This window comes from Rutidosis leptorrhynchoides, chromosome 2 (assembly GCF_046630445.1).
Source record: "Rutidosis leptorrhynchoides isolate AG116_Rl617_1_P2 chromosome 2, CSIRO_AGI_Rlap_v1, whole genome shotgun sequence".
NCBI classification, from domain to species: Eukaryota; Viridiplantae; Streptophyta; class Magnoliopsida; order Asterales; family Asteraceae; genus Rutidosis; species Rutidosis leptorrhynchoides.
The window spans coordinates 98,983,441-99,054,230 of NC_092334.1; the positions used below are offsets into that span (position 1 = coordinate 98,983,441).

The window sequence follows — 70,790 nt, forward strand, 5'->3', positions numbered from 1 at the left end:
TGATTACGACTTTGAGATTCATTACCACCCGGGGAAGGCAAATGTGGTAGCCGATGCCTTGAGCAGGAAGGACAGAGAACCCATTCGAGTAAAATCTATGAATATAATGATTCATAATAACCTTACTACTCAAATAAAGGAGACGCAACAAGGAGTTTTAAAAAAGGGAAATTTAAAGGATGAAATACCCAAAGGATAGGAGAAGCATCTTAATATTCGGGAAGACGGAACCCGGTATAGGGCTGAAAGGATTTGGGTACCAAAATTTGGAGATATGAGAGAAATGGTACTTAGAGAAGCTCATAAAACCAGATACTCAATACATCCTGGAACGGGGAAGATGTACAAGGATCTCAAGAAACATTTTTGGTGGCCGGGTATGAAAGCCGATGTTGCTAAATACGTAGGAGAATGTTTGACGTGTTCTAAGGTCAAAGCTGAGCATCAGAAACCATCAGGTCTACTTCAACAACCCGAAATCCCGGAATGGAAATGGGAAAACATTACCATGGATTTCATCACTAAATTGCCAAGGACTGCAAGTGGTTTTGATACTATTTGGGTAATAGTTGATCGTCTCACCAAATCAGCACACTTCCTGCCAATAAGAGAAGATGACAAGATGGAGAAGTTAGCATGACTGTATTTGAAGGAAGTCGTCTCCAGACATGGAATACCAATCTCTATTATCTCTGATAGGGATGGCAGATTTATTTCAAGATTCTGGCAGACATTACAGCAAGCATTAGGAACTCGTCTAGACATGAGTACTGCCTATCATCCACAAACTGATGGGCAGAGCGAAAGGACGATACAAACGCTTGAAGACATGCTACGAGCATGTGTTATTGATTTCGGAAACAGTTGGGATCGACATCTACCGTTAGCAGAATTTTCCTACAACAACAGCTACCATTCAAGCATTGAGATGGTGCCGTTTGAAGCACTTTATGGTAGAAAGTGCAGGTCTCCGATTTGTTGGAGTGAAGTGGGGGATAGACAGATTACGGGTCCGGAGATTATACAAGAAACTACCGAGAAGATCATCCAAATTCAACAACGGTTGAAAACCGCCCAAAGTCGACAAAAGAGCTACGCTGACATTAAAAGAAAAGATATAGAATTTGAAATTGGAGAGATGGTCATGCTTAAAGTTGCACCTTGGAAAGGCGTTGTTCGATTTGGTAAACGAGGGAAATTAAATCCAAGGTATATTGGACCATTCCAGATTATTGATCGTGTCGGACCAGTAGCTTACCGAATTGAGTTACCTCAAAAACTCACGGCTGTACATAACACTTTCCACGTCTCGAATTTGAAGAAATGTTTTGCTAAATAAGATCTCACTATTCCGTTAGATGAAATCCAAATCAATGAAAAACTTCAATTCATCGAAGAACCCGTCAAAATAATGGATCGTGAGGTTAAAAGACTTAAGCAAAACAAGATACCAATTGTTAAGGTTTGATGGAATGCTCGTAGAGGACCCAAGTTCACCTGGGAGTGTGAAGATCAGATGAAGAAGAAATACCCGCATCTATTTCCAGAAGATTCGTCAACACCTTCAACAGCTTAAAATTTCGGGACGAAATTTATTTAACAGGTAGGTACTGTAGTGACCCGAACTTTTCCATGTTTATATATATTAATTGAGATTGATATTTACATGATTAAATGTTTCCAACATGTTAAGCAATCAAAATTGTTAAGACTTGATTAATTGAAATAGGTTTCATATAGACAATTGACCACCCAAGTTGACCGGTGATTCACGAACGTTAAAACTTGTAAAAACTATATGATGACATATATATGGTTATATATATAGTTAACATGATATTATGATAAGTAAACATATCATTAAGTATATTAACAATGAAATACATATGTAAAAATAAGACTACTAACTTAATGATTTCGAAACGAGACATATATGTAACGATTATCGTTGTAACGACATTTAACTGTATATTCATCATACTAAGATATATTATATATCATAATATCATGATAATATAATAATTTAACATCTCATTTGTTATAATAAACAATGGGTTAACAACATTCAACAAGATCGTTAACCTAAAGGTTTCAAAACAACATTTACATGTAACGACTAACGATGACTTAACGACTCAGTTAAAATGTATATACATGTAGTGTTTTAATATGTATTCATACACTTTTGGAAGACTTCAAGACACTTATCAAAATACTTCTACTTAACAAAAATGCTTACAATTACATCCTCGTTCAGTTTCATCAACAATTCTACTCGTATGCACCCGTATTCGTACTCGTACAATACACAGCTTTTAGATGTATGTAATATTGGTATATACACTCCAATGATCAGCTCTTAGCAGCCCATGTGAGTCACCTAACACATGTGGGAACCATCATTTGGCAACTAGCATGAAATATCTCATAAAATTACAAAAATATGAGTAATCATTCATGACTTATTTACATGAAAACAAAATTACATATCCTTTATATCTAATCCATACACCAACGACCAAAAACACCTACAAACACTTTCATTCTTCAATTTTCTTCATCTAATTGATCTCTCACAAGTTCTATCTTCAAGTTCTAAGTGTTCTTCATAAATTCCAAAAGTTCTAGTTTCATAAAATCAAGAATACTTTCAAGTTTGCTAGCTCACTTCCAATCTTGTAAGGTGATCATCCAACCTCAAGAAATCTTTGTTTCTTACAGTAGGTTATCATTCTAATACAAGGTAATAATCATATTCAAACTTTGGTTCAATTTCTATAACTATAACAATCTTATTTCAAGTGATGATCTTACTTGAACTTGTTTTCGTGTCATGATTTTGCTTCAAGAACTTCGAGCCATCCAAGGATCCATTGAAGCTAGATCCATTTTTTTCTTTTCCAGTAGGTTTATCCAAGGAACTTAAGGTAGTAATGATGTTCATAACATCATTCAATTCATACATATAAAGCTATCTTATTCGAAGGTTTAAACTTGTAATCACTAGAACATAGTTTAGTTAATTCTAAACTTGTTCGCAAACAAAAGTTAATCCTTCTAACTTGACTTTTAAAATCAACTAAACACATGTTCTATATCTATATGATATGCTAACTTAATGATTTAAAACCTGGAAACACGAAAAACACCGTAAAACCGGATTTACGCCTTCGTAGTAACACCGCGGGCTGTTTTGGGTTAGTTAATTAAAAACTATGATAAACTTTGATTTAAAAGTTGTTATTCTGAGAAAATGATTTTTATTATGAACATGAAATTATATCCAAAAATTATGGTTAAACTCAAAGTGGAAGTATGTTTTCTAAAATGGTCATCTAGACGTCGTTCTTTCGACTGAAATGAATACCTTTACAAAAATGACTTGTAACTTATTTTTCCGACTATAAACCTATACTTTTTCTGTTTATATTCATAAAATAGAGTTCAATATGAAACCATAGCAATTTGATTCACTCAAAACGGATTTAAAATGAAGAAGTTATGGGTAAAACAAGATTGGATAATTTTTCTCATTTTAGCTACGTGAAAATTGGTAACAAATATATTCCAACCATAACTTAATCAACTTGTATTGTATATTATGTAATCTTGAGATACCATAGACACGTATACAATGTTTCGACCTATCATGTCGACACATCTATATATATTTCGGAACAACCATAGACACTCTATATGTGAATGCTGGAGTTAGCTATACAGGGTTGAGGTTGATTCCAAAATATATATAGTTTGAGTTGTGATCAATACTGAGATACGTATACACTGGGTCGTGGATTGATTCAAGATAATATTTATCGATTTATTTCTGTACATCTAATTGTGGACAACTAGTTGTAGGTTACTAACGAGGACAGCTGACTTAATAAACTTAAAACATCAAAATATATTAAAAGTGTTGTAAATATATTTTGAACATACTTTGATATATATGTATATATTGTTATAGGTTCGTGAATCAACCAGTGGCCAAGTCTTACTTCCCGACGAAGTAAAAATCTGTGAAAGTGAGTTATAGTCCCACTTTTAAAATCTAATATTTTTGGGATGAGAATACATGCAGGTTTTATAAATGATTTACAAAATAGACACAAGTACGTGAAACTACATTCTATGGTTGAATTATCGAAATCGAATATGCCCCTTTTTATTAAGTCTGGTAATCTAAGAATTAGGGAACAGACACCCTAATTGACGCGAATCCTAAAGATAGATCTATTGGGCCTAACAAACCCCATCCAAAGTACCGGATGCTTTAGTACTTCGAAATTTATATCATATCCGAAGGGTGTCCCGGAATGATGGGGATATTCTTATATATGCATCTTGTTAATGTCGGTTACCAGGTGTTCACCATATGAATGATTTTTATCTCTATGTATGGGATGTGTATTGAAATATGAAATCTTGTGGTCTATTATTATGATTTGATATATATAGGTTAAACCTATAACTCACCAACATTTTTGTTGACGTTTTAAGCATGTTTATTCTCAGGTGATTATTAAGAGCTTCCGCTGTCGCATACTTAAATAAGGACGAGATTTGGAGTCCATGTTTGTATGATATTGTGTAAAAACTGCATTCAAGAAACTTATTTTGTTGTAACATATTTGTATTGTAAACCATTATGTAATGGTCGTGTGTAAACAGGATATTTTAGATTATCATTATTTGATAATCTACGTAAAGCTTTTTAAACCTTTATTGATGAAATAAAGGTTATGGTTTGTTTTAAAATGAATGCAGTCTTTGAAAAACGTCTCATATAGAGGTCAAAACCTCGCAACAAAATCAATTAATATGGAACGTTTTTAATCAATAAGAACGGGACATTTCACGGGTGGCCTGATCAGATACAAAAATCAGTGGACAAGTGCTCCGGTGGGGTTCTTGGTGCTTGATGCTCATCGCGGTTCTCATCCTTGATGCTTGTAGCTTCAAGTGTACAACTCGTTGATGGTTTAGCATCACTTTTGACCAAGATTCTACCATCAATACACAATATGTTAAGACCAAGTGGTAACACAACTCATTAAAGAGTCTTAGATGGATGATGAACCAAGGTTACATCATATTCTTAGTCTTAACACAAATACAAGTCCTATTTACAAATAAAGTTACAAACTTTACATCAATCAAACAAGTATGAGCACAATCTAAGTCAAATGAGGTGATGGAATCCTAAGCTAGAGAGCTTGGATCCTATTCACACAAGTTACAAGGTTGCAAAGCTAGAAAGCTTGAACCTTTATTATTCTTGAAGATCTTGAAGCATAAAGCTTGGATCTTTAAGTTTCATGAAGACCATAAACACAAGTTTTGATCTTTATAACAAAACAATAAGATCATAAGCTAGAAAACTTATATCCAACAATAAGATATGAAGATTCAAGCTAGAAAGCTTGCATCTTGGTTGTTCTTGAAGATCTTGAAGCATAAAGCTTGGATCTTTAAGATACATGAAGATTACAAACATAAGTTTGAATCTTTATAACAAAATAACAAGATTAAAGTAAGAAAAATATAGATCTACAAAGTTGGTGAAGATTCAAAGCTAGAAAGCTTGAATCTTCCATGTTCTTGAAGGATTCATGTTTGAATCTACAAGATCTAATCAAGATCAAAGCTAAAAAGCAAGACCTTCAATGATGATGATGACCACGAATTTGAAAGGAGAAGAAGAAGAAGAAAAAGCAAAACTTACAAGTTTCTAGAGTGAGAAAGACTAGAAAGGAAATAAGAGAGCAAGTGTGTGTGAAATTCAAATGAGATCAAGTGTTAAATGAATGAAATGAAGCTAGTATTTATAGGCAAATTTTGACAAGGATTGGTGAGGTGGATGGCCTCATGGCCGTAGGTCATTAGGGGGGGGGACACAATCTTGCTTTTTGGTTAGTGGTTGTCTAAAGTAGGTACTTATGCTAGGATCCCATGTAACATTATGGATAATCCTTATCCAAATGCTAGTATGACTCATCTAATTAAATGGGCATTTATTTTATTTATTATGGGTCACTAGTAAATAATACTTGGGCTAATTAATTGGGCCACTAGCTAGAGTAGGGTGGGCTTAAGTCCAACAAGGTAGAAAGTCCAACAAGACTAACTATTAAGCTTAATTAAATTCCTACGCGTAATTAAGCATCCGAAAACCCAGGTAATTATTATTATAAAATAATAATTAATATTTCGCAGTCATAATATTCCGGTTACGACAAAAGTCAAACGTGTGCGCAGTCCGCGGTTTAATCGAAACGTTAAGCGACACCAACGGTCATAAAGGCTTCCGGTGAATAAGTTAAGTATCCTACGTACTCTAAGGCACATTTTAACATATAAATGAAAGTAAACCATGTATATTAAGATTCCATAGTATAAAGTAACACAGTAAGCACAAATACGCAGTTTCGCAAAAATACAAGGCACGAAAGCAAGTCGAAAAAGTCGAGTCGTTACATTACCCACCTGTTATTGGAAATTTCGTCCCGAAATTTAAGCTGATGGTGATGGAGTCGGGAAAAGGTGAGGATACTTCTGCATCATTTGATCCTCTCGTTCCCAGGTAAACTCAGGTCCATGCTTGGCATTCCATCGAAATCGGACAATTGGAATCTTATTGCGTTTCAAGGTTTTGACCTCACGGTCCATAATTTCGACAGGCTCTTCCACGAAGTGGAGTTTGTCATCAATCGTAAGTTCTTCCAATGGTATGACAAGTTCCAGTGGAGCAAGACACTTCTTCAAATTTGATACATGGAAGGTTGGATGAACATCACTCAACTGAGTCGGAAGATCCAGACGATAAGCAATGGGTCCAACACGTTCCAAAATTTCAAAAGGACCAATGTATCTCGGGTTTAACTTTTCGCGCTTTCCAAAACGAATTACACCTTTCCAAGGTGCGACCTTCAACATTACTCGGTCACCCACGTTGAATTCGAAGTCTTTACGTTTAAGATCAGCATAACTCTTTTGGCGATCGCGGGCCATCTTAAGTCTCGCCTGAATCAGAGAAATCTTCTCCGTCGTTTCATGGACTATCTCGGGTCCGGTGATTTGCACTTCGCCTAACTCGGCCCAACAAATAGGAGAACGGCACTTGCGGCTATACAATGCTTCAAAAGGCACGGCTTTAATACTCGAATGATAATTGTTGTTGTATGAGAGTTCGGCTAGCAGCAGATGCCTTTCCCAAGACTTTCCGAAGTCAATAACACAGGCACGCAACATGTCCTCCAAAGTTTGAATCGTTCATTCCCTCTGATCGTCGGTCTGGGGGTGATACGCGGTGCTCATGTCGAGACGAGTTCCCAAGGCTTCTTGCAAAGAACGCCAGAATCTGGAAGCAAAACGGGGATCGTGATCGGAGATAATTGATAAGGGACACCATGACAAGATACAACCTCTTTGATGTACAGTTGAGCAAGTCTCTCCATTGTATCTGTTTCTTTCATTGCTAGGAAATGAGCAGATTTGGTAAGACGGTCAACGATAACCCAGATTGTATCGTATCCGCCCACCGTTTTTGGTAGCTTCATGATGAAATCCATCGTAATTGCTTCCCATTACCATTGTGGGATTTCTGGTTGTTGGAGTAATCCAGATGGCCTCTGATGCTCAGCCTTAACCTTTGAGCAAGTCAAACACCTCCCAACATAAGTTGCAACATCCTTCTTAAGATTTGTCCACCAATACTGTTCCTTAAGATCGTGGTACATTTTTTCTGCTCCTGGATGGATCGAATATCTCAACTTGTGGGCTTCATCAAGTAAAAGGTTTCGTAAATCTCCATAACGAGGTTCCCAAATTCTTCCGGCATAACATCGAAGTCCAGACTCCTTCACCTCGAATTTAGAGACTAAGATGTTCAGGTATTCACGAGATATGTTCTCCTTCTTGAGAGCCTCTTCTTAGGCTACTCGGATCTGGCTATGGAGGTTCGAATGGATGGTGATGTTCAGAGCCCGAACACGAAGAGGTACCGTTCTCTCCTTTCGACTTAAAGCATCAGCTACAACATTTGCCTTACCAGGATGGTAATGAAGTTCACAATTATAGTCGTTCAGCATCTCAATCCATCATCGTTGTCTCATGTTCAGGTGTTTCTGGTCAAAGATGTGTTGGAGACTTTTGTGATCGGTAAATATGGTACTCTTTGTCCCATAAAGATAGTGTCTCCACAACTTCAAAGCGAAGACAACGGCTCCAAGTTCGAGATCATGGGTAGTGTAGTTTCGCTCATGAATCTTCAGCTGACGAGATTCATAAGCAATTACCTTCGTTCTTTGCATCAAGACACAACCAAAACCATTCTTCGAAGCATCGCAGTACACAACGAAGTCGTCATTTTCTTTGGGAATAGATAGGATAGGCGTGGTGGTTAGCTTCTGTTTCAGGGTTTGAAATGCTGCTTCTTGTTCGGTTTCCCAAACGAACTTCTTTCCTTGGTGAGTCAGTGCGGTCAAAGGACGCGCAATCAACGAAAAACCTTCAATAAACCTTCTGTAGTAACCGGCAAGACCTAGAAATTGGCGGATGTGAGTCAGAGTAGTGGGTGTCTCCCACTTGCTGATAGCTTCAATCTTGGCGGGATCAACTTTGATACCTTGATTACTCACAATATGACCCAGAAATTGGACTTCCTTAAGCCAAAATTCACACTTGGAGAATTTGACATAAAGCTGCTCTCGTCTCAAGAGTTCAAGCACTAACTGAAGATGTTGCTCATGTTCTTTATCGCTCTTGGAGTAGATGAGGATATCATCTATGAAGACGATAACGAACTTATCCAGGTATGGCTTGCATACACGATTCATGAGGTCCATGAACACGGCTGGTGCGTTGGTTAATCTGAACGGCATCACGAGAAACTCGTAATGACCATAGCGGGTTCTAAACGCAGTCTTCATCACATCACTCTCTTTCACCCTCAACTGGTGGTAACCGGATCGCAAATTGATCTTAGAGTACACGCTCGATCCTTGTAGCTTATCAAAAAGATCGTCAATTCGGGGAAGAGGATATCGATTCTTGATCGTCAATTTGTTGAGTTCGCGGTAGTCGATACACATGAGGAAGGATCCGTCCTTCTTCTTCACAAATAAAACGGGCGCTGTGACGATCGCTCCAAATCCATATGGACAATACGTCATTCATTGATTTCATTGCGAGGTATTTGACCTCTATATGATACGTTTTGTAAACATTGCATTCTTTTGAAACGGTACACCATAAATGAATATTTAAATCAAAGGTTTTCAACATCTGATGATTTTTACATATAGACAATCACTGTAAATAATAGTTTACAATAGTACTTCCGTTGACAATGCAGTCAAAATAAGATACATGGTGATGATTTGGTGAATGCAACGTTTCCTTGAAAAATATGCCATGTATGACTCCATGCACATAGCTTGTCTAACATATAAGCAAACAGCGGAAGACTTCTAGGGAACCTGAGAATAAACATGCTAACAAGTGTCAGCACAAAGGTTGGTGAGTTCATAATTTTAGTGTTTCGCATAATCTGTATATAAAGGTGGATCACAAGATTTTAGTTGTTTCATCCAAAAACGTTTATCAAATATTCTACAAGATTGAGCACCCTGGTAACTAAGCTTTAACATTATAATAAGTACCCCTGTTTTAACATACATGCAACCAACATGTACAATACACGCAATACAACGTGTACTAAACTCAAATAGTATACTTCTGTTTTATAGTTCAGGCTAGGGTTTCTATACCTGGAACAGACGGGGATGTCAAGCCCTATGGATCCATATACTACTACTCACGCCCACCAGTTCTTATAACTGGCAGTTACTAGTTACCAAAGCTAAGGGAATTTTGGTTCAAACTCAGTGTAGAATTAAGTATGTACTTGTATCCATTGCGTTTAAAATAAAGTGCATGTATTCTCAGCCCAAAAATATATATTGCAAAAGCATTTAAAAAGGGAGCAAATGAAACTCACCTTAGCAGCACATAAAGTTGTTCATCGTAATGTGACCGAAACTCGAAATATCAAATAATCGTAGATCTCAACGTATCAATATTGAGATTCAATATTGTAGGAAAGTACGTAGACGCAACGGAGATGATAAACACTAGGTTTGATTCACAAATATACCCCCGGACATTACCCATAATCTCCTTGGCAATAACCCATAATTTCCTTAGCTCTATCCCGCTTGAAAACCATTTTGAAAGTGACACGCTCATGACCTCGTCGTAGTTTTTTATGTATAATACAAATTAATAATAATATTACTAATAATATTAAGATTAATAATAATCATAATAATAATAATAATAATAATAATAATAATAATAATAATAATAATATAAATAATAATAATAATAATATAAATAATTAAATGTTTACGGAGTATATGAAAATAAATAAGATCAAAGTGCAGAAATCGATCAATTTATAGATGTAATCTGGAATCCATTGTCATGCGATCGCATGAGTTTCATTTGATATGGCCATGCGATCGCATGGCCAGCTGTACCTGGTCACAAAGTTTTAACTTTTTGTTTGTCGACATAATTTAATAATAATATAATATATATAATATATATAATTTAAATTAATTAATTATGTATTATATTTTATTCCCGTGCTTAGTGGACTTGTAACTTTTGCTCCGATAAGTCGTACGTCATCACTCGACTTATGTCTCGGTTCCGGTTTTTCGAATGTCCTTTCGTACGCTGAGAAAACTTGTACATTATATTTTGGGACACGTACCTTAGTCAAAATATAGCCTTTAATTATCCCTAAATTATATCACTCGAAATATAACTTATACATTTGAGTGTTTTGGTCATTTACTTCTATAAATCATTGTCTCGATATTTGTTAAAATACATTTTAAAATAGTTTTTACTGTAGCAAAGTTACTGTAGCAAAGGCAATTTTTTACTGTAGCAATTCACTGTAGCAAATACAATTTTTACTTTAGCAATTCACTGTAGCAAATACAATATTCGAAAACACTGTAGCATTTTGGGTACTGTAGCAATTTGAAAATACTGTAGCAAATTAGTGTTTTACTTGTTCATCTTAAACGCTTTAGTTAACTTATCTAAATATCAATCGAATCAATAAACGAATGTTACTATCATTTACTAAATAACTTGAAATTATATATATGTATATATTTTTTTAATATACATAAATCAGTTTTTAAATATACATTGGAAGTTATTTATAAATAAATTTTAATAATAAATATTTCAACTTATCGTATATATTCAAATAGATATTTAAACCAATAAGTTTAATGTACGGTATCAAACAATTAATATATTGTTACCTTTTCAAGTTATAGTATATATGTATCTATTTACATATAATTGTTCGCGAATCGTCGAAAACAACCGAAGGGTATTTAAATATATAAAAGTAGTTCAAAAATTTTGAGATTCAGTTTTACAGACTTTGCTTATCGTGTTGGAAATGTTAATCATACAAAGATTAAGTTTAAATTTGGTCAGAAATTTCCGGGTCATCACAGGCGCGCCCCAAGGCGACGAGCTCGGTTGGATAAACCCTCGGTCGAGCAATTTCTGAAGTTGACTCTGCAACTCTTGCAGTTCAGAAGGTGCTAGTCGATAAGGTGCGCGAGCTACGGGTGCAGCTCCCGGCACTAGATCGATCTGGAATTCCACGGCTCTCGGTGGCGGTAATCCAGGCAGTTCTTCCGGAAAGACGTCGGGGAATTCATTCACGATTCGCACATCATTCACGCTCTTCTCTTCTGTTTCCAAGGCCTTCACGTGTGCTAAAACAGCAAGACGTCCTTTCTTCATGATCTTCTGCGCTTTCATACAACTAATGAGGTTCAACTTCGAACTACATCTCTCTCCATAAATAATCAGTGGCTCACCATCTCCTTGTGGTATACAAAGAGCTTTATCTCCACAGATAATGTCGACCCTTACTTTGGTCAACCAGTCCATGCCGACAATCACGTCAAAGCTTCCCAATTTGATGGGTATCAAGTCAATTGCGAAATCCACACCAGCTATGTTGATAATAGCTCCTCAGCCAATTTGGTCGACTTTCTCAAGTTTTCCATTGGCTACCTCAACAAGCATAATCTCCTCTAAAGGCACTAACGACCAATCTATCTTGGAGCAAAAATGTCTACAAACATAGCTCCTATCGGCACCAGTATCAAATAGGACAGAAGCTAATAGATTGTTGATAGTGAATATACCTGTAACCAAGTCGGGGTTCTCACGGGCATCCCTTGCGTTCACATTGAAAGCACTTCTACGCGGGGGTCCACCATCCTTTCACTTGTTGGGACACTCATTCCTGAAGTGGCCCTGTTGCCCACACTCATAACACTTTCTTGGTCCATTGGGGTTGGTCCTCACAGCTGGGATGGAAATCTTGCAGTCCTTGCCAATATGCCCGATCCTTTTGCACTTTTCACAGACCACATTACAGTACCCGGTATGGTGCTTGTAGCACCTCTTGCACTGCGGTAGAGTACCCTTGTAGTTGGGGTTCGAGCTAGTATTTGGGTTGGGGTTCCTTCCGTCGTTAGGCCTCTTAGAGGGGGTTTGATCATAGGTTCTCCCCTTGTTGTTGTAGTCCCACTTATGCTTCTCACCACTAGCTCCCGATTCGGATTTACCCTTCTCCGGTTCTTTGCTGATAATTTGGTTCATAAGGGTATCGCATAGCTGCCGGGACATTGGGTGGATTAGAAGAGGTGACATTTCCTTTAATGGACTTGGGAAGTCCCCACAAGTATCGTTCCATTCTCTTAAATTCCGGGGTGACCATCGTGGGACACATCCGTGCTAATTCCAGATACCTACAGTTGTAACCATCAAGATCGTTGCCCACAACCTTTAACTCCCAGAACTCAACCTCCATCTTATGTATCTCTGTCCTGGGGCAGTACTCTTCGATCATGGCCCCCTTGAATTCTTCCCACGGAATGGCATAAGCCTCATCAATACCCTTAGCTTGAGCCAGTGTGTTCCACCAGGTTAGGGCACCGTCTGACAGCGTACATGAGGCATACTTGGTTTTATTCGCCTCTGAGCAGTTGCTGACGCGGAACACAGCTTCTAATTTCTCAAACCACCTAGTCAAACCAACTGGCCCCTCAGTGCCACTAAAGTTGTGGGGCTTGCAGCTTTGAAACTCTTTGTAAGTGCAACCGTTCTGGACGTTCTGGTTAACCGGTGGGGCTGGGGGAATAGCATTTGCCATGGCTGCGGCTACTCGTTCCGCAATCATTTCCTCAATTTGTGCTGCTGTGGGCGCTGCTCTTCCGTTTGCCATGGCTCTTCTAAATAGAAATTTTGACTTAAGTCAAAATCCATCATTTAATATATAATAATACAGTATATACTAAACAGGGGAACAACACAACGCATGCCAATTAAGTAACGCAACCAGGTATAAATACCGCAAAACCAACATACAGTAACGTAAATAGAACACTGCACAAGAATTAAATAATACAAAGTTCCATTCATTAACAAAGAGTTGCATACATCCGCATAGGTTCGTACAGTACATAAGTAAAACATGAACTACAAACGAGATTACATAATGAAATCTACTACAAAGCCCTATGGTGACGGTGGGTAAAGGATGTCCATCACGTGGGACATCTGGTCCTCGAGCTCAGTTACCCGAGCACGGAGGATCTCCACCTCCCTCGTCAGTTTCTCGACAGAGGGAGGGGCTGGCAGAGCAGGCGGTGCTGCTGGTGCAGGTGGTGCTGGTGGTGCAGATGGTCCAGCACCAGGAGTAGATGCTGCATAGCGATAAGGCTTACGCACGAAAGGATCGGCAGGGTAAGGCACAACCCATTTACAGGCAGTAACCCTACGACGCTAACCATGTGCGTCAGTGAACACTCGACCTCCGTTGATCCCCGAAATAACGGTGCCGTCGAAACAGTACCGCTTCCTCGGCGGGGTGGAGGGTGGCTGTACAGGTGCATCATCAGGGTCCTCCTCGTCAGAGTCATCGTCACTAGAGTCGTCTATGGATGAGTAGTCGAATGATGAATCGTTGAGAACAGCTGGAGGTGGCGGCGCTCGGTGACCGGTAGTCATGATCCGGTATCTGAAAGGTGGGATAGGTATGACACGTCTATCAGGAAGGCGTCGGCACCAATGGTTATGCTCATTACGGAACGGAATGTCCCCGTATTCCCCGGGAATCACAACACCACCAGAGCGGGGCTGTGGCTCCGAGGGACCTGGGGCAAGTAGAGCTGGAATCTCCGGGGGGTCCTGGGCTCCGCCTGAGGTAACCACTGGGTCAGGCGTATGGCTGCTGGTTCCGAAGGATGAAGCGCCGGGGTCACTGGTGGGTGTCACCGATGGGATTGGAGGATCGGAAACAGTGGTAGGTGAAGTGGCTGAAGAGTCTGAATCGTTGCCCAAAATGATGACAGGTGGAATATCCGACATCTGAACAAGGAAAAATAACTTTTCCATGTCAGTAAGTCATAAAGCAAGCACGTATTAGGCACTACAGCAACCTAGCATGGCAGTAATAATAACAGTGCTAAACAGAAATAACATGTGAAAGCAGATAGTAATCATGCAATAGCGGAAATAAGCATACAACAAGTTCGCATGGCAGTGAAGATAAGCAATAGCATGCAGTAAGATCATACAGCTGAAAAAGTAGACAAAAGCATGCAGTAAGTTTCGCAGAAACAAGTAAACTAGCAAGTTGTAGATTAGTCCTATTAGTGAATCCTACTTAGGTCCGGTCTAGACTCGCTAATGCAACCTAATTCCCTACAACCAATGCTCTGATACCAAATGTGACGCCCCGTACAAAACCATCGTGTACGATTCGTCAACAACAGGATCTTCACACGGTCAAACACTATATGTTATTTGAAAACCAGTTTGCATTCATAAAAAGATAGCGTTTTACAAAAGATAACGTGCATCCTACGAATATGAGCATAAACATAAGTATTTGACCCTAAGGTCGTTACAAAGCCATTGTTTGAAAATAACATAAACTACGAATGCAACAGAAAATTTCCATGAATGAGACATCTCTAGTAATGCAGCGGATAACTAATACAGCAGGTCCTTAACGGCAATTCAATAACAGCATGACAGCAAATCTAACAGCGGAAGCAAGAAACCTCTAGGCACCTGAGAAATACACGCTTAAAAGTCAACACGAATGTTGGTGAGCAATAGTTTAAGTTGTAACAGTAACGTAAGGTAGGCCACGAGATTTCAGTGTAACAAAACAGTATGAAAAGTATATGTATAACCGTGGGCACCCGGTAACTAGACTTAATGTTTATAACCCCCTGAAAGTACACTTGGCGAGTGCGTATGTTCACGAAGTATTAAACACCCGTTAAATGCTAGCGCGACTAGCCCAAGTGGGGATGTCAAACCCTATGGATCCATATCTAAGATTCGCGTTCACCGGTTCAAAAACCAATGACTAAACGTTACCGTGCTAAGGGGAATGTTTATGCCGTTGTATAACCCACACACATATAAAGTTTAAGTACTCGTGCCTAGTATGTAAAACGTAAAAAGCGCATGTATTCTCAGTCCCGAAATAATTAAAGTAAAAAAGGATGCTATAACTCACAGTGATAAAAGCGGTAAAGTCGGTAATGAAAGTACGCAAGTAGTAAGTCGGTCCGAAAGGTCGTCAACCTAAATCAAGGGTTACTAGGTCAGTAGGTTGTCTTTATAAATTCTAATAGTGCATAAAATAAGTTTAAGTGTCATCATCATCATCATTCATCATCATAAAAGCTAAGTAAGTTCGACAAGAATAGAGATCGAAACAATAGGCTGACTTCGGTCAGTTGCTACGACCTCTACGTAAATCGAAAAGACACATAGTCAGTGGCTATGGCTCCGTATATGAGTCCCCTAACCGCTGACCAATTTTCAGAACCTAACTCGTCTTTATTTGACCGTGGCGACGGTTTAAGTGCGAGTAGGTCAGAAATTTCAGCACAACATTAATAGGGTGTAGTGACTCTCGGAGGGCCATAAATCCTAAACCGTAACTCGGATTAAGACGAGGCCTAAACGGAAAATCATCTACTCGAACCGAACTAACTGAAAATAAACTTTCCAGTAGCCCAGGTGGCCTGATCAGATACGAAAATCAGTGGACAAGTGCTCTGGTGGGGTTCTTGGTGCTTGATGCTCATCGCGGTTCTCATCCTTGATGCTTGTAGCTTCAAGTGTACAACTCGTTGATGGTTTAGCATCACTTTTGACCAATATTCTACCATCAATACACAATATGTTAAGACCAAGTGGTAACACAACTCATTTAAGAGTCTTAGATGGATGATGAACCAAGGTTACATCATATCCTTAGTCTTAACACAAATGCAAGTCCTATTTACAAACAAAGTTACAAACTTTACATCAATCAAACAAGTATGAGCACAGTCTAAGTCAAATGAGGTGATGGAACCCTAAGCTAGAGAGCTTGGATCCTATTCACACAAGTTACAAGGTTGCAAAGCTAGAAAGCTTGAACCTTTATTGTTCTTGAAGATCTTGAAGCATAAAGCTTGGATCTTTAAGTTTCATGAAGACCATAAACACAAGTTTTGATCTTTATAACAAAACAACAAGATCATAAGCTAGAAAGCTTGCATCTTGGTTGTTCTTGAAGATCTTGAAGCATAAAGCTTGGATCTTTAAGATACATGAAGATTACAAACACAAGTTTGAATCTTTATAACAAAATAACAAGATTAAAGTAAGAAAAATATAGATCTACAAAGTTGGTGAAGATTCAAAGCTAGAAAGCTTGAATCTTCCATGTTCTTGAAGGATTCATGTTTGAATCTACAAGATCTAATCAAGATCAAAGCTAAAAAGCAAGACCTTCAATGATGATGATGACTACGAATTTGAAAGGAGAAGAAGAAGAAGAAAAAGCAAAACTTACAAGTTTCTAGAGTGGGAAAGACTAGAAAGGAAATAAGAGAGCAAGTGTGAGTGAAATTCAAATGAGATCAAGTGTTAAATGAATGAAATGAAGCTAGTATTTATAGGCAAATTTTGACAAGGATTGGTGAGGTGGATGGCCTCATGGCCGTAGGTTATTAGGGGGGGGGGGACACAATCTTGCTTTTTGGTTAGTGGTTGTCTAAAGTAGGTACTTATGCTAGGATCCCATGTAACATTATGGATAATCCTTATCCAAATGCTAGTATGACTCATCTAATTAAATGGGCATTTATTTTATTTATTATGGGTCACTAGTAAATAATACTTGGGCTAATTAATTGGGCCACTAGCTAGAGTAGGGTGGGCTTAAGTCCAACAAGGTAGAAAGTCCAACAAGACTAACTATTAAGCTTAATTAAATTCCTACGCGTAATTAAGCATCCGAAAACCCAGGTAATTATTATTATAAAATAATAATTAATATTTCGCAGTCATAATATTCCGGTTACGACAAAAGTCAAACGTGCGCGCAGTCCGCGGTTTAATCGAAAAGTTAAGCGACACCAACGGTCATAAAGGCTTTCGGTGAACAAGTTAAGTATCCTACATAATCTAAGGCACGTTTTAACATATAAATGAAAGTAAACCACATATATCAAGATTCCAGAGTATAAAGTAACACAGTACGCACAAATACGCAGTTTCGCAAGAATACAAGGCACGAAAGCAAGTCGAAAAAGTCGGGTCGTTACACCACTGTCCCAGCTTACTATCCACAAGTGCTGTAAAGTTCCCACCACTATGGCAATCACTAACCACTATCGATGTTACATCGGTAATCTTCACTATCTCCCACTTCTTGTTACTACCACCACTACACTAGATGAGTATCGTCATCACTACTTATCACTACGGTTGCGTACTACTCGTTATCATAATTCGTTACTCTTTTCGTATCTAAAGACATTATTGTTTGACTTGAACCGCATTGACATGAACAACCAGTTATACACTTCCCTCCGGAAATGCATCTTCAGAGTTGCACTAATTCTTTCGATTAAATACGAGTCACATTAGAGATGCCGTTACACTTTATTCATTTTAAATCTTCACAATTACACGAACTTGATTCTACGGAGTGATGTGGGAATGGAGGTATGAGTTAGCGTAATATAATGACACTCAATCAATGTGGTTATATTATTGTAAGTCATACCAAAGTTCTAATGACTCATGATGGTGATTGGACTCAATCAACCTAATCACCATCATGTGCCATGTACATGACTTTATTTTTCCTTGTTGCCATCCGAAAACTTCAAGAATATTGATAACAACCATACCAAGGACACACCTTTGATTATTGCCAAACCATATTTATGCTTCTAAACGAATGACCAATTCTTTCAACTTCAAAACATATGTTACACGTGTATACTATCTCGTTTTCGCACACTTTTATCGACGAACTACAAAATGCTTGATATGTGAAATGTCCCGTTCATATTGATTATAAACGTTTCATATTAATTGATTTCTTTGCGAGGTTTTTGACCTCTATATGAGACGTTTTTCAAAGACTGCATTCGATTTTTAAAACAAACCATAACCTTTAAAATATTACGACGATTATCAAATAATGATAATCTAAAATATAGCGTTTTCACACGACCATTATATAATGGTTTACAATCGTATTACACAATAATATATGTCTCTGAATGCAGTTTTTAAACAATATTATACAAGCATGCTGACTCCAACTCTTGTCCATAAATTAGCATGCAACAGCAGAAGCTCTTAATAATCACCTGAGAATAAACATGCTTTAAACGTCAACAAAAATGTTGGTGAGTTATAGGTTTAACCTATATATCAAATTATAATAATAGACCACAAGATTTCATCTTTCAATAACATGCAATCTGCATAAAAATCATTCATATGGTTGAACACCTGGTAACCGACATTAACAAAATGCATCTAGAATATCCCCATATATAAATATCGAAGTACTAAATCAGTTCAAATTCTCAGACTGGGGCGTGTGATAGTACTCCAAATGAACATATATTTAGGCACAATATCCTTCCAATATGTAAAGCTTTTAGTTGCAATTGTTCAATTTACAAGTGATATTCGTTTAAATAATAAAAGGTGAAGACAAAAGACAGATTCGACGAATTGAAGATGCAAATGACCAAAAAGCTAAAAAGTACAAAGTACAATCCAAGTGGTTCAAATTATTGATGAGAAACATCTAAAAATTACAAGAGTACAAGCCGTGAAACGCAAAGTACAAGATATTAAATCGTACGAAAAGGCATTCGAAAATCCGAAACCGAGACATGAACCAACTTTCAGTGCGCGACGCAACGGACCAAAAATTACAAGTCAACTATGCACAAGAATATAATATAATATATAATTAATTATATATATTATTATATATTATATTTATAAGCAGCCCACGTTTAACTCAAAGAGATGAGCTGGAATCCAAAGCTCCCTACTGCGGAGCTATGAAGCAGAAAAATGCCGCACTCGCGGAGATGTACAGTTCAACGTGGGCCTATAAAAGGCAATGAATTCTGCTCGATCAAACACACCTTTTTCTTTTCCTTTCTCTCAACATATACGATATATATATATATATATATATATATATAAATATATATATATATATATATATATATATATATATATATATATATATATATATATATATTTATGTTTTATAATTATAAGTTTAATGTAAGTTTAATAATAATTTGGGTTATTGTAAGAAATGTTTTATGGGTTTTAAAGTCGAAACTCTCTCCGTGTAACGCTACGCGATTAATAATCACTATAAGCTATGTTCTTCCTTTTTAAATTAATGTCTCGTAACTAAGTTATTATTATGCTTATTTGAGCCGAAGTAATCGTGATGTAGACTAAATATTAAGATGAGGATATTGGATTTTGTGCCATAATTAGGGTTTGGACAAAAGACCGACACTTGTGAACATTAGACTATTGACTATTAATAGGTAGGGGTATTGTCTAATTGAATGATAACTCATTAGAACCTGTCGAACCTATCTTCAAATTAGTTAATCTAATAATTATTAAATTGATTACGAATGTCCTATTTAGTGACGTTTATACGACATCGTTTACAATCATTTAATTAATCAATTGGATTGGGTAATTGATTATTCATTATGGCCAAGTGAATAAATTAATGTATCATGGACGAATTAAAACAGGGGTGGATTACATACAGTGATAACTGGTGTAATTGTTGACAAGAAGTGATAACTGTGTCACAGTTTAAATCTTTAATTAGTTGGAATATTTGACTTCGAGTATAAGGGTAATTTGACGAGGACACTCGAACTTTATATTTATGACCGATGGACTATTATGGACAAAAACCAGATAGGTTTCAAATAATCCAGGACAAAAGGACAATTAACCCAGAGTAATAAATTAAAATCAAAACGTCAAACATCATGGTTACGGAAGTTTAAATAAGCATAATTGTTCTATTTTAAATCTCATCGTATTTTTATTTACTGTCATTTTATTTATTGTCATTTTAATATTGTTATTTATTTTACACACTTTAATTATTGTCATTTATCTTTACGCTTAAAATATAAAATCGACAAACCGGTTATTAAACGGTAAACCCCCCTTTTATATATTATTATTACTATATATAATTATATAATTATATACATTTTATATAAATATAGTTGTTAAAAATATAGTACGTATTCACTAGCTCCCTGTGGAACGAACCGGACTTACTAAAAACTACACTACTCTACGATTAGGTACACTGCCTATAGTGTTGTAGCAAGGTTTAGGTATATTCCATCCGTAAATAAATAATAAAACTTGTGTAATATTTCGTCGTATTTCGTAGTAAACAATAATAGTATTTCGTACCCATCCGCTCGCACATCAAGTTTTTGGCGCCGCTTCTGGGGACTCGGCGAAACACTATATTTTTAATCTATATTTGTAAAAATATAATTATATATAAGTTTGAAAAAAAAATACAAAAATATAAATAAAAAAAGGTATATATATCTATTTAAGTGTTTAAATAAAAAGAAAATATATTTTATATAATTTATATAAAGTATAAACGTATTTTTTTCAGTTCTTAAAAATATAATTTTAAATATCACTTATATTTTAAATTTTGTAAGAGTTACAAAAAAAAAATTATAGAAAACTGAACCTGCGATTTTTGAGTCTGCACTCAATTTGAACCTGCATTCTCCGCACTCGCGGAGCTTTTTTGGCAGTAAGTATCCGCACTCGCGGAGCTGCTCTGACAGCTGCAACCTTGTACGTAATAATTACATAATTAGGGTTAATTAATTTATTATTATTACTTAAACCTAATTAGGGTTTTATTTAATAATATATTTTTATATCTTGTTATATTAATTTGTAATTTTAAGTTTTATTATTATAGATTAATAATTTTATATAATATATAATAATAATATAAAAATAATATTTTTATTAAAATTGTAATTTTGCCATTTTTAGTTTCTTTTTATAAATTGTATTTTTTTATCGTTTAATTCGTAATTTTTATTGTCGTTCGTATTTAGTTTTAAATTAGTATTTTGCCATAGTTCTTTTAGTATTTCTGGTTTTTAGGCTTTGCCGTAAAATCCCTTAAGTGCTTTTTCTCTAGATTAAGATTTAGGCGCCTTAGAAATTTACGACATCGCTTATCGCTTTAGTTTTAATAAATTTTAGTGCCTTTTTAAGTTATTGCCGTTTTGGATTTAGAATTTCTTTTAAGCTTTAATACCTTTAGACGCAAGTTTTAATTTTTAGTTTTTAGGATTTTAAGTTTCGACGCTTTACTTTCTTATTATTATTTTTCGACTTTTATTTTTCGACGCGATTTTTCTTTCTCATTTCTACGCTCTAGTATTTAGGACATAGATTTTTATCTTCTTTAAACTTCGACAAAAAATTATTTTAAGCGGTTAAATTGATAGACATTCAAATTTTCTGGTTCGTAGTAATAGTTGGATTTGTTAGTTGCGAGTTGTGGGCTTCCGATTTAAAGGGTCCTGGCTACCTGCTGCATCTATTGGCTATTTGAAACATGGGCAAAATCAGAAAAGTCTATTAATTTGATAACTTATATAATTTTTATCTTTATAACTAATAGGATATTCTGTGAATGCACCGAGCAAAACGCTCACCACCTTTCATACGTTCACCTCCTGTAACTCGATCAAGACATCTAGCCAATATTGTTGTCATTGATTTTTCTTTAGAATCATCATCTAGTCGACCAAATACTCCAATTCAAATTTCCGATAATCCATTTTTTTGAACCCGACTTCACAAGTGAGAACCCAGAGGATATTCAAGGACAATTTCAAGATCCTGAACCATTAATCATTCCTCCTGAACCACAAACTGTTAAATCAGAATCCTCTAGTGATTTGGATTCAACAAATTCAATTATGAAAGTAACAGAACCTCTAAGTATGGAAGATTGAATGAGAGCCACACGCACGGGCCAAGGTCACGCCATTATTAAGCCAGACATTAATGCGCCAGATTATGAAATCAAAGGACAAATCCTACACATGGTAACTAATCAATGCCAATATAGTGGTACGCCAAAAGAAGATCCAAACGAACATCTTCGAACCTTTAATAGGATATGTACTCTATTTAAAATCAGAGAAGTTGAGGATGAACAGATCTATCTCATGTTGTTTTCCTGGACTTTAAAGGGAGAAGCCAAAGATTGGTTAGAATCATTACCTGAAGGGGCGATTGACACATGAGATGTCTTAGTTGAGAAATTTCTTAAAAGATTCTTTCCGGCATCTAAAGCCGTAAGACTTCAAGGAGAAATTGTTACGTTCATGCAAAAGCCAAATGAAACTCTATATGAGGCGTGGACAAGATTCGAAAAGTTGTTGAGAGGATGTCCTCAACACGGTTTAGACACTTATCAAATAGTACAAATATTTTACCAAGGTGTCGACGTTGCTACACGAAAAGACATCGACACAGCAGCTGGTGGTTCCATTATGAAGAAAACCGCAACCGAAGCTCACAAAATTATTGATAACACAGCCTCCCACTCACATGAGTGACACCAAGAAAAAGATATTTTTCGTTCATCTAAAGTAGCTAGAGCCGATTCTAGCCATGACTTTGATTCCGTTTCCGCAAAAATAGATGCTTTCGCGAGACGAATGGAAAAGATGACTAAAGATATTTACGCAATACGAATCAGTTGTGAGCAATGCGGTGGACCACACTTAACGAAAGATTGTCACATTCAACAAACAATGGAACAACGAGAGAATGTTTCCTACATGAATCAAAGGCCGGGAAATAATTATCAAAATAATTATCAACCGCCAAGGCCAAACTACAATTGAAATCAAAACATTCTTTACAATCTAAATGGACCCAACAATAACTCGTATAACCAACAAGGTCCGAATAACCAACCAACTCAAAACAACACTTTCAATCAATAAAGACCTAGCTTGTATAAACCACCACAACAAATCGAAGAGAAAAAGCCAAATCTGGAAGAAATGATGGCAAAGCTAATGGAATCTCAGACACAATTTATTACATCTCAAACCCAAACAAATGAGAGGTTTGATCAGTCATTAAGAACTCAACAAGCTTCCATTTTGAATCTAGAAAAACACGTAGGTACTCTTGCTAGCATGATAAGTGAGAGGGAACAAGGAAAGCTACCGAGTGATACTGAAGTAAATCCTCGGAATGAGAATGTTAATATGGTATCGATGAATTCTGAAAAACCATCATCAGAAGATGGGAAGATTTTCGATGTGAGTAACAATGAAGAAGTTACAACACCACCACCACCACCCGAGTATGTAAAGCCAGTGGTGGCACCCTACAAACCACCCATCCCGTTTCTAAGAAAAGGAGTTGAGTATGAGCAAGTGATAGGTAATAAATTTTGTGATACCTCTGGAAAGAAGAAGAAGAATAAGAAAGTGCAAGAAACAAAAACCGTAAAAGTAAACCCGGTGAAGACAATTCCACCAAAACTTCCACCCAGGTTGGGTGATCTGGGTGAATTTATTATTCCTTGCCTACTTAGTGATTGTGTCATGTATGATGCACTAGCAGATTTAGGTGCAAGTGTGAGTGTTATGCCTCTTTCATTATATAAGATATTAGGAGTAGGTGAGTTAAGTCCAACGGAAATGAGTGTTCGACTCTTTGATCAAATCATTAGGCACCCAGTTGGAATTGCTGACATCCTACCCATTCAAGTGGGTAATTTAACCTTTCTAGTCGAATTTATTGTCATTGACATAGAAGAGGACTCAAACATTCCTCTAATTTTAGGTCGACCATTCTTAGCGTCCACCGGGGCGTTATTTGATGTAAGAGAGGGTAGAATGACACTTAGTGATGGTGACAAATCGATCACCTTTATGAGTCGAACGTCTAAATCTCCACCAACCAAAACTGTTGAACCAATAAAAATGATCAATGAGAAGCATATTGTTTTACCAACTTCAACGGTAGTGCTTACCAATAATAAAATGCTTAAGTGTGGGGAAGATGAAGTAACACCTAATGATGACTTGATAACAAAGAACCTCGTTGTTGATATGAAATTAAATGACTCCGTTATTAACAGTTCAATGAAGAAACTTATTAAACGGATTCGTGATGCTAGAACCAAGGGGAACTTTAAGTTATGTAACCGGTTAGTATCCAATCTATCGCCTAAAGAAAAAGCGAAACTAGTTGAATTTGTGGATATTACACAGGAATCCGACCAATGGCTTAAAGCAAAAGTCACAGATATGCATGTTGATTATGGTCCAAGAGAAATTGACAATGAAGTTAATCACAATTTCGACACCACAGCTACCTAAGTGTGGGGAGATTCAAATGTTCTAAAAAGAAAACATTGTCTAGAGTTAGTTGTTCTGTTCTCGTGTAGTTCCAGGAATGGAATCCGATTGGTCTTTTCCGCTAGCAGATATTAAAGAACTAGTTTTCTCCCCCCATTCTAAATTTTTTGTTTTATAGATTTTATATGAAATTTATATGCATTTTTAAATTTAAGTTTTGTGTGATTTTAAAAACAAAATTTACTTTATTTCATTAAGTTTAAAAAATGATTTCTAAAATTCGTCGTAAGTTAAAGACTAGGTCATGGAACCGAAATTGCTTTACCCGAGGGCGGGGCGAAAAATTTTGTTATCATTATTTTTAATTTTATTGATCTAAAGTATACCAAAAAAATTAAAAAACCCAAAAATCTTTGCTTTTAAAACAATCGCTTTAAAAACGACAAATTTTATATTTTGTCGAGGGACGGACTAGGTAAACATACCGAAACTACCTAAAGTAAAAGGAAACAAAATTTTAAAAAATTATTCATTTAAATTGTTTTAATAAATAAAGGTTTTATAATATATATATATATATATATATATATATATATATATATATATATATATATATATATATATATATATATATATATATATATATATATATATATATATATATATATATACATGTTTGTAGTTTATCTTATGTACAAAACAGGCTAAAACGGCGCACTTTCAAATACTGGCATTAAGTTCAGCAAAAGCTACTAATTTTAACGACAAGACGTAAAATATCAAATGTGATATAAAACAATATGTTTGCAAACTCGGTATTTTTAATCACTTTTCTACACTAATCACCCTCATGAATTTATAATTATAGTCTGATTTTATGCAAATGAGGGCATCGCATGATCTCAAGTGTGGGGAAGGGTTATAAATTCTCTCGAGTTTACACTTAGTTTAATTGCCAAATTTTGTGAAAATTTGAAAAAATTTCAACTAAATGAATTCAAAATCATGTTTATACATATTTATGAACGATAAAACTAGGTTTTATTACCGAAATTATTGTTACCTCGGAAAGGACATAAATTGAGAAACAACCTAAAACGCTTGAATTCATTTAAAATGGAATAGAAGAAAATAAAAAGGCAAAGAAAGAAATAAAATAAAAGCTAAGTGTGGGAAGAATGCACCAAGTTCTTTAAAACAGGTATCACATATTTTGTACAAGATTATTGCAGGTACTTTTGCTTTGGACTAAACTAATCAGTTTTACCCGATTTACTGCAATATATTTGAAAGAAAGATGGATCTACATGATGAATCAATTCCATCATTAAAAGGAAGTAAAGTCTTCCGAAAAAGACACGCGCTTCTTGATTTAGGTCAGGAAGTTGTCGCCCAGACCAGCTGTAGGTTGAAAAAAAATCTAGAAAAGTCATCTCTAAAATTAGCAGGAAATCCACGGACCTCAGCATCAAATAGGGTCGCCAAGTGGTCAGATTAATCCTAACCATGAGAAGGATTTATCTCGTAAAATGGGGAGGGCGCCGTGCAAATTAGCTTGATAAGACTAATGAATCAGACCCCCAGAAAGGATAATCTCCTTAAAGATTAAAAATCAGCTTTTAAGACTGATATTACTCAATCCTTGAGATTGACCTTAAAGATTGAGAATTCAAACTCATGGAATTCAATGATATCTAAACTCGAGCTTGAACGAGAAAATATTTTGATCAAATTAAAATCGATTTGTTTTCTGAAAACCCTATTTTCATTGCGTTCATTACCATTGAACGTAAAATCCTAAGAATTCATCGAAATTCATTAGGTCACCTGAACCAAATCGGGTGTCAACCGTAAGAACGGTGGTTGCATAGCATGGTCGAAGACGGGACCTTGTGCCAGACCGAAAAACTATAGGGTGATCTTTACTATTGCTCCTATAAAGGATAGTAATTGCATCCGACAGGATATAGACCATAATTATCTGCATGCCACGGGACATTGCCTTAACAGTTGCTTGTTCAACGCTTTTCTTTACAACCGGACGGTAGTTTACCGAAAGGTAATATACGGAGCAAGTAAACTGGACGTGTTGCTTTCCTAATACAAGGTTAGCAAGTGGGTGACACAAAACCGCAAGTTTTGAGCTAAAATTTTCAAATCTGAAACCCACAAAACCAACAAATTTTTTTTGCAAACACCGGTGAAGTGTTATTCCGGAAAACTTGTCTAGGGTAAAATCTAGCTTGAATTTCAAAAGATCAAATGTTTTCATAAAGATCCAGTTTTCTTAAAGGATCTAAATTTTTAATAGTCATGTGGGACTGTAAACCACATCGTTACTATCATTGTTTATACCGCCGTATCAAAATCACTGATGTATAAAGTGTGAGAATAAAAAAAGTGATTCGAGTGAAGTGTGATTTAATTTCAAGTTCTGTATTGCTTAAGGACAAGCAACGTTCAAGTGTGGGGATATTTGATAGTACTCCAAATGAACATATATTTAGGCACAATATCCTTCCAATATGTAAAGCTTTTAGTTGCAATTGTTCAATTTACAAGTGATATTCGTTTAAATAATAAAAGGTGAAGACAAAAGACAGATTCGACGAATTGAAGACGCAAATGACCAAAAAGCTAAAAAGTACAAAGTACAATCCAAGTGGTTCAAATTATTGATGAGAAACGTCTAAAAAGTTACAAGAGTACAAGCCGTGAAACGCAAAGTACAAGATATTAAATCGTACGAAAAGGCGTTCAAAAATCCGGAACCGAGACATGAACCAACTTTCAGCGCGTGACGCAACGGACCAAAAATTACAAGTCAACTATGCACAAGAATAAAATATAATATATAATTAATTATATATATTATTATATATTATATTTATAAGCAGCCCACGTTTAACTCAAAGAGATGAGCTGGAATCCAAAGCTCCGCTACTGCGGAGCTATGAAGCAGAAAAATGCCACACTCGCGGAGATGTACAGTTCAACGTGGGCCTATAAAAGGCAACGAATTCTGCTCGATCAAACACACCTTTTTCTTTTCCTTTCTCTCAACATATACGATATATATATATATATATATATATATATATATATATATATATATATATATATATATATATATATATATATATATATATATATATATATATATATATATATATATATATATATATATATATATATATATATTTATAATTATAAGTTTAATGTAAGTTTAATAATAATTTGGGTTATTGTAAGAAATGTTTTACGGGTTTTAAAGTCGGAACTCTCTCTGTGTAACGCTACGCGATTAATAATCACTGTAAGCTATGTTCTTCCTTTTTAAATTAATGTCTCGTAACTAAGTTATTATTATGCTTATTTGAGCCGAAGTAATCGTGATGTTAGACTAAATATTAAGATGGGGATATTGGATTTTGTACCATAATTAGGGTTTGGACAAAAGACCGACACTTGTGAACATTGGACTATTGACTATTAATAGGTAGGGGTATTGTCTAATTGAATGACAACTCATTGGAACCTGTCGAACATATCTTCAAATTAGTTAATCTAATAATTATTAAATTGATTACGAATGTCCTATTTAGTGACGTTTATACGACATCGTTTACAATCATTTAATTAATCAATTGGATTGGGTAATTGATTATTCATTATGGCCAAGTGAATAAATTAATGTATCATAGACTAATTAAAACAGGGGTGGATTACATACAGTGATAACTGGTGTAATTGTTGACAAGAAGTGATAACTGCGTCACAGTTTAAATCTTTAATTAGTTGGAATATTTGACTTCGAGTATAAGGGTAATTTGACGAGGACACTCGCACTTTATATTTACGACCGATGGACTATTATGTACAAAAACCAGATAGGTTTCAAATAATCCAGGACAAAAGGACAATTAACCCAGAGTAATAAATTAAGATCAAAACGTCAAACATCATGGTTACGGAAGTTTAAATAAGCATAATTAATCTATTTTATATCTCATCGTATTTTTATTTACTGTCATTTTATTTATTGTCATTTTAATATTGTTATGTATTTTACACACTTTAATTATTGTCATTTATCTTTACGCTTAAAATATAAAATCGACAAACCGGTCATTAAACGGTAAACTCCCCTTTTATATATTATTATTACTATATATAATTATATACATTTTATATAAATATAGATGTTAAAAATATAGTACGTATTCACTAGCTCCCTGTGGAACGAACCGGATTTACTAAAAACTACACTACTTTACGATTAGGTACACTGCCTATAGTGTTGTAGCAAGGTTTAGGTATATTCCATCCGTAAATAAATAATAAAACTTGTGTAATATTTCGTCGTATTTCGTAGTAAACAATAATAGTATTTCGTACCCCTCCTCGCATCACATCAGCGTGTCAAAGCCCATAGATCTATCTTTAGGATTCGCGTCAATTGGTGGCAATTATAATAAACACCAATTCTTAGGCTACCAAGTTCAACAAGGGCGATATCCAGTATAACGATTCAACATAGAATGTAGTTTCAATACCTGTGTCTATTTTGTAAATCATTTTCAAAACTGCATGTATTCTCATCCCAAAAATATTAGATAGTAAAAAATTGGACTATAACTCACTTTCACAGATTTTTTCTTCGTCAGGAAAATAAGACTTGGCTACGGGTTGATTCACGAACCTATAACGAATATATACATATATATCAAAGTATGATCGAAATATATTCACAACATTTTTTATTACATTTTAACGATTTAAGTTTGTTAAGTTAGCAGTCCAACGTTAGTAATCTACAACTAGTTATCCACAGTTAGATGTACAGAAATAAATCAATATAAATTATCTCAAATCAATCCACGACCCAGTGTATACAATTCTCAGGCTAGATCATAACTCAAAGTATATATATTATTTTGGAATCAACCTCAACCCTGTATAGCTAACTCAAGCATTACTGCATATAGAGTGTCTATGGTTGTTCCCAAATAATATATATAGATGGGTCGATATGATATGTCAAAACATTGTATACGTGTCTATGGTATCCCAAGATTATATAATATATGTTAGAATACATGTATAATACAATATAAGTTAGTTAAGTTATGATTTGTATAGATTTGTTACAAATTTCACGTAGCTACAACAAGCAAAATTATCCAATCTTGTTTTACCCATAGCTTCTTCGTTTTAAATCCGTTTTGAGTGATTCAAGTTGCTATGGTTTCATAATGAACTGAAATTTATGAAACTAAACAGAAAAAGTATAAGTTTATAGTCAAAAATACAGGTTACAAGTCAATATTGTAAGAGGAAGTCATTTCAGTCGAAAGAACGACGTCTTGATGACCATTTTGAAAAACATACTTCCACTTTAAGTTTAACCATGATTTTTGGATATAGTTTCATGTTAATAATAAAAATCATTTTCTCAGAAGAACAACTTTTAAATCAAATTTTATCATAGTTTTTAATTATCAAACCCAAAACAGCCCGCGGTTTTACTACGACGGCGTATGTCCAGTTTTACGGTGTTCATCGTGTTTCCAGGTTTTAAATCATTAAGTTAGCATATCATATAGATATAGAACATGTGTTTAGTTGATTTTAAAAGTCAAGTTAGAAGGATTAACTTTATTTGCAAACAACTTTAGAATTAACTAAACTATGTTCTAGTGATTACAAGTTTAAATCATCGAATAAGATAGTTATGTATATATGAATCGAATGATGTTATGAACATCATTACTACCTCAAGTTTAGTAGGTAAACCTACTGGAAGTGATAAGAAATAATCTAGCTTCAAAGGATCTTGGATGGCTTGAAAGTTCTTGAAGTAGAATCATGACATGAAAACAAGTTCAAGTAAGATTTTTACTCGAATTAAGATAGTTTATAGTTATAGAAATTGAATCAAAGTTTGAATATGAGTATTACCTTGAATAAGAAATATAACCTACTATAAATAACAAAGGTTTCTTGATCTTAGATGATTACTTGGAATGGATTTGAAAGCTTGGAAGTAGACTTGCAAACTTGAAAGTATTCTTGATTTTATGAAACTAGAACTTATAGAATTTATGAAGCACCCTTAGAACTTGAAGATAGAACTTGAGAGAGATTAATTAGATAAAGAAAATTGAATAATGAAAGTGTTTGTATGTGTTTTTGGTCGTTGGTATATGGATTAGATATAAAGGATGTGTAAGTTTGTTTTCTTGTAAATAATTCATGAATGATTTATAATACTTTTGTAATTTTGTGAGATATTTCATGCTAGTTGCCAAATGATGGTTCCCATATGTTTGATGACTCATTAAGGGCTGCTAAGAGCTGATAATTGAATGTATATACCAATAGTATATACAATTAGAAGCTGGGTATTGTACGAGTACGAGTACCGAACGAATACGAGTAGAATTCTTGATGAAAATGTATGAGAATGCAATTGTAACCAATTTTGTTAAGTAAAAATATTTTGATATGTTTCTTGAAGTCTTCCAAAAGTATATTAATACATCTTAATACACTACATATATATACATTTTAACTGAGTCGTTAAGTCATCGTTAGTCGTTACATGTAAGTGTTGTTTTGAAACCTTTAAGTTAACGATCTCATTTAATGTTGTTAACTCATTGTTTATTATATCTAATGAGATGTTAAATTATTACATTATCATGATATTATGATGTATGAATATATCTTAATATGATTTATATACATTAAAATGTCGTTACAACGATAATCGTTACATATATGTCTCGTTTCAAAATTCTTAAGTTAGTAGTCTTGTTTTACATATGTAGTTCATTGTTAACATAATTAATGATATATATAATTATCATTATATCATGTTAAATATAGTGTAAAAATATCTTAATATGATACATATGTATTTAGTAAGACGTTGTTATAACGATAATCGTTATATATATCGTTTCGAGTTTCTTAACTTAGTAGTCTCATTTTTATGTATATAACTCATTGTTAATATACCTAATGAGATACTTACTTATCATAATATCATGTAAACTATATATATATCCATATATATATATCATCATATAGTTTTTACAAGTTTTAACGTTCGTGAATCGCCGGTCAATTTGGGTGGTCAATTGTCTACATGAAACCTATTTCAGTTAATCAAGTCTTAACAAGTTTGATTGATTAACATGTTGGAAACATTCAATCATGAAAATATAGTTTTCATTTAATATATATAATCATGGAAAAGTTCGGGTCACTACAGTACCTAACCGTTAAATAAATTTCGTCCCGAAATTTTTAAGCAGTTGCAGGTGTTGACGCATCTTCTGGAAATAGGTGCGGGTATTTCAGTTTCATTTGATCTTCACGCTCCCAGGTGAACTCGGATACTCTACGAGCATTCCATCGAACCTTAACGATTGGTATTTTATTTTGCTTAAGTCTTTTAACCTCACGATCCATTATTTCAACGGGTTCTTCAATGAATTGAAGTTTTTTATTGATTTGGATTTCGTCTAACGGAATAGTGAGATCTTCTTTAGCAAAACATTTCTTCAGATTCGAGACATGAAAAGTATTATGTACCCCGGCGAGTTGTTGAGGTAAGTCAAGTCGGTAAGCTACTGGTCCGACATGATCTATAATCTTGAATGGTCCAATGTACCTTGGATTCAGTTTCCCCCGTTTACTAAATCGAACAACGCCTTTCTAAGGTGAAACCTTAAAATGACCATCTCTCCAATTTCAAATTCTATATCTTTTCTCTTAATGTTCGCGTAGCTCTTTTGTCTACTTTGGGCGGTTTTCAACCGTTGTTGAATTTGAATGATTTTCTCGGTAGTTTCTTGGATTATATCCGGACCCGTAATTTGTCTATCTCTGACTTCACTCCAACAAATCGGAGACCTGCACTTTCTACCATAAAGTGCTTCAAACGGCGCCATCTCAATACTTGAATAGTAACTGTTGTTGTAGGAAAATTCTGCTAACGGTAGATGTCGATCCCAACTGTTTCTGAAATCAATAACACATGCACATAGCATGTCTTCAAGGGTCTGTATTGTCCTTTCACTTTACCCATTAGTTTGTGGATGATAGGCAGTACTCATGTCTAGACGAGTTCCCAATGCTTGCTATAATGTTTGCCAGAATCTTGAAACAAATCTGCCATCCCTATCAGAGATAATAGAGACTGGTATTCCATTTCTGGATACAACTTCCTTCAAGTATAAATGTGCCAATTTTTCCATTTTATCATCTTCTCTTATTGGTTGAAAGTGTGCTAACTTGGTGAGACGATCGACTATTACCCAAATAGTATCATAACCACTTGCAGTCCTTGGCAATTTAGTAATGAAATCCATGGTAATGTTTTTCCATTTCCATTCCGAGATTTCGGGTTGTTGAAGTAGACCTGATGGTTTCTGATGTTCAGCTTTGACCTTAGAACACGTCAAACATTCTCCTACGTATCTAGCAATATCGGCTTTCATACCCGGCCACCAAAAGTGTTTCTTGAGATCTTTGTACATCTTTCCCGCTCCGGGATGTATTGAGTATCTGGTTTTATGTGCTTCCTTAAGTACCATTTCTCTCACATCTCCAAACTTTGGTACCCAAATTCTTTCAGCCCTATACCGGGTTCCGTTTTCCCAAATATTTAGATGTTTCTCCAATCCTTTGGGTATTTCATTCCTCAACTTTCCTTCTTTTAAAACTCCCTGATGCGCCTCCTTTATTTGAGTAGTAAGGTTAGTACGAATAACTATATTCATAGCTTTTACCCGCATAGGTTCTCTGTCCTTTATACTCAGAGCATCGGCTACCACATTCGCCTTCCCCGGGTGGTAACGAATCTCAAAATCGTAATCGTTCAACAGTGCGACCCACCTACGCTGCCTCATGTTCAGTTGTTTCTGATCAAATATATGTTGGAGACTTTTGTGGTAGGTATATATAATACTTTTGACCCCATATAAGTAGTGCCTCCAAGTCTTTAATGCAAAAAAAACCGCGCCTAATTCCAAATCATGTGTCGTATAATTCTGCTCATGAATCTTCAATTGTCTAGATGCATAAGCAATTACCTTCGTTTGTTGCATTAATACACAACCGAGGCCTTGCTTTGAAGCGTCACAATATATCACAAAATCATCGTTCCCTTCAGGCAATGACAATATAGGTGTCGTAGTTAACTTTTTCTTCAACAATTAAAACGCTTTCTCCTGCTCATCCTTCCATTCAAATTTCTTCCCTTTATGTGTTAATGCAGTCAAGGGTTTTGCTATTTTGGAAAAATCTTGGATGAACCTTCTGTAGTAACCAGCCAGTCCTAAAAATTAGCGTATATGCTTCGGAGTTTTCGGGGTTTTCCACTTATCAACGGTTTCAATCTTTGTCGGATCTACCTGAATACCGTCTTTGTTCACTATGTGACCGAGGAATTGAACTTCTTCCAACCAAAATGCACACTTTGGAAATTTTGTGTACAGTTGTTCCTTTCTCAATAATTCTAGCACTTTTCTCAAATTTTCTTCGTGCTCTTGATCATTCTTTGAGTAATTGAGTATGTCATCGATGAAAACAATGACAAACTTATCAAGATATTTCCCACACACTCGGTTCATGAGGTCCATGAACACAGCTGGTGCGTTAGTCAATCCAAATGGCATAACCATAAACTCGTAATGATCGTAACGCGTTCTGAAAGCAGTCTTTGGAATATCATCCTCCTTCACCCGCATTTGATGATACCCGGAATGTAAATCGATCTTCGAATATCTCTCGTTATCTAAATTCGTATCTTCCGTTAATTAGCGTTTTCAATAACTCCGTTATTTAATTATAACATCTCTCGTTTACTCTAGCGTTTTTAAAATAATTTGTTTGGTTAATTCACGCACCCGCTTTTAAACTCGAGGGACTAAAGTTGACAATGAGCCAAACTAGTTGACTAGGCCAACTAGTCAAACCCCACCACCACCACTCATTCACTTCACCTCTCTTCTCTCTTTTCTCTCTAGTTCAAGAACACCCTTTTTCTCTCAATTCATTCAATCATCATCTAAATTCAATCTAGCAAGTTAACATCAAAACAAACTACATATTTGTGATCCTTGCATCATATTCTTCAATTTGGTACCAATTTCATAGCTTGGAGTAAGCTTTTTAAAATCTCTAATTTTCATAAATTAGACCTTTAAACTTAAAAGTGTGTTAGTTAGTGTCTATGGCTCGAGTCTAACTTGAATATGTGATTTATTTGCTCGATCTTGTTATTTTAAGTAGCTAGCTTGAACTTGAAAAGTGACTAGCTAAATCTTTGATTTTAGGTGATTAAATGTTAAAGTTCATGTATTAAATGTGTTACTAGCATCATTAGCTTCAATTTGATGTGTAGGTTGACTTGGAAAAACATCACTAACATGATTATTGATTTTGTGATTCTTGGTTAGGGTTTGATAGCTTTTAAAATGAACTTTTGATGCTTTGAATGCTATGAAATGTTGTTAGTAAGTGTTTAGTTGCAATGTATGTTTAATTACCTTCGAAACGGCATATCGTATGTGTAAATTGGATTCCCGAATCATCTTATGCGTTTATGAACTTTGAACTTTTGATAATGAACATCCAATGATCTTTCGATGCGGATTTAATTGTTGTAAATGCTAGTTTTGGTTGATGACATGTTCTTAGTTGTATTCCTTGTCAAAATACCTTTCCAACGATATAAGATACGTGTTGTAAGTGTTTTCGGTTCATAATTTGTGTTTGAACGAAAATTAGTTCGAGACTTGAACATTTGAAACAGCCAGGAATCAGCTCAGGTGTATTGCCGCGGCGCGGCCAATCTTTGGTGCGGCGCGGCATTTGCCTGGAAAGTGGGATGTTCAATTTTTTCGTTTCACGTTTAATTCTAACTATGCTACGCACCTCCGATTAACATGTAACTTGTTCTAACATGCTCATATATGATTATATAACTCAGCAAAATTGTCTGAGACCCGACCCGATCGTGTTGACTTTTTCGTTGACTTTGACTTGACCAAAGTGGACTTTTATTCAAACTTAACCAATACTTTGTTTAATCGTTATAACCTTTCTCTTATACTTAATTCTTGCATGAAACTTGACAACTTGATTCACATTCTATATAATCGAGTCGTAACGAGCCATAAGACTAATTGAACAACTTTGACCGACTTCATACTTTATCGATATTGATACGACCTATTTTTTAGGTCAAGACTAGCATTCGTTCTTGCACACGTTTACTTTGTGAAGTATCTATATACTCGTGCACTCGAGGTGAGATCATAGTCCCATCTTTTCAACAACTTTTATACTTTTAAATCATGGGATGAGAAACATATACGGTTTATACTTTTATACTTTGAACACAAGTATGAGAACAAACATTCCATGCACGAGTTAGAACAAAAATCCTCAAGTTCAATTATCATCAGTTACACTTGCAGGGTGTAAGTGTAAGAGTGAACTTATGTTGTATGGCCATACGGGTTTGATGAACCCTCAATCGGACGGTTCGCTACCGTCGGTGGATGAAATATATTTTCGGGTATAGTGTAGGTTCTAACACTATGATTCAGAGGTACCATTCAGTTAAGCCTTGATAATTGGGTGCTCGGCAAACGTACAACAACTTTGGAATGCAAACGATTTGGATAATCAACTTATACTAAATCTTGTGGTTCAAAAACAAAGTTTACAAATACACCTATGATTTCACCAACATTTTTCGTTGACAGTTTTCTATATGTTTCTCATGTTCATACTTGGCTACTTGATACATGCATCCGCACACTTTGATTACTTGCTTGGAGTCAAGCATACATGCATACGCTAGTGATAGCACCTTTGGATTCAAACTTAATGTTTACATGCATACGCTAGTGATAGCACCTTTGGATTCAAACTTAATGTTTACAGGCATACACTATTGATAGCATTCGTGATTTTCAACTTATATTATGTCGCAATTATTTCATTTATACTTATTAACATTTGTAAACTTATACTTGTTGTCGAACCGTTTGGTTTACTTAAAACTTTTCAAGTCATACACGTTTCAAATGAATGCGACCTAATTTTGGTCAAACGCGTCTCATTTAGGGACTATAACCACGTAACGGAACCTAAGTTGACGGCGCCGTCAATGACGATTTTGTCAGGTCGTCACAAAAACACAACCCACAACCAAACAAACAACATTGAAGGCAGTGAAACCATCATCGAGAAAACAACACTCCTAGCATTGTTAAAAGCAAATTTGTTGAAGCATTTTATATTAAGATATCATTGATTATCAATGATTATCAACGTCAATCCATTACGACTCTTATGTTTTTAAAGTTGGAAATCGCTCCCATACATATTTAAGTGGGCAGTTTTTTCTTAACAACTTGTCCTCCAATTTTTATCAATTACGTAATTAAGTATAGCCAATCTGTGAATCAGTTAAGTTTTATAACTACGACTTGATCAAGTATAGCCAATCTGTGAATCAGTTAAGTTTTATAACTACGACTTGATTAAGGTATTTTGTGAACTGGTAATATGTACTTTCTATATTCGTACTGTACTATTTAAACGACTGAGTTGTTTTCTTCATGGAGCTAGTGGTAAATTGCATATTGGAACCCAAAGGCCATAACTGATAAAGGTTTTAAGCATAAACTAGTGCAGAGACCCGTAGATTCATGGGATTTTAACGAATTTTTTTTGAATGATATGTTATATAATCAACATGTAGATAAAATAACATAATTCATCAAGTTCTACGAAACGAATGGCTTCAAAAATAAGAAACGAAACAACAGGTTCATAACATATGGCTTCAAAATTATCCAGTTATCCATGCACAATTTTCTTTAGTCAGGCTAAGTATAGAATTTAAATAACAGAAGTCATTCTCATATTTAATTTCCAAATCAAACCTAATTTAACATTCATTAATATCTATAACCTCTACCAATATCAAATAATAGAATCCATATTATAGTTCATTGCTATTGTGAGAATGAGACTGAAATAACTAAATCCATATTATAGTTCATGAGTTAAAGTTAATGTACCAGACCACCAGCATTATACAAATAAGTTTGGACCACTGCATCCGCATATGCTGTAGGGTCAAGAGGGGCTACGATCTTCCATTCGACTCACTTCAATTAAGAAGATTAATAAACTAAATCTACCCATAAATAAATGTTCGGAAAATCCATTGCTACTGTGAATTAAGAACTGTAGGGATTTCTCATTACTTCTTAATTTACCTGCACAAACGGGTAAAATGAGGTTTAAAATCCATTTCTAATGTGAGTTAAGAACTGTAGGGACTTCTCATTTTTTTATGTCAACAAAATTAACATAAAAGGAAAGTGCGATGCTAACTCGAACTTGTTGAGGCAGTGCGCTTAGTCTGAAATCAGAGACCTTCAAACATCCAGTAGCATCTAAGAGTAAATTATCAGGCTGCAAAACATCATTTAAAACCCTAATTGTCAAATGCATGCTTGATATACCAAATCTAAAGGTGGCATGATGATTCGCTAAGCATGTTACGTAACGGGTCAAAACAGATTAAGGTTTAAATGGGTAGGGAACACATATGTAAGCATATAGACACATACATTTTTCCATTTTAAATGCAATTCATATATATAAGTAATGCATCAAGTATGAATAATTATGATAGAATCACGACCTTAAGATCTCGAAGAAAAGCACCTCGACTATGGCAATGGTCAACTGAATTAATGAGTTGCTGAAAGTACTTCCTAGCTTCATCTTCTTTAAGTCTGCCTCTAGTTTCTTGAAAATAAGAAACAGCACAACTTTTTATTAGTGGCTTAAAGGGCGTGAAAGTTTCGAGCATCATGAAAATGGGTCAGATACAAGGAGGTAAATGTAAATGGGTGAGATCCTCTACATGAATGTACATCAAACAAATATAACTACTTACACCAATAAGAACTCATCTCAAAATCGTTCTTCTGATCGAATTACAGTTGCTAAGTAATATAATCAAGTGAAGTGATTTATGCCATAAATAAAAAGCTAATTATATGTTTTGTAGTAAAATATGAGTTACCTGAATGACTGAAAAATAAGTAAGACTCCAGATAATTTCGGAGAGATGTAGCCAGCTGCTACTATCTGCTCATGATCACATCCAACAATAAGAAGATATATATAGCCTGAAAATATAAAATAAAAAAAATTAAAGGTTCGGACTAAAAGAGCTCAAGAATTACTATATTCTAAATATCCACAACATAATTATGGACGATGATAATCGAAACATGCACATTAGATCAAGAATAACATACCATCGGGCAAAGATTTAGCAATAATCAATATATAATCTCGGCATGATCAGAAGACAGCCATTTTCACAGAATCTCGTGCTTTTTGTCAGTATCTTTGTGATTATTTTTAAGTGAATCCTTGCATCTCAAGAAGTTGTTCTTCAAACTGTGAGGGAAAATAGCGACACAAAAGACATATAAGATATAATTTTCAAATGTTCATTCTGTTTTATGTAATAACAAAATCAGGAGCTTTTTTTTTATTATTAAAGTAGTGACCTTTACTCGCAAGGATTCGAGTTGGACTTTCAGCTCCACATGGTCACTGCTATATGTTTCATCTTCCAGCAATAATTAAACATGGAACTATCTTAAACTATCTAACACATCTTAACGAAATAGTTCATTTTTACCCTCACATAATTTAAAAAATCAAACTATCATCTTGCTGAATAAAAGCATCTACCAGTACGATTTCAATAAAAAGTCATGAACATAGTAGATCAACATAGTAGGTCAATATTTCAAAAATCAAACTATCATCTTGTAATCTTGTATTCTGAAAATAACAAAAAGCAAGCCATATAATAATGGATCAATATTGCCACATCTAAATGAGAATATACTAAAGTAAATTTAGTATTAACAAATGGTATTCACAATTTTAAAATTTATCAAGTCAACTTATAGGTGTCTCTCTAAAATGATTTCCCTACAAGCTAACAAATTAGCATCAAGATTGTTGTTGACCAGAATTCTATGAACAAAAAAATCATTGGATTATATTTGAACTTATCTCATCCACAAAAAATAATATTTGAAAGTATGACTGATCAATCCTTAATTAGCGATGTTACTTAATTACGGATTGAGTGCAATAAGATTATAATGGAGGACGGAATGTTTGATGATTATTTTGGGCCCCGATGATCGTCTTTCACTTTAACTATCAAGTGATCAACCAACCCGACCCGGTCTTGAATGTTAATTAGCATAATTCACCTTTGCGCGATGTAAAAATCCCTTGGGCAAGATCACAAGTGGAAATTACAAAGGCCTGGGCAAAAATGGCAGAGAATCAACAACCTATAAATGAGAGGCCAAGCTCTCTATTTATAGTATTCGAGATATCCGCTGTCTGCGAATTATCTAACCGTCCGCGGAAACTCAGCGGATTAAACCGCAGTTATTTATTGGCGCGGGAATCCATCCGCTGATCTTATTTTCAGCGAACACTTCATAACTTTGCCTTATAGTTCGCGCAGTTCTGCCCTCGGCCTTTAACAAATAAAATATACATATACAATGCTATGTATATGATCAAGTCCCCCCAGTTTATTATGATACATATCGCAAAGCAGATGTATCATGATAAACTCTAAAATGCGCAGTTTTTGCAACCATCATCCGCGCTTAGTTATTTTCGCATTTACTTAGTTACTGTTGCAAGACAAAAGTTACTGTTTGAGTTATCACAACGGATAATTAATACAAATGTTTACCACCCTTATTTCCCCTATATATATCGTGATTCTCAATCACTAATTTTCTACTTGCTTTCTCTACCACAATTCGCACTTGTATACATTCGCTATTAACCTTTACAAGTTCTTCAAACACAGCTTTTCCACTTTAGTCAAAAATGCAAATTGATGAAGTCGATCGTAAGGTGGATCCTAAAGCTTTAATTACAAAGTTGTTAACGAGCCCGGAGGCTAAATCGTCGGCATCTACCGAGCATCAAATCAAACAGGAGAAACAGGCTATTCCCATCGTTGATTTAACCTCGAAATCACCGACATCGCAACCAAGTTCCACAAAACGACCGGTGCAAACACCACCAACATCACAGAGCAAGAAACTCAAATAAAGCACTCCTTCATACGATAATCCGATCACATCGGATTGTGAAGGAGATCAACAAACTGGTATAACGCAATCATCTTTGATTCATGCCAGTTTTTGTAATATTTATTGTTGCTATTATTCTAATCACATTGTTTTGCAGGAGGCTCGCCTTTCAATCCAGTTTTTCCTTGCCCTGATTCCGCGGCACAAATCACGGAACTGTTCCGCACTCCCCCCGACTCTTATGGGGTGCGGATTGATGGCCTATCAGGATATACTTATGCATCAGTTGGCACTGTTCTGGATCAGCGCCAACAAATGAAGTTAGCAATCCCCGGCGAGCTTCGTGTGACAACCCGGAAATTTCCAACCAAATTTAAACTTTAATCTTTATATGTTTCCGACACGATAAGCAATATTTGTTAAGTTAAATTTCAAGAATTTTAAACTATGTTCATACATTCATTCAACCTCGACCAAGTTCCAACGATTCACGAACCATTAAACGAATATGATTATATATGTATATGTGTATATATATTATAACTTGAAACGTAAACAAAATATTAGATTAAATACTTTATATGATTGTATCTGTTTCAAAATATTTATCAATGGAATTAGAAGATAAGATCAAATGATTGAATTATCAGATATATTGAATTATGATTACAAGTCTCTGTTGAAAGGCCCACGTTGATTTGAGAAATCTTTCCATTTTAATAATATTCGGAAAATGGTAAAGTGATTTATAAATAAGAACAAATTGTCAATCATTGAGAACTAGACAAAGGATAGTGGAAGATTGAATCTCATAAAGACTCGATTGATCTATTTAGTTTCAAACGTACAAAAACGTTTTCAGTTTAAAAAGAACTTTATTATTAAAACGTATATAACTTTTATAAATATCTAGAACCACTTTTGACAACTCATTACTTAACTAGTATGATAAAGATAACGATATTTATATTTTATTTTATTAAATATATATAACGATTTAAATTAATATTATATATATTTATACGCGTATTATACGTACATAGTTTTATACTTTTACTATACTTAAACTTTACCTTTACTTTATTTTTACTTTACTTTAACTTTAATAATTTACTTTAATAATTCATACTTTAATAATTTACTTTAATAATTCATACTTTAACAATTCACTTTAATAATTCATACTTTAATAATTCACTTTAATAATTCATACTTTAATAATTCACTTTAATAATTCATACTTTAATAATTCACTTTAATAATTCAAAAATCTATTATAAATAGAATTCAATAGGTTTCATTATTTCATAGAAACTTGAAAATATTTTTCTCTAAACTCTCTCAATCGATTTACATATATATATTTACTCCGTATTATTTCAAGATATTATTAGTATACATAAAATATTACGACGGAGTGCTGTCCGAGTGATTTCGAAATTGTTTTTCGAGCGGGAAAGAGCTAAGCAAATTATGGGTTATAGCTATGGAGGTTATGGGTATGGTTCGGGAGTATTGCTCGTGAGTCAAACTAGTGTTTATCATCTCCGTTGCGTCTACGTACCTTTCCTGCAATATTGAATCTCAATATTGATATGTGAGTACTCATAATTTAATTTTTACATACTAATAGTGTATCCCTGACTAGTGCTCGAGAATATAGAATTATGCATACATGTACTTTTGATATTGCTATTAGATAGGATATGTTGAATCATGAATTAGTTACGTATGCAGTTGAGATAAGGTATAAGATATGCATGTCGTTGGAAAGCTAGCAAAAAATTAAGAACTTTTCATTTAGATATCGAATGGTTTCGATGAACGGATTTGAAGTTATAGTCAATCGAATTTTTGTATTATTATTAAAAATGATTATTATTATCGTCGTTATTATCGTCGTTCTAGTTTTATCTTATCTTTATCAATAAAAGGAATTATCATTAAAAATTGATATTTTTATTATCATTAATATCGTTATTATTGTTAAATTTATAATTAATATTATTATTATTATTATCTAATTATTATTATTATTATTATTATTATTATTATTATTATTAATATATATATCATTATTTAAAAGTGGTTATGGTTATTGTTATTATTATTATTATTAATATATTATCATAAAAATAATTATTAGTATTATCGTTAATAATGTCATAGTAATTATCATTATTAGTATTATTGTAATTAAAACTAATATTAGTAACACCTAATTATTTTGATTACTATTATTATCATTATTACTTAATATATATATAAAAGTATATTTTATTATATAAATTTTAATATAAAAATTTTATTTATTAATAAATGAATTATATTATTTACTCTAATAAATCTTTTAAAAATATTTAAAAATATAAAACGACGATATTTAAACTATATATTAATCATGTATAGATTTTTGGAAATTATTTTGAGTCAAATTTACTTTTGTTGACTTTTGCATATTAGTCTCGAGCATTAGGATTGTGGTACACTATGACTTGACCTAATTTATTAGACAAATATTGACCAACACATAAATATATATAATTAATTTAGGTTCGTGAATCCGAGGTCAACTTTGCACTTGTTCAATGATGTTATATGTATTTTTACTACGAAATACAGTATGGTGAGTTTCATTTGCCTTTTTACCCTTTATATTTTTGGGACTGAGAATACATGCGCTTTTATAAATGTTTGACGAAATAGACACAAGTAATTGAAACTACATTCTATGGTTGAATTATCGAAATTGAATATGCCCCTTTTTATTAAAGTCTGGTAATCTAAGAATTAGGGTACAGACACCCTAATTGACGCGAATCCTAAAGATAGATCTATTGGGCCTAACAAACCCCATCCAAAGTACCGGATGCTTTAGTACTTCGAAATTTATATCATGTCCGAAGAAGGATCCCGGAATGATAGGGGATATTCTTATATGTATCTAGTTAATGTCGGTTACCAGGTGTTCACCATATGAATGATTATTTTTGTCTCTATGCATGGGACGTATATTTATGAGAACTGGAAATGAAATTCTTGTGGTCTATTAAAATGATGGAAATAAATGATTATGATAAACTAATGAACTCACCAACCTTTTGGTTGACACTTTAAAGCATGTTTATTCTCAGGTGTTAAAGAAATCTTCCGCTGTGCATTTGCTCATTTTAAAGATATTACTTGGAGTCTTTCATAGCATATTTCGAAGAACTTTGCATTCGAGTCATTGAGTTCATCAAAAATTATTATTAAATCAATTTATAGTTGGATAGTGGATATTATGAAATGGTATGCATGCCTGTCAATTTTCGATGTAAAGAAAGATTGTCTTTTAAAAACGAATGCAATGTTTGTAAAATGTATCATATAGAGGTCAAATACCTCGCAATGTAATCAACTATTGTGAATCGTTTATAATGTATATGAACGGGTCCTTTCAGTTGGTATCAGAGCGGTGGTCTTAGCGAACCAGGTCTGCATTAGTGTGTCTAACTGATAGTCGTTAGGATGCATTAATGAGTCTGGACTTCGACCGTGTCTGCATTGTCAAAAGTTTTGCTTATCATTTTTGTCGGAAATTGCCTGCTTATCATTCTTAGTCTAGACACGTCTTACTGCATTGATTGCCTGAATAGTGTATAGACAAAAATCATATCTTAGCGTATCTGTTACTGTAAACTTTGCCTGACATATCCCGTAAATTCCTCCGTAATCTACGAAATCTTTTGCGCTATATATATAGATATTCTATGTAATTAGAATACCACCCGATAGCCGGAAAATCATTTCATATCGAAAAGTCCTTTATTCAATCGAATGAAATGGAATTTGTCATTAGTTCAAGTCCCTCGAATTCCGATATGGAATCCCACTCAAGCTCCGAAAGCAGTGTGACTGGATTGGATCAACCAATCAGCCATCATCTATTTTAGATAAATTAGGGATGGGTTCGTAGCCTCCTCAATCATTGGAGACAAGAAGAACGAGATCCTTTCCATCCATCACATTGCCCTCTTGGCGAAGAACCTGAAGCACTTACCGGCGAACCTGTCCGAAACACCATTTTCTCTCTCATTTCCAGAGTATCTCGTCACGATTATATACTACATCAAATTCTAGATTTTATTTATCCGCTCGTCCGAACCGAAAATCACTCCGGGGTAATAGAAGAAGTCAATGAGCTTCGTGCTCGGGTAGTGGCTTTGGAGAATATGGTGCAAAGGTTACAAACACCAGCAGCAGCACCAGCAGCATAACCAGTACTACCATCATCAACACCAACAGTACCATTACCACCCCCAACCACAACCGCGTCGTAAACCTCAACTTTACAATCTGTCCCACGAGCACCAATGTCATACGCCCTGTAGATACCAAGGAATACCAACAACAACAAACGATGAAGTGTTGATTCATAACTTCATTGGAGAAACACTCCGCGGCAATTATGTAATCTCTAAAGTCTTAGAGATTATCTATTATAACCCTAACCATAAATCAGATGAGTGAATCGAAATGATAGAAGGAAGAGTAGAAACCCTGACAAAAATGGTGTGTGATTAACAAGCTAAACTTGCTTTACCAACAGCATCAACAGTACCGTCAGCGTTACCAGCATCGTCAGTACAGTCAACATCCGAATCAACAACACCGATAACATCACAAACTCCATCAGTTCAAGAATCACTGTGGACATCATTACGAATCAATAACGTGTATATTGTATCAACGAGTTATGAAGAATTAACTTATTCCCTCTGAAGAAATTATATGTATATTATATATATATATATATATATATATATATATATATATATATATATATATATATATATATATATATATATATATATATATATATTGAAATAAATCTTTCCGTGCTAAGCTATTGTGTGTGAATCTTAACTACTCGGTTAATTCATATTACAAATATGCAATAATGTACGTCCTTCGGCCGCAACTTAACCAGCGTTAACTGCAATCTCTGTCGCAATTCAACAAATTCCAATTCATAATAAATCAAGTATATATTTGATTTTACACTTTCATCATCGATGTACCCGAAACTTTTCAGATAACATCATTCGTACTTTGCGAAATTCACAAGAATTCCACGAACCGAACATCATACATCAACAAATAATGAAGTATTGATTCATAATTTCAATGTCATTAAAGAAATAATCCGTAAAAGTTATGTAATTTTTAAAGCCTTTAGGGATTATTCAATTCTAGTTTCAACCGTAAATCAAATGAGTTTAATTTAACATTAACTCATTAAATTTATGTTACATCTGAAGAAAATATACATATATATATATATATTTTCATAAAGACTGTAATAAAATTCTTTTGTACAGAATATTAATTGTAAATTTTTTTTTAACGGGTAGGTAATACCCGAGAGATATATAAATTCACAATTAATATGTTACATTCTTCGAATCTGATTCAGCAAATCATCCATTATACTCCCTACTTTCACAACAATATACATTCTTTTATAGAAATCAAAACAGCCATACGCATTCAAAATTTAATTACATATTCTGATTTTGAAATCTCGGAATTCAACTCGAGATATGACCAAAATCATCACTCTTAGATCCTTACATCTTTCACAAGCTATACTTTGACTTCAAAACTGTGTTAGAACATCATATGTATATTAACGATTACAATCTGTGTTCAAAACCCTTCGATATTCCTGAAGACACTTCAAATAATGAACAATCGAGATGATGATCCAACCACGTATTAACCACAGTCTTGCATCTGAAAAGCTCTCGAAACCAGAGTCATAATTTAACACGTATCTGTGTCAGACCCTTTGGCATTTATTAGCAAAAATAACTTTGCGATTCCTTTTCAAATTAGTCAGTTTTGTCACAGCTCCAGCAAGTCAACTTCGACTTTTCATTCGAAGTAGCCTTACTATAATCTTGATATATACGATTACCCTTTTGATACCGGGGAACCATTTATATTCCACCACATTAGCAGTAAACTTACCAGCAACTTCAATAAATTTGGATTTTCCAAAAAAAAAAAATCATAATATTCTTTGAAACCCCATCGTGTATTCATCTATACCCTGTAACAATAATTGCCATACCAATTATCGAGAATCAGCAATCAGTATTTTGAATCTAGTAGCATTTCTACATCAATAGTTATATGTATATATATAACAATTATCTCCTAAAATTACGATCTTCCATTCTGAAACTCTGAAAAACGCCCAGTATGCGAATCAATACTCGTAATGTTGAAAAAGCTGAATGAAGCAGCGTAAACGACCTTAACAGTCAGAAGTTTGATGATAAAGAATAGTATGTTGGTAAAGCTCAGAAAAAGTTTGAAACTGGGAAACTGATTGAGCAAACTACGAAGGAGTCTCTGAACAAATCACAAGGACTAAACTTGTACATTAAGAATCCTGATGATTCTATTTCTGATGAAATCTTTAGCGAATACCTTGCTTCCGACTCCAAACTCCTGCGGACAAATTTTCTTCATCATCCTTCGATATTATAAATTTTAAGATATCATCGTATCTTTCATTATAAATATTCTCCATATTTCTGAAGATATTTTCATAACTATTCTTATCTGAAATCATTAATCTCTTCGTGGTATCAGTGTTACATCATATAGAAACTGTTAGTTTCTATATTCTGTAAACTTTCGAGCTTAAAATATGAATGTTATTGAAGTAATGTTGGGAACTGATGCATGAGTTAGTATAATATAATGACACTTGATCAACGTGATTATATTACAGTAAGTCATGCTGAGTTTTTAAATGGAACATGATGATTCACAGATCATAACATCATCATGTGCCATGTTACACGACTATTGTATTCTATTTGACCTCTAAAATATTAAGAAAATATTTCTTGATGATTCGGTCTTTTCCAGGGTATTCTGGTAATTTAACAAATCAAGACCGTGCCATTACCATTTCCTTCTTAGAACATTAACAATGTTCATTCCGAAATTTATATCTGCGAATTATGGACCATTACAAGCGATGCTTAATTGCAAGAAGAAGAAACGAAAGGACAAAACTCCAAAATAGAAATTGGGGTATATATTGCAGCAAATAAAAGAGAACATTAACTGTGAATGATAATGATTATAGAAGACAGAAGCAGAGACTTTGAAATATAAGGGAACATATAAAGCCCAACGATAAACCAGAAATTATAAACCATATATATCGATGCATATAGCAATATAAAGACACGGGAGAACTAGAAACACTATAAACCCAAGAGTATAGTAGAAGTAAATAGATTCTTCCAGCGATAGATGAAAAAGAAGAATGACCGATATGAAAGTTAGAAGTATATCAAGAATCAGAACTGGATGGAGCATATTGATGAATACTTTAAAATATGAGTTGAGGGGGAAAGAATAGAAGGTGATGAAACATGACTAGGAACTTAGAAATCAACAGATTTAACTCACACAATGGCGGAATAAGTGAATCAAACCCTCTAGTGAATAGGTTAAGTTTTTTTTTTTTTTTTGATTAATTTAGTCAAACCACAACTAAATCAAGTGTGATTAGATCAACACCTAGAGCTATTATTCACCACTTGGGTGATTTGGACTGAGAGAGAATCGGAGGAGCTCACTAGATCTGAGTGTGTGTAACAAATGAGAGGCTTAACCTAAAATGAAGAACATAAGACTTTATATACCCCTGCTGTTGACTCACACATACGATTCATTCATCACACGTACGAGTTGGCTTCATCAGCCGTACGGGTGATCACTCACTTGTGTCTTCTTATTTAGGTTGTAATTGTGACTTAGCTCAGCATCAACCATGCGTATGAACCTGTCAGCCGTACTAGTGAGGCTTCACTTGTACGTCTGACTAAGTCTAACATAGTCAAACATCTAAATCTCGTTCCTGCAGTTCCTGTAACCACATACAAACACGGATAGGATAATAACGAGCAATCATGGTGGCCTGTAAACTGTTGTACCTGCAATGGACGTGGGTAGATGTCTAGGGACTTGCATAAAATGCATCAACAGAAGGTGTGAGTTGTAAGGAAACGAAGGAGGTGAATTTATAAGAAAATCTCCGACAGAACAATTAAAATGGACGATCGCATTTAAAGCGGATCCTAATTCCCTTGATTACCGGAGAGTCAAATCTTATTAAGAAGATTTTCTTCAAATCCCTTGAAATCTGGGAATCAATCATATCTACGTCAAATGATAAGATGAATCTACACTTATTCATTTCACTCTTCTATGTTAGCTTCATTCGTACTCTTCATATAAATGGATTGTTTATCCAAATTATTCGCTGATGATAAAACTCTAATTTTCAGCCCGTATGCATCATGGGAACATACTTATTATCATTCACGACCTTTCCACTCAAATTTCGGGATGAAATTTCTTTAACGGGTAGGTACTGTGACAACCCGGAAATTTCCAACCAAATTTAAACTTTAATCTTTATATGTTTCCGACACGATAAGCAATATTTGTTAAGTTAAATTTCAAGAATTTTAAACTATGTTCATACATTCATTCAACCTCGACCAAGTTCCAACGATTCACGAACTATTAAACGAATATGATTATATATGTATATGTGTATATATATTATAACTTGAAACGTAAACAAAATATTAGATTAAATACTTTATATGATTGTATCTGTTTCAAAATATTTATCAATGGAATTAGAAGATAAGATCAAATGATTGAATTATCAAATATATTGAATTATGATTACAAGTCTCTGTTGAAAGGCCCACGTTGATTTGAGAAATCTTTCCATTTTAATAATATTCGGAAAATGGTAAAGTGATTTATAAATAAGAACAAATTGTCAATCATTGAGAACTAGATAAAGGATAGTGGAAGATTGAATCTCATAAAGACTCGATTGATCTATTTAGTTTCAAACGTACAAAAACGTTTTCAGTTTAAAAAGAACTTTATTATTAAAACGTATATAACTTTTATAAATATCTAGAACCACTTTTGACAACTCATTACTTAACTAGTATGATAAAGATAACGATATTTATATTTTATTTTATTAAATATATATAACGATTTAAATTAATATTATATATATTTATACGCGTATTATACGTACATAGTTTTATACTTTTACTATACTTAAACTTTACCTTTACTTTATTTTTACTTTACTTTAACTTTAATAATTCACTTTAATAATTCATATTTTAATAATTTACTTTAATAATTCATACTTTAACAATTCACTTTAATAATTCATGCTTTAATAATTCACTTTAATGATTCATACTTTAATAATTCACTTTAATAATTCATACTTTAATAATTCACTTTAATAATTCAAAAATCTATTATAAATAGAATTCAATAGGTTTCATTATTTCATAGAAACTTGAAAATATTTTTCTCTAAACTCTCTCAATCGATTTACATATATATATATTTACTCCGTATTATTTCAAGATATTATTAGTATACATTAAATACTACGATGGAGTGCTGTCCGAGTGATTTCGAAATTGTTTTTCGAGCGGGATAGAGCTAAGCAAATTATGGGTTATAGCTATGGAGGTTATGGGTATGGTTCGGGAGTATTGCTCGTGAGTCAAACTAGTGTTTATCATCTCCGTTGCGTCTACGTACCTTTCCTGCAATATTGAATCTCAATATTAATATGTGAGTACTCATAATTTAATTTTTACATACTAATAGTGTATCCCTGACTAGTGCTCGAGAATATAGAATTATGCATACATGTACTTTTGATATTGCTATTAGATAGGATATGTTGAATCATGAATTAGTTACGTATGCAGTTGAGATAAGGTATAAGATATGCATGTCGTTGGAAAGCTAGCAAAAAATTAAGAACTTTTCATTTAGATATCGAATGGTTTCGATGAACGGATTTGAAGTTATAGTCAATCGAATTTTTGTATTATTATTAAAAATTATTATTATTATCGTCGTTATTATCGTCGTTCTAGTTTTATCTTATCTTTATCAATAAAAGGAATTATCATTAAAAATTGATATTTTTATTATCATTACTATCGTTATTATTGTTAAAGTTATAATTAATATTATTATTATTATTATTATCTAATTATTATTATTATTATTATTATTATTATTATTATTATTATTATTATTATTATTATTATTATTATTATTAATATATATATATATATCATTATTTAAAAGTGGTTATGGTTATTGTTATTATTATTATTATTAATATATTATCATTAAAATAATTATTAGTATTATCGTTAATAATGTCATAGTAATTATCATTATTAGTATTATTGTAATTAAAACTAATATTAGTAACACCTAATTATTTTGATTACTATTATTATCATTATTACTTAATATATATAAAAGTATATTTTATTATATAAATTTTAATATAAAAATTTTATTTATTAATAAATGAATTATATTATTTACTCTAATAAATCTTTTAAAAATATTTAAAAATATAAAACGACGATATTTAAACTATATATTAATCATGTATAGATTTTTGGAAATTATTTTGAGTCAAATTTACTTTTGTTGACTTTTGCATATTAGTCTCGAGCATTAGGATTGTGGTACACTATGACTTGACCTAATTTATTAGATAAATATTGACTAACACATAAATATATATAATTAATTTAGGTTCGTGAATCCGAGGTCAACTTTGCACTTGTTCAATGACGTTATATGTATTTTTACTACGAAATACAGTATGGTGAGTTTCATTTGCCTTTTTACCCTTTATATTTTTGGGACTGAGAATACATGCGCTTTTATAAATGTTTGACGAAATAGACACAAGTAATTGAAACTACATTCTATGGTTGAATTATTTAAATCGAATATGCCCCTTTTTATTAAAGTCTGGTAATCTAAGAATTAGGGAACAGACACCCTAATTGACGCGAATCCTAAAGATAGATCTATTGGGCCTAACAAACCCCATCCAAAGTACCGGATGCTTTAGTACTTCGAAATTTATATCATGTCCGAAGGAGGATCCCGGAATGATAGGGGATATTCTTATATGTATCTAGTTAATGTCGGTTACCAGGTGTTCACCATATGAATGATTATTTTTGTCTCTATGCATGGGACGTATATTTATGAGAATTGGAAATGAAATTCTTGTGGTCTATTAAAATGATGGAAATAAATGATTATGATAAACTAATGAACTCACCAACCTTTTGGTTGACACTTTAAAGCATGTTTATTCTCAGGTGTTAAAGAAATCTTCCGCTGTGCATTTGCTCATTTTAAAGATATTACTTGGAGTCTTTCATAGCATATTTCGAAGAACGTTGCATTCGAGTCATTGAGTTCATCAAAAATTATTATTAAATCAATTTATAGTTGGATAGTGGATATTATGAAATGGTATGCATGCCTGTCAATTTTCGATGTAAAGAAAGATTGTCTTTTAAAAACGAATGCAATGTTTGTAAAATGTATCATATAGAGGTCAAATACCTCGCAATGTAATCAACTATTGTGAATCGTTTATAATGTATATGAACGGTTCCTTTCACTTCGCCGCGAATTTTCCAAACTTTCTGCGCTTGATGTGCACAACAGTTTTATTCAAAACTTCTACATGTGCTTCAACTCGGCGTACGATATGATATGCCGGCAAGAACAATTTTTCAATTTTCTTGGAGCTGAACAGCAGAAGTATAATGCTGAGAGAATCAAGGCTGAAAACAGCGAGAAACGCTGTGTTGATCTCTCGTATGAGCTCACCGCGGCTAAAACCGCGGTGGATGAATTGAAGCTACAGTTATCTACTGCAGCTGACAAACAAAAGAATTTTGAAACCACAATCTCTTCATTGCAAGAGGAGGTTTCAAGGCTTACTGCAGAGAGAGACACCGCTGTAGCCGCAGCAGCTTCCGCGAAACTTGAGTTCACGCATCTCCGCCAACACCTACCTACCGGAGTTTGCTAAAAAGGTTCTCAATTCACGTCCCATAAATGTTCTGTTTTCCACTTATGCAGCTGCCTTACGACTACGCGAGAGAGTAGAGTTTCTGGATGAAATTGCTCCACATTGCACCATACCAGATCCTCTGCCTCCCGCCATTGGAGATCGCGTTTGTTCACTTGCAGAGGCACGTAAAGCAACTGCTACTGCACAAGCAAGCTTAGCAGATATTCCAATCGACAAAGTTACTGCAATAAGTCAACAAGATGATGCCACTTTAAAAGACATCTTTGAGCTTGACTTATCTAAGCTAGAATAAAACATTGTAGAAATTAGCGCGCAGCTATCTCTGCGCCATTATCAATGAAACTTTATTTTTTCATATTTATTCGCGAGTACTCTTTATTTATATAGCGCTTTTATCAACAATATTCATAACACAAACTTGTCCTTTGCAATTTCCAACATATATTATTGTGCACATAATAAATGCGTACTTTTGCGAAACAATCTGTATGCGTATATGCTTATACGTTATGAATCTTCTAAGTCCGTCGAAACGATCCTTAAGCAATTAATCAGCATTGCGAAGCATCTAAGCATTTGGCAAAATCAAATACTTAGGATATAAAATTCCTTTCGCAATAATTTGCATGCAAAAGTGGGCAATTTCATCACTTTGCTATTTAAACACTGCGAAATACTATAGCATTATGAAACAAACTGTAAAACATTTCATAATAATTCGTATTTCACAAATAAACTTTTCGCGTACTTTTACAAGTGTTTATTTTTAAAAATTCCTACAAGCGTGATCAAGACTTGCAAAAAATTAAAAACAAAAACACCTAATAAGAATATCAGCCATATGCCTTAAATTCAATTTCGCACTTTGTTCATATATCCTTGATAGTTTTTCGCAAAGCTACACGTAATATCGCTTTAACAAAACGGCATGCCACGCATTAGGTAAAATTCGTCCTTCCATATCCGCGAGCTTATATGAACCCGCAGCATTAATTGCCACAATTTGATAAGGGCCTTCCCAATTAGGACCCAATTTGCCAAGCTTTTCTGCTCTGCTTGCTTCATTGCTTCGCAGCACCCATTCACCTATAGCGAAAGATAAAGCACGCACTCTTTTGTTGTGATACTTAGCAATTTGCTGCTTATTATTCGCTTCTCTGATAGCAGCCATTAACCTCCGCTCCTCAATGAAATTCAGGTTTTCGCTCAACGCAGCATCATTCGCTTCATCTTCAAAGTTAACTATTCTATGCGTTGGTACCAGAATTTCTGCGGGAACTACTGCCTCAAAACCATATACCAAGCTAAAAGGTGTTTCTCCCGTGCTTTTCTTAAATGTTGTGCGATCTGCCCATAACACATTGGGTAATTCATCTACCCAGCCAGTTCGCTTTTCGCACAACCTCTTTTTAATACCGCTTACTATATCGCGGTTGGTTACTTCGTATAAACCATTAGCTTGTGGATGCGCCACTAACGTAAACTTTTGTACGATATTTAAATCAGTGCACCATGTCTTAAAAGATCTTTCGCTATTTGAGCACCATTATCGCTAACCAATTCTCGCGGAATGCCAAATCGGCAAACAATGTATTCCGATACAAAATTTCGCACTTGTGCACCAGTAATAGTGCCAACCGCCTTAGCTTCAACCCATTTGGTAAAGTAATCGATTGCGACAATCAGGAATTTAACATTGCCAGGCCCTGCAGGAAATGGCCCTACAATGTCAATAGCCCATTTATTAAACGGCCATGGTGAACTAACAGGAATCATATCATGCCGCGGCATTCTATTCTGCGGAGCATGCCTTTGGTAATTTTTACAGCGTTTAACAATTTTCGCTACATCGCGGTATAGGGATGGCCAAAAGTATCTCATTCGCATAATTTTCGCGGCAATAGTTTTGTAGCCTGAATGCAGTGCACAAGTACCATTATGCACTACTTCTATAATCATTTCTGCCTTAATTGGGCCAACACAATGCATCATTGGTCCGCAATATGATTTGCGATATAAGATATCATCTTGAATGATATACATCGGTGCTCGCCCTCTTACTAAACGAGCTTCGCGACTATCATCTGGCAGAATATCACTGCGGATATATTGTAAAATTGGGTTCATCCAGTTTGGTTGTTCTTCTGTAACAGATGCGACCATTAAGTCACTATCTATTGATTTACTTGGTAATTCCTCAACCCATACTTGTTTTTGAAAGTGCGAGAACGTTAAAGCAGCCAATTTGCTCAACGCATCCGCCTTTTTGTTTTGGTTTCTTGGCACTTGTGTAAGTTCGAAACGCTCAAATCGCGCTGCCATTTCTTTCAATAGCTGCAAGTATTTCTGCATAGAGGGATCGTGTGCTTCAAAAGATCCATTAAACTGATTCGCTACTAACTGCGAATCTGTAAAGACACGCAGCTTAACAATATTCATTTTTCACGCAATATTTAAGCCTGCGAGCAATGCTTCATATTCGGCCTCATTATTTGTCACATCAAAATTAAACCGCAATGCATATGTATGCTCCTCACCACATGGGCTTGCCAAAACCAAACCCGCGCCTGCACCTTCTGCGCACGAAGCGCCATCAGTAAACAAATCCTAAGTTTCACCGAGTAATGGTTTTAGCGCGGTTCGCTCATTAATCACCTCTAACTCGCCAGACAGTTCAGCGAGATAATCCGCCATAACCTGACCTTTTTCAGCACTACGCGGAAAGTAAGATATTTGATAAGCACCTAATTCTACTGCCCACAATGCGAGTCTACTGGATATCTCTGGTTTGGTTAAGACTTGCTTGATTGGCATATTAGTTAATACATGCACTGGTTGCCCTTGAAAATACCTTCGTAGCCTTCGCGTTGTTAAAATAAGCGCATACACAAACTTTTCAATCGGTGCATAGTTTATTTCACTTCCCGTAAGAGCTTTACTAACAAAATACACCGGTTTTTGTATTTTGTTCCTTTCCGCGATCAAAACTGAACCGAAAGCTTCGTTTGCCACTGAGATATAAAGATAAAGTATTTCGCCCTGAATTGGCGCTGTTAGTGTAGGCAAAGTTTTCAACAACTTTTTCATCTCTTGAAACTCGGTTTCTGCTACACTGGACCAAACAAAATTTTTTTGCTTCAAGCACCCTTTTAGAGTTTTGAAAAATGGCAACTGCCTTTCGGCAGCTTTAGACAAGAAACGCGTTAATGCCGCTTGTTTTCCCGTCAAACTTTGCACTTCTTTAACCGTTTTTGGCACAGTCATATTTTCTATAGCCGCGAGCTTTTTTGGATTAGCTTGAATACCTTGTTCTGTAACAAGATATCCCAAAAATTTTCCTTCAGTTTCGCCAAAGCTACATTTTAGCGGATTAAGCTTCATGTTTATTTTTCGCAGTTTGTCAAATGTTTCGCGCATATCTTCATTGATTCGCTCTTGCGTCGTGCTTTTGATGACTAAATCATCTACATAAGCTTCAAGATTACACCCTATTTGTTTATCAAACGCGGTATCAATCAACCGTTGATATGTCGCACCAGCATTGATTAAACCGAAAGGCATCATTATATAGCAATATATGCCTTTGCCCGTATGAAATACGGTTTTATCTGCATCTTCTCGCGCCATAGGAATCTGATGATAACCTCTTGCCGCGTCCAGAAAACATTTATATGGAAAAGCATGTAAAGATTCCACTTTTAAATCAATTTCTGGAAGCGGATAGTTATCCTTGGGGCATGCTTTATTCAAATCTTTGTAATCAATACACATTCTCCAGAAACCATCAGGTTTTTTCACCAACACTGGATTTGCAATCCATGATTGATATTGAACTTCGCGCAGAATTCCAGCTCTTACCAATTTTGTTACTTCTTCGCATAGCCATTTTACACGATCTGGGGCCATGCCCCTTTGCTTTTGCACTACAGGCTTTAGAGCTGGATTTACATTGAGCCTGTGTTCCGCAATATGACGCGGAACACCAGTCATATCATTTTCGCACCAAGCAAAAACATCCATGTATTGGACAAGTAATTGCACGATTTGTTTCCTAATATTAAACACATTGCGTCCTACTTTGATTTTCTGCTCTGGATATGCGGGATTAATTATTTCCATAGTATCCGCATTGTCAATAGGGTCCTGCCCTGCGGTTTTTACGTTAACAGCCGCACAAATAGGCATAATGCTCATTGAACATATTGTGGCAACCCCTTTATATGTTGGAAACTTAATCATGCCATGAATTGTGGACGGGACAATTCCAAATTTACTTATATCGGTTCTTCCCAGCAGTATGTTATAACGAGATGAGGCTCGCATAACATTAAAATCTAACCGCGCTTGTCGCACCAAAGCCTCATCATTTACATCAGCCAGCTCAACTTTTAATGGCAAAACACCTATAGGTAATGAGGATTCACCTGCAAAGCCGGTTAACGAAACCGCGGTTGTTTGCAGGTGCGTTTTAATACTTTCTGGCAGTTGAGCGAAACACTGTTCGTAAATAATATCGACGCTACTGCCGTTATCGACATGAACTTTCATGACTGTGATGTCAGCTTCCACGATTTTGCACGATACCACTATCGGCATTTCAGAGAAATCATCGCTCTGCATTTTCGGGAAACTAATTGGCACAAATTGCCAATTATGATACATTTTAGCGGACTTTCGCTTTTTTCCTCTTTTTTGGGGCATTCGCTCGCACAACGACCACTATATCACTATCATTTCCAATATTGTTCATTATTCTAAGCAATCAAGCAATTCACCACCGATTTTAAATGTATGCACCTGCAAATCATCACAACAAAAACACGATTGAAATTAAATCGATGAATTAGTTGTTTGATGGTTCGAAACAAAAAATTTTCAGTTTAATTTGTAAAACGTGTCCCACGGATGGCGCCAATTGATCAATCCTTAATTAGCGATGTTACTTAATTACGGATTGAGTTCAATAAGATTATAATGGAGGACGGAATGTTTGATGATTATTTTGGGCCCCGATGATCGTCTTTCACTTTAACTATCAAGTGATCAACCACTCCGACCCGATCTTGATTGTTAATTAGCATAATTCACCTTTGCGCGATGTAAAAATCCCTTGGGCAAGATCACAAGTGGAAATTACAAAGGCCTGGGCAAAAATGGCAGAGAATCAACAACCTATAAATGAGAGGCCAAGCTCTCTATTTATAGTATTCGAGATATCCGCGGTCTGCGAATTATCTAACCGTCCGCGGAAACTCAGTGGATTAAACCGCGGTTATTTATTAGCGCGGGAATCCATCCGCTGATCTTATTTCCAGCGAACACTTCATAACTTTGCTTTATAGTTCGCGCAGTTCTGCCCTCGGCCTTTAACAAATAAAATATACATATACAATGCTATGTATACAAACCAACAATATGTAGACACAGAAACAACAACATTTGAAAGTATGACAAAAATAAGATTACCTAAAAAGTATTTCAAGACTGAAGATTGGCAGTCATCATTAATCACTAATGTGAGTTTAAATGTAGAAAACCAAAATATATAAAAGCTAATACATGTTCAAAGTTAGCAAAGAGCAAGTCTTTAAGTTTTTTTTTTATTTAATGGATTCACCTTTGATTCATCTTTGATCTTTCTAGATTGTGCAAGCTAGTAATGGCCTTTAGGATTTCTTACTTCAAAAACTTCAAGAGCTATATTCATAAGCACCATCAAGTATATTAAAAAATTAGATAACTAACCACATTCGTTCTTGAACTTCTTCGTGACATTTTATCGAGCAGCTGGTGTTCATTGAGTAAAATGGCATTATGCATCCACTATCAGCTTATAATTTCGTATCCTTCATCCAAAAAGACAAACAACAATAATAATGAGAAAACAAATAAACTATAATAAGTTATGTTCAAATAAACAACAAAACAAAAACATCAGCTCAAATACCTTGTAATTGGTCTATCACCCAACACTTTCGACTTCAACTAATCCAAGTTTACAAACATGGAATTTTCGTTTGAACCACCACCATCTGTTCTGTCCAATTTCGTCGGAGAAACCTCGTCGGTTTCTGTTCCAAACAGAAAACAGGAACATCAAACAGCCACGTTTTGAAAAGAAAAGAGATTAATCTACAAAATCAACCGACAAAGCGATTATTTTTGCGATAAAGGTTTGGAACATTATGGGTTTTGGGGCCCAATATCGGGGGTAAAAACGTGACTTTTTTGCGTATATCAAATACCCCACACTTAGCTTTGCTTGTCCTCAAGCAAATAGCGGGAATATAAGGATCTTTCTAATAGATTCTCCCTCGCCTATCATCAGATCTTTTATTATGCCTTCATCAGAAGTCACCACTTTGCTAACCATCGGTGTTATAAAAAAGAAAAGAGATGGAAAAGAAATATTTGACTTGACCTTCTCAAATGGCGATGAAGAAGGAAGATGAAGAATAGAAGATAATGAAAACCTAATACTCCATATCTAATGTCACGTAATTTGAATTTTGAAATCTCTACCAGAGATAAAAAAGGAAGAGTGCAAGAGTAGATGATGGCGGAGCAGGTGACTTCGTGGTGGTGTTTGTAGATGATGGCGGAGATGTGGCGGCTATAGATGGAATCGATTTAGATGATGCCTGTAGATGATGAAGGAGATGGTGACTGAAATGAATTTAGGGTTTGTGTCAAATAAAGGGGTTTAAAGTATACCTGGTAAACGGGTCGAGATGGGTCGGGTTGGGTTAAAGATCAAATGAGTTTGGGTCGAAACAGGTCATGGGTCAAAATGGGTCAGAATTAAAATGGGTCGAACGGGTTAGGTCGAGACCCGGGTCGGGTTGGGTCAAGACCCGGGTCAGTTGGGTCGGGCTAGTACAATTATTCTTAATTATATTTTTTTGATGTGTCTTCCGAACACGCGCCTTTTTAGGACCCCGTTTTTTATGTATTTTTTGGACCCCGTTTTTTTACCCCGTTTTTGCAACGAAAACACGCGTCCAAAAATCGTAGGCCGAAAACGCGCCGAAATCGCAGGCCGAAAACGCGCCTAGAAACCAGGCGTCGAAAACGCGCATCGAAAACCGGGTGCTGAAACTAGGCGCCGAAAACGGGGGCCGAAAACAGGCGCTGAAAACAGGCCCCGAAATCGGGCGTCGAAAACGGGGGCTGAGATCGGGCACCGAAACCGGGGGTCTGAAAATGGGTGCCGAAACCGGGGCCGTAAAACGGGCGCCGAAACTGGGCGGCGAAACCGGGCGCCGAAACAGGGGGCCGAAAACGGGTGCCTGAAAATGGGTGCCTAAAATAGGCGACGAAACAGGGTCCCGAAAAACGGGAGCCGAAACCGGGGGCCGAAAATCGGGAGCCGAAAACGGGCGCCGAAAATGGGGGGAAAAAACGGGGCGCCAAAACAGGGCGCCGATACAGGGTGCCGAAATCGGGGGCAAAAAACGGGGGTCGAAAACGCGCGCCGAAAATGAAAGGACCCGTCCTAATCCATCTGGACGAAGTCACCAACATCTGGTTCCATTGCGATGATCGACTCTAAATCATGTCTTTAAAATGAGCAAATGCACAGCGGAATGTTTCTTTCATACTTGAGAATAAACATGCTTTCAAGTGTCAACCAAAAGGTTGGTGAGTTCATTAGTTTAACATAAATAATCATTTCATAATTCTAATAGACCACAAGATTTCATATTTCCATTTCTCATAAACATACGTCCCATGCATAGAGACAAAAATATCATTCATATGGATTGAACACCTGGTAACCGACATTCACAATATACATATAAGAATATCCCCATCATTCCGGGATCCTCCTTCGGACATGATATAAATTTTGAAGTACTAAAGCATCCGGTACTTATGATGGGGCTTGTTGGGCCCGATAGATCTATCTTTAGGATTCGCATCAATTAGGGTGTCTGTTCCCTAATTCTTAGATTACCAGACTAAAAAGGGGCATATTCGATTTCGATCATTCAACCATATAATGTAGTTTCAATTACTTGTTTCTATTTCGTAAAACATTTATAAAAGCAGCGCATGTATTCTCAGTCCCAAAAATATATATTGCAAAAGCATTTAAAAAGGGAATAATGAAAACTCACCTAATGTATTTTGTAGTAAAAATACATATGACTATATTGAACAATGCAGGGTTGACCTCGGATTCACGAACCTATATCATTTGTATATATATTAATACACGTAATTGTAATCGAACAAAGTTGTATATATAGTTATTATAATATATTATTAAATTGTAACTTATTGTTATGTATTAAAATTAATATTCATATTTTTATATGTGTTTATATTATTATTTATATTATCTTAAAATATTTTTTATACTATATGTAATTTAGTTATTATTATGATTAATAATATTTCATATAAAAAAAATATAGTATGTAGTATACTTTCATATATAAATCTCTTTTGTTTGTAAAATTTACAATTATAATACCGTTAAAATAAATATAATAATACTAATATTTAAATATAAAATGAAACGTGGTAGTTTTATTAATAGTGATTCTTTAAATAATAATCTGGTTCTGAAAATAATAGTTTTTAATAACAATACTAATAATGATAATATCAGTAGTTTTTAATATAATGAAGAATTTAATAGTAATGATGATAAAATTAATAATTTTGGTATTAATACTTAATGTCTAACAATCATAATAATAATAACAATCATTTTAATAATAATAATAGTTATAACAATCTTGTTACGAATGTAATCTTAACGATACTGCTTTTGTTAATAATAAAAATACATCTAAATGTTACTAATACTAATATTAATGATAATAATAATGGTTACAATACTTATAATAATTATAATACTAGTAGTAGTTAAAATTCTAATATTTAGTAGTAATAATCATTGTAATACTTAATAATAATAATAATCATAACAATAACAATAACAATAACAATAACAATAACAATAACAATAACAATAACAATAACAATAACAATAACAATAACAATAATAATAATAATAATAATAACAATAATAATAATAATAATAATAATAATAATAATAATAATAATAATAATAATAATAACAAGTGATAAATAATAACATTAATAGTTATAATACTAATTATAATAACAATAATAGTATTAATAATAATATTGGTAATGAGGTATACCTTTAAATGAGTTCATAAAAAAATATACACCAAGCAAGGTTCGAACCCGTGACCACTCCTTAACCCATAAACACTCCGACCACTGAACCAAATTCGTTTTTCTGTCTTTATAACCCATCTGTATTTATTTAACAGTATTTATTTCGTTCCAACTCATCTTCTTCTTCTCCAATTTATTAGCTGAACCGATGATTACTGGAACCCAACATGACGAGTTTATAAATAACTTAGGACCTAATATTCAACATAATAACACTCATTTATAATTAATTGATTTGAGAAAAGAGAAAAAAATTAAAAATAAAAAAAAAACTACCTGCGGCAGTCGCTGTTTAAAAGAAGAAAAAAAAAATTAACTTTGATTTGTAGGACGTTTTACCTTATATCCAAAACATGAAACTTGTTTTAAATCATAGTTAGAGACTCTATCAATCATCAATTTTATTTGAATTGAAACGATTAACACGAATTTACCCGATGAACAAAATTTGACTTTTGGATTTTTGAACTTTGACTCGCAAATTCTCGATCGATAAAAAGAATTGGAATGTGAAACTTCACAGATAGTTTTAGTGGATGATTCCTAACACAATTGCATATTTAGATTTTTCAAAATCAATCGAAATCAAGATTTGAGAAAAAAAAAAGTATGCTTACGAAGAACAGAACCTGTTTTCTTTTTTTTTTTTAAACGCTTATTCAACAGATAAATTGCAGATGTGATTGATAAATGATAATTGATATTTGATAATGAAAACTAGAGTGATTTTTCAACAAACTGAGGAATTTGATCTTTGTAATGAGGATAAAAGTCGATAGTTTTATATTCAATAGGACAGGAAAATAAAAATAAAAAAAAATAACACTGATTAATACTCCTAACTGAATCAGATAAGTTTAAAAAACTTGGAATCAATTTGTACAATATCGTGGATCCTGTCTGTGAGCTGAAGCTGGCACATAACAAAAATTCATATGGCAACAAAAACCGAAAAAGTCTGATAGCAAATTTTAATTCTTTATATTATCAATTACTTTATATATAATGTTAATAAATTTACAAATAATGATTTATTAATAATAAAAGGCTATAATATCATAAAAAAATATTAATCTGTTTTCTTAATATATCTATATTTATTTCCGTAATTATTTAACACATATTTATTTATTTTTATTTATTTATTATTTTTTTTTATAGATTACAATTTATCTTATTAATAAATATAATTATAATAATAATACTCTTAATATTATAATAATAATAATAATAATAATAATAATAATAATAATATAAATCTATGATAATATAATAGTAATGATAATGATAACAATTACTATAAAATGTATAACAATGATATTGTTTATAACAATGATACTAATAATACTAATATTATTAATAGTTATCATGTTAATAATAATGATACTAAAAATGATAATAATAATAATCTTTTTAATAATGATTATGACAATTATATTTAAACTTGTAATTAAATTTAATATAATACAATTTATTAATTTTATCATATTTACTAGTTATCTAATGTATAGGATATTTAATATTTATATAATTTATGTATTTACAATATACATGTAATATTAATTATATACAGAAATCATACATATATATTTATTCCTATAGTAACTTAACCATTCTATAAATTACTTCACATTATTATATATACTTGTTTTCAAACTTATTTATATATATATATATATATATATACATATATATATATATATATATATATATATATATATATATATATATATATATATATATATATATTCACATATACATATTTAATTAATTGTTCGTGAATCGTCGCGGATGGTCAGGGGTTTAAATGAATCTATGTAAACAGTTCAAAAATTCTGAGACTCGGTTTAATAACTTTGCTTATCATGTCGTTTTCATATAAAGATTAAGTTTAAATTTGGTCGGAAATTTCCGGGTCATCACAGTACCTACCCGTTAAAGAAATTTCGTCCCGAAATTTGAGTGAGGTGGTCATGGCTAACAATAAAAATGTTTTCATGACGAATATAAGTTGATAAATAGAGTTTTATCATCATTGAGTAATACGAATAAAATAATTCGATTATTCGAAGAGTACGAATGAAATTATCCCCAAATAGTGAAATAAGAAAGTAAAGATTCATCTTAACTTTTGACAGAGTCAGGGTTGAATTCAGGAATTCAAGGGATTAAAGAAAATCTTCGAAATCTATAAAAATCTGATTCTACAGCGAATAAGGAAATTAAGATCTCTATAATTAAATACGGTGATCTGCCTCGATTGCTCTGTCTGTTATTTCCATTATAAATTAAACTTTTTCCGTTCCATTATTCTTACCATTCCTATACTTTCTTTCTTAATTCATACATCCAAAAGATTGTGAAAATGCTTAATCTAATCCTATACCCTGATATTTTTCTAATTATCATTTCTGTCATCCTTCTTTTTAATCTTCCACCAGAAAATCTGTTTACTTTAATATAACCTTGAGTGATACTATTCTTAATTATACCGTGTCTTTATATTGTTATTCGTATTAATATCCACAGTTTGTAACCTCCGGGTTGTGATTGAGCTTTATATCTTCTCTTACATCTTGGAGTTCTTTGCCTTTTTATTCTCCTCTCGACTTCTAGTAAAGTGAGTAATGGTCCAGAATTCGTAGGTATAGAGTTTCGAATGATCCTAATGTTCTAAACAGGAAAGAACGTATTAGCACGATTTCATTTATCAAATTACCAGGATCACCGAGAATAGAACTATCAAGAATATACTTTCTTGATATGTTCAGCAGTTAAGTAGAATGAAAGAGTTATGTAACATGGTACATGATGACGTGATGATCTGTGAATCATCATGTCCCATTAGAAACTCAACATGACTTACTATAATATAATCACGTTGATCAAGTGTCATTATATTATACTAACTCATGCATCAGTTCCCAACATTACTTCAATAACATTCATATTTTAAGCTCGAAAGTTTACAGAATATAGAAACTAACAGTTTCTATATGATGTAACACTGATAGCACGAAGAGATAAATGATTTCAGATAGTATTAGTTATAAAAATATATTCAGAAATATCGAGGATATTTATAATGAAAGATACGATAATATCTTTGAATATCTAAGATCAGAGGATGATGGAGACTATTGTCCGCAAGAGTTTAGAGTAATGAGCAAAATATTCACTAAAGACTTCAGCAGACATTGAATCATTTAGATTCTTTGAAGTCAAACTTATTCTTTGTGATTTGTCCACGGCTTCTTTCATAGTTTCGCATAATCTGCTTTTCGGTACTAAATTTTCTATTGAATGTTTCCAATATAATGATACACAGGAAGCACGAAGAGGTATATAATTTCGGATGAGAATATTTATGAAAATATCCTCAGAAATATCGAAGATATTGATGATGATATTTTGGAATTTCTAAGGTCGATGGTTGATGGAGAAAGATTTTCCGCAAAATTTTAACATGACTTCGGAGCAAGATATTCTCTAAAGATTTTAGCGGATCTAGATTTATCTGGGTTCTATGAATTTAGGGTATGTTACTTGTATTTCTCCTTGGTTTCCTTTATGGTTAGCTCAATCCGTTTTCCAGTTCCAACTTTTCTGAGTTTTTCCAACAAACTATTCTTTATTATCAAACTTCTGGCTGTTAAGATCGTTTACGGTTGTCTACGATTTCTGATGCTTCATTCAGCTTTTTCAATATTCTGATTATTGATTTATAGACTGGGTGCTTTTCAAAATTTCAGAATGGAAGGTCATTATTCTAGAAGATAAATGTTATACATATAACTGTTGATGTAGATATGCTGTGAGTTTTCAAAGTACTGATTGCCGATTCCTCAACATTTACTGCTACCATATCCGAATCATTGGTTATCAATCCGAGGTGATTTCAAGAGGATTGTGTTTTTAGATGATTAAACGCTGACGGTAATATGGTGGAATATAAAATATTCCCCGGTAACAATAAAAGAACATACATATAAGTCAAGGTGATAACAAGGTTGTTTCGAACGAAAAGTCGAAGTTGATTTGCTGAAGCTGTGACAAAATTTGCTACCTTGAAAAGGGATCGCAAAGTTATTTTTGCTAATAAATGCCAAAAGGATCTGACGCGGCTACGTGTTTAACTTTTACTCAGTTGCCGAGAGTTTCTCAGGTGCATAACTATATGCACAAATCTTTCCTTCCGTAGATGAAGTGCGGTTGATTCATCCTATCGATTGAGGTGTTTTCAAGAATTATGAAAGTCTGAATGCAGATTGGAATAGTCAAGGTACAATTAAGGTTTAAGATGAAATCAAGTGGCAACTTGAAGAATTGTTTAGTTTCATATGTTATAATCAATATTTTAATTCATTTTAATTTTCCAATGTTATTAGTTCACAGTCGATAGTCCACAATTGACAGTGCAATCATTCATATATAGTTTAATATATAATATTCGAATTAATTAATACATGTCGTGACCCGTATACGTCTCAGACTCGATCACAACTCAAACTATATATATTATTGTAGAATCAACCTCAATCCTGTATAGAGAACTCGATCATTACTACATATAGAGTGTCTATGGTGATTTCAAATAATATATATAGATGCGTCGATATGATATGTCAAAACCTTGTATACGTGTCCCGATATTTAAAGTGCGTAAAATAAATACAGAAATTAAATGACGATAATTAAAATGCGTAGAGTAAATAACAAAAATTAAATGACGATAAATAAAATTGCGATAATTAAATTGCGATAAATAAACTGCGATAAATAAAATGTAATCAGTTAGCTAGGAACAGTTAGCTAGGATTTTGTTAGCGTGGATTCTTAACAAAATTTCTCATAGTTAATTTGTTTGTTTCTAACAAATTTTATTTTGTCTAATGTTTTCTTCATTATGCCACTTGTTGGATACTGATAGGTCAAAATCCAAATATGAAATTTGAATTTGAATGAAAATAGTTATTCTTTGGTGAACGGATACGTATATCGGTGGATGTAAGTAGGATAGTATATGACTGTTGAAACAGATTCGAAGAACGTACAATGTAACTTATTAATGTGAAATTTAAATATTCCTCGGGTATTACCTACCCGTTAAAATATTTTCATCATTAACAGTTTGTACAAGAGAATTTTTAATTACAATCTTTATGAAAACATATATACATATATATTTGTTTAAGATGTATTCATGGATTTAATGAGTTAATATGATATTAAACTCATTTACTTTTTGATTGGAACTAGAATAAATAATCTCTAAAACTTTAGAGATTACATATTCGCCATGTCGAACGAAGATAAATGAGGTAGAACGATACGTAGTACTAAGATCATACTCAAAGTACATATAATGATATTGAAGCATGGTTTGTTGATGGTACTGGTGCTGTTATTGATGGTATTGTTGGTGCCGGTGATGTTGCTGAAGCTGGTACATTTTGCACCATATTTTCCGAATTGACTATTCGAGCGTGAAGTTCGTTGACTTATTACTCCAGGATGATTGTCGATCGGAACGAGCGGATGAATAAGGTTCAGAATTGTGGATAGAATATAATATTGTCGAGTTACCCTGGAAATGAGACTGAATATGGTGTCTCGAACAGGTTCGCCGGTAAACGCTTCAGGTTCATTGTGAGGTGAATTCGGTTGGTGGAAGGGATTACCTTCTGCGCGTTTCCATTAATTAGGTCAACTACGAAACCATTAGATGAATTGATAATGGCTGATTGGTTGATTCATGCCGATGACGCTATTTTAGGAGCTTAGGTGAACATCTATATCGGACTAGCTGTCGAAAAAACTATCAGAATAGCTATCGGAATCTGAGGGACTCGAACTGGTTGCAGGATTCCTCTCGTACGATCAGATGAAGGATTTTTGATAAGAAATAGATTATAGGATGTAGATTAGTACCCTGCAATATATAATTTACATATGCATATATAATACTAAAATCCCATAAGTTACGGAGGAATCTACGAAAGTTGTGAGGCAAAGTTACAGTAATAGATACACTAAGATATGAAGTAGCAGATACGCTAAGATATGAATTTTGTCTATACACTATTCATGCAGTCAATGCAGTAAAACGTGTCTAGACTAAGAATGATAAGTAAGTGATTCTCTAAGAATGATAAGCAGGTAATTTTTGATACAAAATGATAAGCAAAACTTTTGATATGCAGACACGGTCGAAGTCCATACTCAATAATGCATCCTAACGACTTATCAGTTAGACACACTAATGCAGACATGGTTCGCTAAGACCACCGCTCTGATACCAACTGAAAGGACCCGTCCTAATCCATCTGGACGAAGTCACCAACATCTGGTTCCATTGCGATGATCGACTCTAAATCATGTCTTTAAAATGAGCAAATGCACAGCGGAATGTTTCTTTCATACCTGAGAATAAACATGCTTTCAAGTGTCAACCAAAAGGTTGGTGAGTTCATTAGTTTAACATAAATAATCATTTCATAATTCTAATAGACCACAAGATTTCATATTTCCATTTCTCATAAACATACGTCCCATGCATAGAGACAAAAATATCATTCATATGGATTGAACACCTGGTAACCGACATTCACAATATACATATAAGAATATCCCCATCATTCTGGGATCCTCCTTCGGACATGATATAAATTTCGAAGTACTAAAGCATCCGGTACTTAGGATGGGGCTTGTTGGGCCCGATAGATCTATCTTTAGGATTCGCGTCAATTAGGGTGTCTGTTCCCTAATTCTTAGATTACCAGACTAAAAAGGGGCATATTCGATTTCGATCATTCAACCATATAATGTAGTTTCAATTACTTGTGTCTATTTTGTAAAACATTTATAAAAGCAGCGCATGTATTCTCAGTCCCAAAAATATATATTGCAAAAGCATTTAAAAAGGGAATAATGAAAACTCACCTAATGTATTTTGTAGTAAAAATACATATGACTATATTGAACAATGCAGGGTTGACCTCTGATTCACGAATCTATATCATTTGTATATATATTAATACACGTAATTGTAATCGAACAAAGTTGTATATATAGTTATTATAATATATTATTAAATTGTAACTTATTGTTATGTATTAAAATTAATATTCATATTTTTATATGTGTTTATATTATTATTTATATTATCTTAAAATATTTTTTATACTATATGTAATTTAGTTATTATTATGATTAATAATATTTCATAAAAAAAAAATATAGTATGTAGTATACTTTCATATATAAATCTCTTTTGTTTGTAAAATTTACAATTATAATACTGTTAAAATAAATATAATAATACTAATATTTAAATATAAAATGAAACGTGGTAGTTTTATTAATAGTGATTCTTTAAATAATAATATGGTTCTGAAAATAATAGTTTTTAATAACAATACTAATAATGATAATATCAGTAGTTTTTAATATAATGAAGAATTTAATAGTAATGATGATAAAATTAATAATTTTGGTATTAATACTTAATGTCTAACAATCATAATAATAATAACAATCATTTTAATAATAATAATAGTTATAACAATCTTGTTACGAATGTAATCTTAACGATACTGCTTTTGTTAATAATAAAAATACATCTAAATGTTACTAATACTAATATTAATGATAATAATAATGGTTACAATACTTATAATAATTATAATACTAGTAGTAGTTAAAATTCTAATATTTAGTAGTAATAATAATTGTAATACTTAATAATAATAATAATAATCATAACAATAACTATAACTATAACTATAACAATAACAATAACAATAACAATAACAATAACAATAACAATAACAATAACAATAACAATAACAATAACAATAATAATAATAATAATAATAATAATAATAATAATAATAATAATAATAATAATAATAATAACAAGTGATAAATAATAACATTAATAGTTATAATACTAATTATAATAACAATAATAGTATTAATAATAATTTTGGTAATGAGGTATACCTTTAAATGAGTTCATAAAAAAATATACACCAAGCAAGGTTCGAACCCGTGACCACTCCTTAACCCGTAAACACTCCGACCACTGAACCAAATTCGTTTTTCTGTCTTTATAACCCATCTGTATTTATTTAACAGTATTTATTTCGTTCCAACTCATCTTCTTCTTCTCCAATTTATTAGCTGAACCGATGATTACTGGAACCCAACATGACGAGTTTATAAATAACTTAGGACCTAATATTCAACATAATAACACTCATTTATAATTAATTGATTTGAGAAAAGATAAAAAAAATAAAAATAAAAAAAAACTACCTGCGGCAGTCGCTGTTTAAAAGAAGAAAAAAAAAATTAACTTTGATTTGTAGGACGTTTTACCTTATATCCAAAACGTGAAACTTGTTTTAAATCATAGTTAGAAACTCTATCAATCATCAATTTTATTTGAATTGAAACGATTAACACGAATTTACC

At 33.7% G+C, this 70,790-nt stretch overlaps 1 long non-coding RNA gene across 8 annotated transcripts; it reads right to left on the minus strand.

Annotated features, from left to right (window-relative positions):
- Window positions 1-37,764: 37,764 nt before the first annotated feature.
- On the minus strand, window positions 37,765-59,193 carry LOC139891216 (uncharacterized). Of its 8 annotated transcripts, none has more exons than XR_011773581.1 (8): window positions 59,041-59,193; window positions 58,839-58,939; window positions 39,518-39,563; window positions 39,260-39,404; window positions 39,022-39,127; window positions 38,635-38,741; window positions 38,322-38,402; window positions 37,765-38,203 (listed from the first exon to the last, which is right to left on the minus strand). It is a non-coding gene; the product is annotated as an uncharacterized lncRNA (long non-coding RNA). The 8 variants fall into 8 exon arrangements; XR_011773582.1 differs by having other exon boundaries at window positions 39,518-39,566; XR_011773578.1 differs by having other exon boundaries at window positions 39,518-39,579.
- Between the last annotated feature and the right edge of the window lie 11,597 nt (window positions 59,194-70,790).